Raw genomic sequence first — 72,089 nt, 5'->3', positions numbered from 1 at the left:
AGTTCAAAGTCCGGGATAACGGATAAGGAAGCAGAATACATGCCCACTAATGTCCAAATCATGGAAGGAAGAGAAATTTAAAAAACCGTTCCCTATAATGTTAGATCATTTTTTTTTTAACCCAGTCGTTTAACTGCAATTCTGAAACTGGGCATGCAGAAGTGGGAAAATCCCGTTGTTCTTCTGGTGTTAAGAAGGATATTAATGACAAAATCTTGTGAGAGAGGGAACTATGCCAGAGGGTACTGTACCTCATTCTTTTCCGGAATGACTGAAATGATAGCGTCGCAGGCTGCCTGTTCTATTCGTCCATCTGTCAGACAGTAAGCTTTGTGCCGGCAGGGTTTCCCTGGCTCCTTGTGTTACCGAACGTGAAGTGAATTCACTCACCCGTTGCGCAGCAAGCCAATCTCTGACACTGGGTGTGGTGGAAGAAAGTAGGAATTTTATTTTTGCACAGCGCTGAGCAAGGAGAGAGGGCAGCTAACGCTGAAATCCCAAACTCCCCGAAAAGCTAAAAGGAAGGGTTTTAGGTAGGGAAGGGGGAGCATATGGCCTTGCTGGTCGGAGCTTTACCACCAGCCTGTCTTTGGCCTTGAGACACTTGCAGAGAGGAGGGAGCTCATGACCTTGCTGGTCAGCAGCTTTCCCACCAGCCCATATCTCTTTGTGGGAGGAGATAGTCCAGGTGCTTGTCCTTGACGGTGTCTGTCTCCATGGAGGATAGTGGATTCTGGAGTCAGGAAGCCAGAGAGTAAGCAGGGAATGAGTGTTTCGGTTTTAACCCCACATATGCTGGGTTTAATGTGGGGAAACTGATATCATGGTCCATATCACTTGCAACGTGTCCGCAGTTAACTTGCGTGGTTCCCACCTCTCTCCTGCTTTGCACGTGGCGTGGCGTGTCTCTGTGGAAGTGCTCAGTGCTGGCCCGCAGCTCTCCTCCTGCCGTTTGATGTGCCCTTGAGGGCCTTTTGACCAAAGAGTCAAGGCACAGAGGCCTCTTGTGGGAAGAAAGGAGCATTCATTAACTATCTGTAACTACCAAATGCCAGACAGCCCACTGAGCTCTTCCCATCCCGAGCACAGCCCATTTAATTGCCACCACAAAACTGCAAGGGAGATATTATGAGACTTTTTTTTTGGATGAAGAAACTGAGGCTCAGCCTGTGGAAGTGATTTGCTCAAGGACATCCAGCAGTAAGGACACCAGGATTTAAATCCAGGCGGATTTGAGATCCAACTTCCTTTTACCACCACGCTGTCTTTTGAGGTTTTGAAATCCATGAAAACCGTGTATTTTCTGATCGCAGACCATGTGCGGAGAGTCTTAGAAATGAGCTGATGAGGTGCCTTGTTTCTCAGAGCTCGTGACTCAGCTTGATTCCGTCTCTCTCTCCGTCACCTGCGGCTCACTCACCTGTCTGTGGACAATTTTCTCCCCAGTGGTTCTGAATGTGAGAAAATAGGGAATAACGAAGATCACCACAGGCCAGAGCGGACTGACCCGTGTGCCCCTGTAGAGACGGGAAGTTCCTCAGCCGCAGCTGGAGGCGTCAGGAGACTCTGGACCGCAGCGCCAGTTCTTTTTCACTTGGGAGTTCCCAGAAGAGGAAGCATCTTTTGATGACAAACAATCACCTCGCAATAGTGAGTCTCCTTATGTTTGCTTGGCTCTAGCTGCAGGCAGACCTTTTATGTGTGGCTGGCGCTGCGTGTGTCAGAGCTGGTTTTATGGTGGGTCAGACACTGACAGAAGCAGGATACCGGAGAAGGGAGAATGGAGGCGAGGCTCTTGCCCTGACTCTCGCCCTCCTGTCTAACCAGATTGTCAGAGTTGTCCACACACGCTGTCCCCACTTCCTGATCCAGTTGCCCCCCCCACTCCAGTGAACCTGCTCTTACAAAGCCGTCTTAAGTCAACGGACCATTCTTACTTCTTGTCTTGACTTTTGATGAGCTTCTCACACATTCACCACTCACTCTTTCTTCCTAGAAAAAACCCTTTTCTTGCTTCCCTGTCCTGTCCCTCTTCTGCGTTTTTGTTCTCTGACTGCCCTGGCCACTCCTCGGCCATCGTTAGTTCTTCTCCACTCGTCAGTCTTACATCATGAGGAGCCTCGGGACTCAGCCCTCTACTCTTTCACTTGACACTCAGGCCCCAGGTGATTTCATCTGTTCCTGTGGCTCCAGATCTTTCTGGCAACGACCCCTAATGTTAAACTTTTAGGTGCAACCTCTCTCCACATCCAGGGCTGCGTCTATCTAAACGGCATTCCTCCTCAGATATATTACAGGCGCCTCAAAATAAGCATGTTCAAAATGGAACTCATGCTCTTCTGCCTCAGACTTGCTCCTCCTTCTATGTCCAGCTCCTCAAACCATTCCACCATTTACCTGGCTGCACGTGTCAGAAACCCAGCTGGCGTCCCTCTCACTCACTCTCACATCCAACTGCGTCATTGGTGTCGCATCCTACTGAGTCTACATCCTAGGGATCTCCTCATCTCTCACCGCTACCCTGTTTTGAACCATCAGCATCTTTCCCCTGGGCTACAGCCGGATTTGTCTTCTTAATATGCAATCTGATCATGTCACAGATAACGTCTCTCTAACATTATCCCCAAAGAGCCATTTGCTCTTATGATAAAAGCCCACATTCTTTTTTTTTTTTATTGAGTTACAACTGACATATAACATTGTTTTAGTTTCAGGTATACAACATAATAGATTGATATTTGTATACACTGTGAAATGATTGCAATAAGTGTTAACATCCATCACACACAGTTACAAATTTTTTTCTTGTGATGAGAACTTTTAAGATATTTTCTCTTAATAACTTTCAAATATGCAATACAGTATTATTAACTACAGTCACCATGCTGTCTGTCACATCCCCAGGACTTATTTATTTTATAACTGGAAGTTTTGTGCCTTTGACCTCCCTCACCCATTTCACCTGGCACCCCGACCTTTGGTGACCACCAGTGTGCTCCCCAAAGCCCGCATCCACGATGGGCTCTGATTCCTCCTGCCTCTTTGACCTCGTTGTTTGCTGCTCTCTGCCTATGTATCATGCTCTCAGCTCATGTGTTTTCATTCAGTTGCTCATCCTCATGAGGTCCTCAGGGGCTGCTGGACCACTTTTCTCTCTGTCTCCACCCTTCTCCCAGCCCCCAAGCTTGGCCAACTTCTGTTCATCCTTCCAAACTCGGGTTCGATGTCTCTTTCTTCCTGAGTGCTCCCTGCCTCTCTCCCTCCCTCCCTTTGGGCCCATACTATCATATGCTCCTGCAGCACTTTTTGTTTCCTTTATCAGACTTTATTGCAAACATTTGGGCAATTATTTGCTTTTATGTGTGTTTCTGCCAAGATGACCAGCTCCACCCTCTATCAGAGGAGAGCTGTGTTAAGTCTTTTCACGGGGTAGCCTTCATGCCCTGCACAGGTGCTTCTTATACATTAACTGAATGAATGAATGAATGAATCTTCTTGGGGGCCCATAGAGCTGCAATGTCTAATCCAGCAGCCACTGGCCACATGTGACTAGCCCAACTTGGGATGCGTTGTAGGTTTAAATACACACTAGATTTCAAAGACTTAGTATTAAAAAAATGTAAAATATCTCATTAATAAATTTTTCTATTTACTACATGTTTAAGTGATAATATGTTGGACATATTGGGTTAAATAAAACGTAATATTAAAGTTAATCTCATCCATTTCTTTTTACCTTTTCTAAAGTGGCTTCTACAAAATGTAAATTACAGGCGTGGCCGGCATCGCATTTCTGTGGGACAGGGCAGTCAGAGAACACCTCTTGGAACTGAAGTGGAACTTCAAAGCTTTCAAACTTCCTGATACTAACACGTTAAAAGCCTCCATTTTCAAACTTTCTGCGTTGTTCACGCGGCAGCCTCGGCCCGGTTCCTTCCGTTTCCGCGGTGCTTGGCTCCCGGGCTGTGGGGTCGTCAATCTCCCTGTCTCGGAGCCCCCGGCTCCGCGGCTAATTCCTCCGCGGTCCAGGGTTGCTGGAGAAAGTGCTGTGATTGGCAGTCCCCGCAACAGCGGAGGCGGGGAGATTGCACTTCCTGCAGCCATAGTGCCCCTTGTCAAGGGATCTCGATGTTCCCGAGTCTAAAAACCACATACTTGGTATGTGAGAAAGAAGAGTTGGTGTTCGTCCTTGAAACATTTCTTCCTCTCAGTCTGACCAAGCCATGCAGGAACGTTCAGGCATCCGATAAGGAACGCCCACCCCCTTCCCCTGCCCCCTCATTGCTTAGCTTTTAAAAGTTATTTGGAAATATCTGTTTCATTTTCTCTACTTTCCCTTAAAAAATGTGAAAAATCTATGTTGAGATGCTTTAAATTTATGGAACACATCCTGTTGTTTTTGCTTTTGCTGCATTTCTGCTATGATCTATTTTGAATATTTGCCATATATATTTTTTTAATGAAACAGTCTAATGAATTGACTTAGTTTGAACATTGCAGGGAAAAAGCACAATTTTCCAGTTATTTGTTACCTCCATGTTATTTAATATGTTTGAATGCTATGCGTATTAATCAGATTTCTCCAGATAAACATGAGAAATATAGATATAGATATATAGGTATGGATATATAGGTATAGATATACATAAGAGGAAATTTATTGTGGGAATTGGCTCATGTGATTATAGAGGCTGAGAAGTCCCACAATGCACTGTCCACAAGCTGGAGACCCAGGAAAACTGGTGGTGTAATTCAGTCTGAGTCTGAAGGTCCAAGACATAGGAGCACTGATGTCTGAGGGCAGGAGATGGATTTCCCAGCTCAAGCAAAGAGAACGAATTCTCCCTTCCTCTACCTTTTTGTTGTATTCAGGTCCTCAACAGATTGGACGATGTCCACCCACATTGGTGAGGACCATCTCTTTTTCTCAGTCTACCGAATCAAGTGCTAATCTCTTTCAGAAACACCCTCCCGGACACACTTGGAAATAATGATTTACCAGCCATCTGGGCGTCCCTTAGCCCAGTCAAGTTGACACATAAAATTAACTATCATCCTATGGATGCGATAAACCATTCACAGAATGGAAAAGAAATGCTTTGGCTTTTGTCTTCCAGGAATTTATACTCAGCTTCTGACACTATCAGTCCTTGACATTGCATACAATCCTGGGCAAGCTTTGCCTGGAATGGGAGGCAGTGCACGAGAGAAGTGAATCCGACCGTAATTATCCGGGTGTCAGCTGGCTCTGTGTTTGTGTCCAGCAGTTTCTGATCAGGCTCATCATGAATGTTTGCATTTGAGCTCTGACCATGTTCAGAAAGGGTCACCTTGTTCCCTCTTAACTGCCCTGGTGGAAGGGCTGCTTTTTCAGTGGTCAGTTGGTCAATATCCGGGGCATCATCTAGTGTCTCCTTTCTGTGACTGGCGGCAGCATGAAGCCCCCAGAAGGGACAGCAGTTAGTGTGGAGTCTGAGCCCCAAATGGTGTGAAAGAGCTGTCTGTGGAGGTCCCCTTGGTCTCCGTGTGGTGTGTTCATGGAAATGTTTGAGTCTTTCACTCTGTGGTTGTTGTCCTGGCTGAGTGGGCTGTCTGCGTGTCCTGAGCAGAGTCCAGGCAAGGCACAGGCCAGGGCCTTTCTTGTCATTTCTCCGACTCATCTGGGTTGTCACCGTGTAAAGAGCCACCTGAAGACAACCACATATTCCACTCATCCTTCAGGATGTCAGTCATAAATGCCCCTGGTACGTAGACACTTCAGGGGTCAGTGGCCCCTGTGCAGGACTCACTGGGCTGTGCGCTCCACATGCCTGGGTGGACAGGGAGCCTTCCAGCAGCTTTGTGTGCCTGAGGTGTTGGGAGACAATAGCACCCAGCTCTTGAGGAGATAAGAATGACCTCACAGAAAAGAATTTCCCCCAGGAGAAGTAAAAATTTACGGCTTTCTATGAACTTCTAAAATACTTCAAAGACAATATTCTAAGTCACATACACACACACGTGTGTATATATACATCTTAAAGCTTTGAAGTGTAGTGTATGTCCTCTTTGAATACCATGCAGTAGCAAGCGAGTTTGGGGAGAATGTCTGTACTTCCATCTAGATATCATCAGTGATGGAGAATTGATTCTGCAAAAAAAATATATATATATGGAAGTGTTCATAATGAGTGATTAAAAGTGAAGGTACAGAAAATCAATACAGGTATATCTAACAAGGGACTGAGGAGAGATTTGATCTCTCCTGGTGTGTTTTCTGAGTATTAACATTGTTGTTCTGGAGAGCACATCAAGGCTTTCTAGTTGCAGAGAATTTCTTGTATGTGTATTTATTCAGTTCTCCGCAGAAGAGAGAGCGGGAGAGCCAGCGGGGACGGAGTAAGTCCGGCAAGAACACGAGCACACGGACTTGTGGGCCGTTTGGCTGTGGAGTTTAGAGCATCTCTTGACCCATTTTGCCTTCCAACAACATTCCATGTAGAAATATGACCTAGTTATCATGTATTTTATTTTATTCAATTTATTTAACTAAAAAAACAAAACCAGTTCATCCATTTCTCCGCTTCCCCCGCCGCCTGTATTTTAATTGTCCTTTTCTCCCTCTGATGCTTGATTTAAAAAGAGTAAAACATGTCAGTTTCTGGAAGTAACTTATTTTTTCTCCTTGAAAAAGCAATTTTTCTAATATCCCAAAGAAAGCAGGAGCTGTGATTTCAAGTGGGTAAGAATAGAATAAAAACTTTATTTTAAAAATGTCAATCATTAATTTGATTAAACCCATAAAACAAAGGATAAAGAAATATCAAAGATTTGGAGTCAGACCTGAGAAAATGAAAACAAAGCAATTAAAAAATATCATGAGGTTAGAAAAATGATCTGAACTTTACCCCCAAAGCTCTTTGATGTTGACTCCACACTGGAAACGCTGCAGTGGGGGTGCGTTTCTTTCATCTCCTGGCTTTCTCTGCGACTCCTCTTTCCTCAGGGCAGGATCCTGTGCAGGTGGCGTGTGCTTTCAAAGTCCCGTCAGAGTTGGCCTCCTGAGCTCAGCTCGGCCATTCAGTGCTCTTGGGGTTTTTTAATGTGCAAAGTGAGCGCTGGTGAGGTGTCTCTCTCTGGTGGTGGAAGCCATAGAGGGTCATAGGAGGTAAACTGCGAATGCTGCCCAGAACTTGCTGTGTGAGAAGTCAGTCCACTGTGAGAGGGGATTAAGGTGAGAGAGAGACAGAGAGAGAGAGAGAATTCACTCCTGGTGGTGACAGCTGCCCTGGTTGGCTCTAGCCCTGCCTAGCTGGCTGTTTGCTCCGCTGGTCTCCTTGGATTTCGTGAGCTGGTCTACTTAACTTGGTTTGAATTTTTTTTTTTTGTCTTTCAACCAGAGAGGACTGAACCAGACACTGTCTCTAAAGCTGTTTTCAGAGGACAGTGCGGATTTGACAATATAGCTTTCCAATTGCTTATATATCCATGTAAAAGGCTTGCTAACTTAGCTTTCTTTGGGACTAATTTCCAGTTATAGGTACTCACGTGTCTCACTTTAACATAACACGTTGTAGCAAACATTCTCGTGTGGGTTTTGGGATGGGATTTAGTGTACGATGCCAACTAACATAGATTGAAAATCTCTTTCGTCTAAAGTCCAATTTTATGACTGGCCTTAGACATTAAATTAAATTTAGACATTAAATCATTAAGCCATTAAATCACTAGATCATTAAATTATATTGATTTCATCTTTTCTATTAAAATGAGAGAGTTTTTATTTCCTGAAGCTGTCTGTTGCAGCTGGGGCAGGTACGGTGAAGAATGTTCCAGCACTGCTGTAGCTGAGGGTAGCTAATGGAGAAAGATGCCTGAGGAAAGCCTCAGACAAGAAGAGGATCCCAGAAGAGGATTTAAATTGGTATAGTCATTATGGAAAACAATATGGAGGTTTCTCAAAGAATTAAAAATACCACTGCTGTATGACCCAGGAATCCCCCTTCTGGGTATGGGTCCAAAGGGAATGAAATCAGTCCCTCACATACCTGCAGTCCCATGTCCACTGCAGCATCATCCAGAACAGCCAAGACAGGGAAACACCTGAGTGCCCACTGGTGGACGGACGGGTGAAGAAGACATGGTATAGAGCCAACCCTGATGGCCCAGTGGTTACCGTTTGGCACACTCTGCCTCAGCAGCCCGGGTTAGGATCCTAGGCGCAGAACCACAGCCACCTGTCTGTCAGTAGCCGTGCTGTGGGGGCGGCTCACAGAGAAGAACTAGAAGGACTTAACAACTAGAATATGCGGCTGTGTACTGGGGCTTTGGGGAGAAAAGAAAAGAGAGGAAGATTGGCAACAGAGGTTACCTCGGGGTAAATCTTTCCCAGGCAAAAAAAGAAAAAAAGAAAATATAGTATATACATACAACAGAATATCGTTCAGCCATAAAAAGAAGGAAGTTCTGCCATTTGTGACAATAGGTACGAACCTAGAGGACATTATGCTAAGGGAAATAAGTCAATTGGAGAAGGACAAATCCTATGTGATCTCACTTACATGTGGGATCTAAAAGAGTTGATCTCACAGAAGCAGAGAGTACAATCTGGTTACCAGGGGATGGGGGAAATGGGGAGATGCTGGTGAAAGGGTACAAACTTTCAATTATGGGGTGAACAAGTTCTGGGGAGGTATACTTGAAATCTGCTAAGAGTGTAGATGTTAAGTGTTCTTACCACATGCAAAAAATGGTAACTATGTGAGGTGATGGATGTGTTAATTAACCGGATCGTGATAATCACTTTGCAATAGATACGTATATCAAATCATCCCATTGTATACCTTAAATATATACAATTTTTATTTGTCAATCATATGTCAATAAAGCTGGAAAAAAACCCCACAGTGACTGCGGTGCAGGTTCAGCTGTTTGGAAGTCAGCAGCCACAGGTGCTGGCGGCACACTGACGGCATGGTGCGCGCAGACAGTGATGGGGGACAAAGGGTCTTTCCTGAGGCCAGCGGCGTGTGGGGATGCCCTTAGGGCGCTGGACAAGGATGTGAATGGAAGGCTGGACAAGGATGTGAATGGAAGGCTGAGCAGCTTTCTGTGTCTTCTTGAATTTGTTTAAGCAATAAGATTGTCTGAAGTGTCTTGTAGACCGAAGCGTATGAGGGACTGAGGGAAATGGGAAATGCGCAGGAGTTTGGTGGATCTCAGTTTAGATGGTAAGAGGTAGTTACTTTGGACAGGGTCCTTGTGTGAGAGCGGATGCCCAAGGACTTGGTGGGTCGATGAGGAGCTCGATGGAGGGTCTAACACAGTGATCTTGGAGAGTGTCCCCCAGTGCACTAAGGTGGGACTCTGTTAGCTGAGAAGTGGATTTTCTAAATATTCATTGTTTGGGAAAAAGATGGTACCATGGGAAAGATAGAAAGTAATGAAGGTAAATAAGAAATATTGAGATGTAACTGAGGACAACACCATGGAGGGTCATTACTATGTTTTCCATAGCATGGTTCTAGAAGTGTAAAGATTAGATACCAGGATGATGGGTTAGTTGGACTGACCTCATGTAGGGGTTGGTTCTTAGGTACTTGAGTGTTTTTCTTTTGCCTTTTGGTCTGAGGTAATCTAGTGACCTGCCCTTTTCTTACAATACTTATGTGGTCCCTCTTACATGGAACTCGACATTAATCAATTAATATCAGTTATTAGTATATTGATTATTTCAGTTCTCATGTTGACAGTTACCCTTGTGTCCATTGTGAAAGAGGAGAGTGGTTACACAAGACAATCTATTAGGATTCACACGGAAAATTAGAACTTTCATTTAAATTTATTCTATTTACTATATATGTGAAAAGGAAATTAAGCTTTACAAATATTTGCTATGTAGGTTGGCACTGGCACTTTGCCCCAGTGTATATGTCCCATGTCTTATGTCACAGAAGGAGGAGATGAGACACATGGGGGCTCCACAATTCAGTGCCCCCACCCTTGCATTCACCCTTAGCATGTGGTGGTATTTTTCAGTTCATACACACCTGGTTGAGTGGGTCTATGGATTAGAGTCTAGGTGTAAATAACAACCCTCACAAATGGACAAGTGGTTTAAAAAGATTCTAATGAGAGGATTTTGGCTTGAAGATAAACGAGTAATGTCGGAACTATAAGGAGAGTGCAGGGCTGAGGGTCCTAGTCCTGATTTTAACTCCTTATCAATCGCATCACACAACAATCACAAACAGTTTGAAACCAGCAAGAAGGGTTAGAAAAATAAACTACTAATCTACAAATGTTAATGATCAATCTCATCCAAAGTGCCAAGTAAGAGTAGCTAAGGACAGGGGTACACGTATACATTCATAAATAGATAAATACTCACGTATTGGGGGTGAGTCCTCCAAATTTGTTAGCGAGGGGATGGATATGTGATTGAAAGGTCTGGAGGCCGCTGCTCTGGATTATTTCTGCAGCATTAATTCTACCAGCATGCTTTCCAATCTTCCAACTCTGTTTAAAGTTATGCAGGTACTTAGACACACCACTCTCAGTTCTATTTGGGAAAGTGACACGTGTGTTGTGAAGGCTGCACGACAATGAGGCTAGGTGATTACTGCTGCTCTGAGCCTGCCTTTCACTTCCCTGCCAGCTTTTACTGCTCAGCTGTGTGTTTCTGGGCTTCCCTGCCAGCAACAGCTCTCTTTTATGTTACCCTTAGGAAGACTGTATTTTTCAGCCTAAAAGGCAGGACAAGGTATGTAATAGTGGACCGCTTAAAATCAGACTTGTTTTGAAAATCTGGGCTGTAAGATCGCCAGGCCTGCAGCGTTGTGTGTAACGAATGCTAGCAAATGGAAGCTCAACATTACTCTGCCTGTTGTGCGAGACAGACTCTTTCCAAGCACCCGTCTAGAGGAAGGATCGGAAATCCGGCTGGCTTTGTAATCGCGCCCGCGCTCAGACGTCGGTGCCGCAATCGCCCGGATTTCGGGGCTTGAGAGCAGTCGGAATATGACTCACCCGGTGTAAATGAGGCCGTAATCACGCCTGCGCTTTAAAAGGTGCTGGATCTGAGATAAGACAAATTTGGCATGCCTTATGTCCTATGTTCTTAATTATTTGATTAGAGTTGATTACGCCCCACTTCCTCTAGGAAATGTAATTGGGTAGCATCTGTAATTTGGTTTCGTGTGTTTGTTTTGGTGCATGTGTGTTTATGTAGATGTTTGTGTGTTTTCAATTTTCCTCCCAATCCTCGTCTGTAAGCAGACGCTAAAAGGACGACGACTTCCGTTCTGCCCGGAGGCTCGGGGTGTGGGTGGAAGCAGTTTCTGCAGCTACTCTTTCTCCCGTTTCTCTGCTGATTTCTTGTAGCGCTCTAAACAGCGTTTTGGCTGTGTATTCTGTAACACGTGATCCACGCCCTCTTTTTAAGTCTTACTTTACTTTTAGGATGGCTTAGAAAGAATCTTATTTTTAAAAATATTTTCTCCAGAGATTGTTTTCTACAGTGGAAGTTTTTTTGTTAAACAAATTTTTGCATAATTTAATAAATTCTACAATAGAAAAATAAAGTGAATTATACCAGATAGATAAGAAGCCTGACGCATATCTTTGAAATAACTCAGAATCCGTAGTTCAAAGAGGTGTGTCAATTTTAACTTAATGAGGACTTTCTATCTTAAAACTCACAGATTGTCCTTTTCCTTTTATTGGTTGTGAATGATATTATAGATTCACTAAGCAGATTTTCTTTTCTGACAAGTGGAAATTAACTGAATTAACGTATGTCAGTTGTGATAGGTTCGGATTGACCAGACACGGATTGCATTTGGGTAAATCAAACAAGATTTATTTATGCAGAGGTTACAGAATACTAGGTTGCTAGGATACTATTTAGTAATTTGTTTTTACCTTAACAAAATACTATGGATATTTTTTCCGATTAATAAATATTGACCTACAATTATATAGTTATTTTAATGGCTACATAATATTCTGTGATATGCTACCTTGTAGCCAGTCAGCTATTGATCCGCATTTATGTCGTTATCTTTTTGTTAATATAAAAATGCTACCTTGAATCTCCTCGTAATTACACTTTTTAGCAAGATATGTTGTCAAGTTAATTTTTTCCCTTCTATTAAATTCTCTTACTCATGATGTAGTGACATTGTTAGATGCTTCATGAAGGATACATTTTAATGCTGGATAGTCTGCTAAGCAAATAATGGTTACAAGTTGGCTAAGGGTAGAGGACTAGAGTCTTAGACTAAAGTAATTACCACGAAAAATGATGTTTAGAGCAGGTAGGATTTTTTTCTTTTAGGTTAAGTTCGTTGAGGTATACTTTGCATACAGTAAAATTTACCCTTTTTAGGTGTATGGTTCCATGAATATTGATAAATGCACATATCCAGGTGACGTCTTTTTTGAACTGTTCCCTCACCCCAAAATGTGCCCTCATGCCTCCTTGTAGTCGCTCCTCTCCCCCAACCCCAGGCCCTGGCCACCACTGATCTATTTTCTTATTATACAGTTTTGCCTTTTTGGAATGTTGTGTGAATGGAATCACGCAGGACTGAGTCTGGCTTCTTTTATGTGGCACGATGCCTTTGCCGGTCGTCCGTAGTGCTGCCGGCATCTGTAGTTTGTGCCTTTTGGGCTCACACACGAGTTGATAGACATCAGGTTGTTTCCAGTGTTTGGTGGCTATGAATAAAGCTGTTAAAAACATTTGCATACAAGTTTTAAATGGACATATGTTTTTATTTCTTTTGAGTAAAAACTTAGAGGTAGGATGGCTGAATTGTATAGCAAGGGTATTTTATTTTTAATTAAAAAATTTTTTTATTGTGGTAACTGGTTTATAGCATTATATAAATTTCAGGTGTACATCATTATATTTCTATTCCTGTGTAGATTACATCATGGTCGCTTCCCAAAGACTAATTATAATCCATCACCACACGTGTGCCTGATCACCCCTTTCACCCTCTTCCCTCCCCCTTTCCCCTCTGGTAACCACCAATCCAATCTCTGTCTCTATGTGTTTGTTTGCTGTTGATTTTATCTTCTACTTATAGTGAGATCATATGGTATTTGACTTTCTCCCTCTGACTTATTTTGCTTAGCATAATACCCTCAAGGTCCAACCATGTTGTCACAAATGGCCAGATTTCATCCTTTTTTATGACTGAGTAGTATTCTGTTGTGTAAATATACCACATTTTCTTATCCATTCATCCCTTGATGGGCACCTGGGTTGCTTCTGAGTCTTGGCTATTGTGAATAAGGCTGTGATGAACACAGGGGTGCATGTATCTTTACACATTTGTGTTTTCGTATTCCTTGGCTAAACACCCAGCAGTGGAATAGCTGGATAGTATGGTAGTTCTATTCTTAATTTTTTGAGGAGTCTCTATACTTTTTTCCATAGAGGCTACACCAGTTTGCACTCCCACCCGCAGTGTGTGAGGGTTCCCTTTTCTCCACACCCTCTCCAACAACTATTATTTCTTATCTTGTTAATTATAGCCATTCTGTGGGCCTGAGGTGATATGTCATTGTAGTTTTGATTTGCATTTCCCTGATAATTAGTGATGTTGAACATCTTTTCATGTGCCTGTTGGCCATTTGTATATCTTTTTTGGAAAAACATCAGTTCAGATCTTTTGCCCAGTTTTCAATTGGGTTGTTAGGTTTTTTGGTGTTGAGATGTATGAGTTCTTTATATATTTTGGATATTAACCTCTTATCAGATATATGGTTTGCGAATATCTTCTCCCAATTATTAGGTTGTCTTTTCATTTTGCTGTTGATTTTGTTTGCTGTGCAGAAGCTTTTTAGTTTCATGTAGTCCCATTTGTTTATTTTTTCTTTTGTTTCCCTTGCCCGGAAAGACATGGTACTTAAAATATGCTGCTAAGACCGATGTCGAAGAGTGTACTGCCTATGTTTTCTTCTAGAAGTTTCATGGTTTCAGGTCTTACATTCAAGTCATTAATCCATTTTGAGTTAATTTTTGTGTATGGTGCAAGATAATGGTCTACTTTTATTCTTTTGCATGTGGCTGTCCAGTTTTCCCAACACCGTTTATTAAAGAGACTCCCGTTTCTCCATTGTATGTTCTTGGCTCTGTTGTCAAAAATTAGCTGTCCGTAGATGTGTGGGTTTATTTCTGGGCTCTCAATTCTGTTCTACTGATCTGTGTATCTGTTTTTGTGCCAGTATCATGCTGTTTTGGTTACTATCGCTTTGTAGTATATGTTGAAATCAGGGAGTATGATACCTCTAGCTTTATTCTTTTTTTCTCAGGATTTCTTTGGCTATTTGGGGGTCTTTTGTTGTTCCATATAAATTTTAGGATTCTTTGTTCTGTTTCTGTGAAAAATGTCATTTGACCTTTGACAGAGATTGCCTTGAATTTTTGGATTGCTTTAGGAAGTATGGATATTTTAACTATGTTAATTCCTCCAATCTGAGAGCATGGGATATCTTTCCATCTCTCTATGTCTTCAGTTTCTTTCAACAATGTTTTATAGGTTTCAGTGTACAGGTCTTTCACCTCTTTGATTAAGTTTATTGTTTATTCCTAGGTATTTTATTCTTTTGTTGAAATTCTAAATGGGATAGTATTCTTTTTTTTTTTGGTAAGGAAGATTGTGCCTAATCTAACATCTGTGCCAGTCTTCCTCTATTTTGTATGTGGGATGCTGCCACAGCATGGCTTGATGAGTGATATGTAGGTCAATGTCCAGGAGCTGAAGCCCTGAACACAGGGGGGCCAAAGCAGAGGGTTCAAACCTAACCACTATGCCACCAGGCTGGCCTCAAGATTATATTCATTATTTCTCTTTCTGCTACTTCATTGTTAGTGTATAGAAATGTAACTGATTTTTGTGTGTTGATTTTGTATCCTTCAACTTTACCATATTCATTTATTATTTCTAAAAGTTTTCTCGTGGATTCCTTAGGGTTCTCTCCATATAAAGTCATGTCATCTGCAAAGAGTGACAGTTTCACTTCTTCCTTTCCAATGTGGATCCCTTTTATTTCTTTTTCTTGCCTGATTGCTCTGCCTTGGACTTCCAATACTATGTTAAATAAGAGTCGTGACAGTGGGCATCCTTGTCTGGTTCCTGTTCTTAGAGGGATAGCTTTCAGTTTTTCTCCATTGAGAATGATATTTGCTGTGGGTTTCTCATATATGGCCTTTATTATGTTGAGGTACTTTCCTTCTATTCCCATTTTTATTCAGAGTTTTTATCATAAATGGGTGCTGTATCTCATCAAATGCTTTCTCTGCATCTATTGAGATGATCATGTGATTTTTCCTCTTCATTTTGTGAATGTGGGGTATCACATTGATTGATTTGCAGTTGTTGAACCATCCCTGCAACCCTGGAATAAATCCCACTTGATCATGGTGTATGATCTTTTTAATGTATTGTTGTATTCAATTTGCTAGTATCTTTTTGAGGATTTTGCATCGGTGCTCATCAGTGATGTTGGCCTGTAATTTTCTTTCTCTGTGTTGTCCTTGTCTGTTTTTGATATCAGTATAATGTTGGCTTTGTAGAATGAGTTCTGCAGCTTCCCCTCTTCCTCAAAGTTTTGGAAGAGCTTGAGAAGGATCAGTATTAAGTCTTCTCTGAGTGTTTGGTAGAATTCACCAGGGAAGCTGTCTGATCCTGGACTTTTATTTTTTGGGAGGCTTTTGATTACTGTTTTGTTCTCCTTACTGGTTGTTGGTCTATTCAAATTCTCTATTTCTTCTTGATTCAGTTTTGGAAAGTTATATGATTCTAAGACTTTATCCATTTCTTCTAGATTATCCAATTTGTTGGCATATAGCTTTTCATAGTATTCTCTTATAATCTTTTGTATTTCTGAGATGTCCATTGTAATTTCTCCTCTTTCATTTCTGATTTTATTTATTTGAGGCTTCTCTCTTTTTTTCATGGTGAGTCTTGCTAAAGGTTCATCAATTTTGTTTATTTTTTTCAAAGAACTAGCTCTTGGTTTCATTAATATTTTCTATTTCTTTTTAGTCTCTATTTTGCTTATTTCTGCTCTGATTTTTATTTCCTTCCTTCTACTGATTTTGGGCATTGTTTGTTCTTCTTTAGGTGCACTGTTAGACTGTTTATTTGAGATTTTTCTAGTTGTCGAGGTAGGCCTATATTGTTCTAAACTTCCCTCTTAGAACTGGTTTTGCTGTATCCCATACATTTTGAGATGTCTTATTTTCATTTTCATTTTCATTTGTCTTCAGGTATGTCTTGATTTCTTCTTTGATTTCTTCATTGACCCAATCGTAGTTCAGTAGCATTTTATTTAGTCTCTACATGTCTGTGGCTTTTCTGATTTCTTCCTGTAGCTGATTTCTAATTTCCTACCCTTGTGGTCAGAAAAGATGCTTGGTATTATTTCAATCTTTTTAAACTTATGGAGACTAGTTTTGTGGCCTAATATATGATCTATCCTGGAGAATGTTCCATGTGCATTTAAAAAGAATGTGTATTCTGAAGTTTTTGGATGAAATGTTCTGTGTATATCTACTAAGTCCATCTGGTCTCATTTGTTATTTAAGGTCAATGTTTCCTTATTGATCTTCTGTTTGGATGATCTATCCATTGGTGTAAGTGGAGTGTTAAAATCCCCTACTATTATTGTGTTGCTGTCTGTTTCTCCTTTTATGTCTGTTAATAATTGCTTTATGTATTTAGGTGCTCCTATGTTGGATGCATAGATATTTACAAGTGTTATATCCTCTTGTTGGATTGTTCCCTTTATCATTATGTAGTGCCCTTCTCTGTCTCTTGTTACAGTTTTTGTTTTAAAGTCTATTTTGTCTGATATAAGTATTGCTACTCCACTCTTCTTCTCATTGCCATTTGCATGGATTATCTTTTTCCATCCTTCACTTTCAGTTTGTTTTTCTTTAGGTCTGAAGTGTGTCTCTTGTATGCAGCATACATAAGGGTTGTGTGTTTTTATCCAATAAACCACTTATGCATTTTGATTAGAACATTTAGTCCATTGACATTTAAGGTAGCTATTGATAAGAATGTATTTATTGCCATTTTGTTACTTTTTTAAATAGGCGTTTTAGTAGTTCTTCTCTGTTCCTTTCTTCTTCTCTTGCTCTCTTCCCTTTTAGTTTGATGGCTTTCTTTAGTATTATGTTTGGGTTCCTTTCTCTTGTTTTTTTTTTTGTATATTTATTATAGGTTTCTGTTTTTTTTTTTTTAAGATTGGCACCTGAGCTAACAACTGTTGCCAATCTTTTTTTCCCCCCTGCTTTATCACCTCCAAATCCCCTCAGTACATAGTTGTATATCTTAGTTGCAGGTCCTTCTAGTTGTGGCATGTGGGATGCCACCTCAAATGTGACCTGATGAGTGGTGCCATGTCTGCTCCCAGGATCTGAACCAGCGAAACGTTGGGCCACCACAGTAGAGCGCGTGAACTTAACCACTAGGCCACAGGCCAGCCCCAGGTTTCTGGTTTTGATTACCGTGAGGTTCATATATAATAACCTACGTATATAACAATCCATATTAAGTTGATGGTCTCTTAAGTTTGACCTCTTGCTAAAAGCTCTACTTTTTTACTCCCTTCCTCCCACATTTTATGTTTTTGATATCATATCTCACCTCTTTTTGGTGCATGTGTGTCCGTTACCCTCTCATCATGGAAATATATAATTCTAGTACTTTTGTCTTTTGACCTTCATATTAGCTTCATAAGTGATTGATCTGCTATGTTTACTGTACATTTGCCTTTACCAGTGATTTTATTGCTCTTTTAAAAATAATTTACTTATTCCCATTTCTGGTCTTTTCTTTTCCACTTAAGTAAGTCCCTTTAGCATTTCTTGTAAGGCTCGTTTCTTGGTGATAAACTCCTTTAGTTATTGCTTGTCTGGGAAACTCTTTATCTCTCTTTCAATTCTGGTTGATAACCTTGCTGGTAGGGTATTCTTGGCTATAGGTTTTTCCCTTTCAGCACTTTAAATATATCATTCCACTCCCTTTTATCCTGGAAGGTTTCTGCTGAGGAGTGAGCTGATAGCCTTATGGGGTTTCTTTTGTGTGTAACTTGTTGCCTTTCTCTTGCAGCTTTTAAAATTCTCTCTTTATCTTTAATTCTTGACATTTTAATCGTAATGTTTCTTGGTGTGGGCCTCTTTGGGTTTATCTTATTTGGTGCTTTCTGTGCTTCCTGTTCCTGGATGTCTGTGTCCTTCCTTAGGTTAGGAAAGCTTTCATTTATTTCATCAAATAGATCCTCTACCCTCTGTCCCTCTCTTCTTCTGAGACACCTGTAATATGGATGTTAGTGCACTTATGATGTCCTAGTGGTCCCGTAGACTATTCTCATTCTTTTAAATTAATTTTTGTTTTATCTGTTCAGCTCGGGTGATTTCTTCCGGTCTTTTGTCCATCTTGCTGATCCGATCTTCTGTATCATCTACTCTGCTATTTACCTCAGTGAATTTTACATTTCCTTTATTGTATTCTTCAGTTCTGATTGGTTCTTTTGTATATTTTCCAATTCTTTATTGACATTCTCAGTGAGTTCATCCATTATTCTCCCAAGATCAGTGAGCATCCTTATGACTATTAGTTTGTACTCTTTGTCAGGTAGAGTGTTTATCTCTGTTGCATTTAGTTTTTTTAATGAGGATTTTTCTTTTTCTTTTACTTGGATCATATTCCTTTGTCTCCTCATTTGCCTCTTTCTTTGTGCTTATATCTATGTGTTAGGTAGGTCAGCTCCATCTCCCTCTCTTGAAGAGGTGGCCTTATTAAGAGATGCCTTATGAGGCACAGCATGTGCTTCCCTCTCCTCACCAGTTCCAAATGTTCCAGGAGTGTCCTTTGTGTGGAATACATGTGCTCTTCTGTTGTGGCAGGGTTGCTCTTTCTGCAGGTGCCCAGGGAGGCTAGGCTGTCCCGCTGGCTGACTGGTTGTAATACTTAGCTTCGGTGACTGCTATGGTCCTTTCAGTCACTTAATCAGGCACGAGGAGCCCCAGCACAGTTTGCTGCTAGGTCTAATAGCACATTCCTATTGCACTTTTTCTGTTAAGTGAGTATCCCCCCCAGTGTGGCTGGTTGCTAGGCTCACGAGCTTATAATTGCTATAGGCCTCTTGCCTGCAAGTCTGTTATGAGCTCTCTCAGGATTGCAGCTGAGTGAGGCCAGCCCCTGGCATGTGAGCACCCAATTATTTCAAGCTTTGGAAGGTGGGGCTGATCCCCTATGTGACTGTTTGAGAAGCACAAGTCTGCTGGAGCTGACAATCCCTACTGCCCACAAGGCCACACACCCCGTTAACACAGTCCTGCCCTATGGGCATGCCCTGACCCACTGAAGCAGACCGAGTTGCCCCACTGCACAGGCCACACACAATCCACCAATGCCCCACACACTCTGCCCACTCCATGCATGCCCTGCCCCACGGAGGCAGACCCACTTGCCTGCCTGCAGAGGTTCCAGGAAACCCAGTTATGTGGGCACACAAGTTGCCTGAGGGCTTGCTGTTGGGTGGGGCCTATCCCTATTGCAGGCTGGTTGCCCTGGCTGAGCTGAATTAAATCGGTGCTCTAGTGGGTGGGGCAGACCCCTGGGCTAACAGGCCAGGGCAAGAACTCCAATGACATCTAGCAGTGTCTATGTCTGAATGCCTGTACTAGGTCACAATAATGGTTGCTGGCAATGTCTCAGTCCCTGGAGAGGTCTCACCTCTCACTGAGATGCACCCAGAGCCTATCAGGTGAGTCTCTTTTCACCAAAGGGCTGTATACTTTCATTTCTGGTGGTTTTAGGGTGCTTTCTGAAACAGGTGAATTTGTGCATGGTCCCTTTAAGAGCAGGCTTTCTTTCCCCCTTATGTCCAATTGTTTTTCTGGGCATATTCCCTGTTATTAGTAGCCAGCAACGACAGATATTATGATACTCCTTTCAGTTGTACTGAGTCCAAAAGCTGTGTATAGTGGTAACGCTCCCCCACTGAGATCCCTCACTCCTCCAGGGAAGGCTGTGTACCTTAGGATTGTTCCTGGCCAGCCATGAAACACTGTGGTTAGAAGGTGGATTTTTTTTCCTCTGCAGAAAGGAATTTCTTCCTCTTCCACCTCAGTCAGCACTGCCCCTTGTTGTGGGGGTTCTTTTTATCCAGTTTTCAGTTCTCATGGTAATTGTTCCAAGGGTAATTGTAAATTTGTTGTGTCCATGGGAGGAGGTGAGTTCAGAGTCTGCCTCTGCTGCCATCTTGACACTGGATCATATTTTTAATTTTATAAGAAACTGCTGGATTTTCCCACAGTGGCTGTACGTTCTGCACAACCACCAGCAATGTCTGAGTGGTCCAGCTGCTCTGCATCCTCACCAGCACTGAGCATTGTCGGTTTTGTTCCTCCTTTCTTTTTTGATTTTAGATAGTTTACTAGGTATGTAGTGGTGTTTCACTGTAGTTTAAATTCGCATTTCCTTGATGACTAAAGATGCTGTGAACCTTGTCACATATCCTTTTGCTCGCCATATATCTTCCTTGATGAAGTATCTGTTCAGATTTTTTCCCATTTTTAAAAATTGGAGGTTTTTTTATTATTGAGTTTTGAGAGTTATTTATATGTTCAACCTTCCTGAGAAGCTTATTAGAGAGAAGCCCTTTGAGGATGATCCAAAATTCCTCTCTCTCATAAAAGCAACAAAAACACTGATGATAATTATGAAAATCAACTTTTTTAGAACTCTGAAAATTAACCAAAGACTTGCACCAATCTAAGGGTCATTTATTCAAGAAAAGTAGATGAATCTCTCTAAGACCAGAATGCTTCGTGGCATTTTAATTTGCTCTGTTCCCATCCCCTTTTCCAAGCTCTGCAGTAGCCTTGAAACCAGCAGCCTGCAGATGTGGTAGTTGGTAGTTAGAGAAGCCAGTAGCCCAGCAGCCTCTGAAGAGGAAGCTTAGACTTGGAGCTCCCCTTAAAGCCCCATCCCCAGGGAACTGTCAGTTCTCCATCTCTCTGGCAGCTCCCTGGAAAAGACCACTTCACAGGGGTTGTCTCTATGTGACTTACCTTAGAACTCACTTAGTGAAAAAAGTGCTTTTCCTAGGATGTTTGTCAAAAACAAAATAATCAGCAGTAACTGTTTAACACCAGCTACCTGAGACAATAACACCAACTGGGGCAAACAAGAGGCTGGCCAAACAACTTAATAGTAAAATATGGGGATCGATATGTACAGAGGGGCTTGGGAAAGCTCTGAAATATTCCTGGGGACACAGAAGCTGTGTGCATGTGCTGCGCTGTGCTGTGCCCAGGAAAGAACTGGGAACGTCTTAATTTCTCACCTCTGGCTGGCCTTGAGACTCTGCACAAGCAGGAAGAAAGGAAGAGCTACATTTTCAAACTGCCAGAGTGTTGAAGTCACACTCCGGCACACACAGAGAGCTTCTCTGCTAGGGTTGGGAGACTTGTTGGTTCAAACCACTCAAGGAAGTTTCTGTACGATCATTAGCTGACCACTGAGCTAACTGAGCAGAGGCTTCAGTGGAAAGTTACTAAGAAAACAGCAGCAGCAACAGCAACAACAAAAAGCAAGAAAATACCCTGGTCGGGGAGGGATCTTATTTTCAGGGTTGCCACATTATATTATTTAAAATATGAAGTTTTCAACAAAGAAATTATGCAACATGCAAAAAACAGGAAACTATGGCCCATTCATAGGAAAAAAGCAGTCAATAGAAACTGTCCCTGAGGATGACTTCAACAGCACTATACACAAACCAACTAGATCTAAAAGACATTTGTGGACACTCCAGCCCCAAATAGCAGAATACAAATTCTTCTCAAGTGCACAAGGAACATTTCCAGATAGACCATAAGTCAGGCCATAAAATATGTGCCAATCAGACCCAGAAGTTTTCAATAAGACCTAGAAGTTTTCACTGGTGAATTCTATGAATGTTAAAGAAGAATTAATACAAATTCTTCGCAATCTCTTTCAAAAAAATAGAAGAGGATTACTTCCCATTTCATTCTCTGAGGTCAGTGTTACCTTAGTACCAAAATCACATGAAGACATCTTCACACAAGAAGAGGAAACTACAGATCAACATCCTTTATGAATATAGATGCAAAAATCTTCAACAAAATACAAGCAAACCAAATCCATAACATATAAGAAGGATGGTATCCCATGACCAAGAGGGATTTATCCCGGGATTGCAAAGCTGTTCGACATATGGAAATCATGTAAAGGAAACAGTCCACAGAGTAAAAAGGCAACCTACAGAATTGGAGAAAATATTTGCAAACCATATATCTGATAAGCAGTTAGCTTCCAAAATATATAAGTTACTTCTACAACACAATAGCAAAACACCCCAAATAACTTGATTAAAAAAGTAGGCAAAGGACTTGAAAGGACACTTCTCCAAAGAAGATATACAAATGGCTGAGAGGTATATGAAAAGGTGCTCAACATCACTAATCATCAGGGAAATGCAAGTCAAAACTACAATGAGATATCACCTCACACCTTTACAATGGCTAGTATCAAAAAAACAAAAGGTAACAAGTGTTGGCAGGGTTGTGGAAAAATTGGGACACTTGTACCCTCTTGGTGGGAATGTAAAATGGTATAGCCTTTATTGAAAACAGTATGGAAGTTCCTTAAAAAATTAAAAAAGAACTACCATATGATCCAGCAATTTTACTTCTGGCTGTATATCTCCAAAATAATTGAAATTAGGATCTCAAAGAGATATCTGCTGTCCCATGTTCATTGCAGCATTATTCACAATAACTAAGATATAGAAACAACCCGTATGTCCACCGACAGATGAATAAATAAAGAAAATGTGGTATATACATATGATGAATATTATTCAGCCTTAAAAAAAGAAGGAAAATCACCATTTGTAACAATATGGATGGACCTGGAATGCATTATGCTAAGTCAAAGAAATCAGTGACAGAAGGACAAATGCTGCAGATACATACGCTTATATGAGATATTTAAAATAGTGAAGCTTATAGAAGCAGAAAATAGAATAGTGGTTTCCAGAGGATGGAGGGAGGGGGAAGTGGGGAGTTGTTCAATGAGTATAAAGTTATAGTTATAGAAGATGAATAAGTTCTAGAGATCTTCTGTACAACATAGTGCCTATAGTTAACAATATGGTATTGTGTACTTGAAAATTTGTTAAGAAAGTAGATCTCATGGTAAGTGTTCTGACCACACACAACAACAATACCTGCCTCCCCAAAAAGAATCAAAACCAAAAAACCCCAAAATCAAACAACAAAGGGACACAAGGAAACTTTTGGAGATGATGGGTAAGTTTATTACCTTTATGGTAGTGACAGTATCACTGGTGTATGGATGTGTCCAACTCATTAAATTGTGCGCATTAAATATGTGCAGCTTTTTTGTATATCACTCCCTCAATAAAGCTGTAAAAGAAGAAAATCAATCCATGTCACATGTTAGCAGAATAAAGGACAAAAACCACTATATCATCCAGTAGATGCAGAAAACGCATTGACAAAATCTAGCACCCTTTCAAGATGAAAACACTTAATCAACTAAGAATAGAAGGGAACTTCCTTAATCTTATAAAGGGAATCTATGAAAACTCCACAGACAGCATCATAATCAATGGTGAAAGGCTGAAAGCTTTCCCCCTCAAAGGAATAATTCAAGGATGTCTGCTCTTACCACTTCTACTCCACATTGTACCAGAGGTTCTAGCTGAGGCAATAGGCAAGTAAAAGAAATAAAAGACATGCAGATTCGAAAGGAAGAAGTAAAACCATCTCTACTTACAGATGACATAGATGACATGACCCTGTATATAGAAAATCCTAAGGAATACAGACACACACACAATTTCGCACTAATAGTGAGTTCAGCAAGGTTGCAGGATATAAGAAAAATATACACAAATGAATTGTGTTTCTGTATACTCGCTAGTGATGAAAAACCCAAAAATGAAATTGAGAAAGCAATTCCATTTACAATAACATCAAAAAAGAATAAAATATTTAGTAATATACTTAACAAAATAGGTACAAAACTCATACACACAAAACCACAAAACATCATTGAAAGAAATTAAATAAATGGAATTGCGTCCTGTGTTCATTGATTAGAAGACAGTACTGTTAAGCTGGAAGTACTCCTCAAATTGACCTACAGATTCAATGCAATCCCTACCAAAATCCAGATGTCCTTATTGCAGAAATTGATAGGTTTATCTGAAAATTCATATAGAAGTGCAAGAAACCCAGAATAGCCAAAATAATTTGAAAAATATGAACAAATTTGGAGGATTCATACTGTTCTACTTAAAAACTTACTACAAACCTGAAAAAGTCAAGGCCACTAGCATAAGGATAGATATATATATATATAGATCAACGGACTAGGATTGAGCGTCTAGGAGTTAACCCTTACATTTTACGGTGAACTGATTTTTGACAAGTGTGCCAAGACAATTCCACAAGTAGAGAACGGTTCCAATATATGATGCTAGAATAATTAGGTATTCACAAGCAAACAATGACGTTAGATCCCTAACAACCACAGCCAAAAATTAACTGAAAATGAATCACAGACATAAATGTAGGAACTAAAATTCTAAGAATTTTAGAAGAAAGCTTGGTCATTTTTGTGGCCGTGAGTGAGGAAATGATTTCTTAGGTATGACAAATGACAAAAGAAAAAATAGATAGATTGGACTTCATCAAAATGAAATTTTTTTTTGACACCATCAAGAAAGGCAAAAGACAACTCACAGAATTTGATGGAATATTTGCAAGTCATGTATCTGATTAGGGACTTATATTCAGCATATATAAAGAACTCTTACAACTCAAAAATAAAAAGGTCAAAGAACCCTAATAAAATGTGGGCAAAGATTTGAATAAACATTTCTCTAAAGATGATATGCGAATGGCTGATAAGCACAGGAGAAGATGCTAAACTTCTTAGTCAGTAGGGGTATGCAAATCAAAACCATAAAGAGAGAGAAAAAAGGAAAATAACAAGTATTGGCGAGGATGTGGAGAAACTATAACCTTCACTGCTGGTGGGATTGTAAACTGGTGGACCCACTTTGGAAAACAGTTGTGCAGTTCCCCAAAATGTTAAACATATAGTTACCATATGATCCAGCAATTCTACTCTTAGCCATATGCCCAAGAGAAATGAAAAGATAGCCATACAAACATTTGTACAAACATGTTCACGGCAGCATTATTCATAATAGCCCAAACTGGAAACTACCCAAATGTCTATTAATTGATGAATAGATAAAACATGCTATATCCATACAATGACATATCAGTCAACAATAAAAAGGAATGAGGTATTGAAACATTCCATATTATGGGTGAAACTTGAAAACACGTTAAGTGGAAGAAGTCACTGGCAAAAGACCATATGTTGTATATTCCCATTTGTATGAAATGTCTAGTATGGGCAAATTCATACAGATAGAAATTAGTGATTTCTAGAGGCTGGAGGTGAAGGGGGGAATAGAGTGACTGCCAATGAGTACAGACTTTCTTTTGAGGGTAATGAAAATCTAAAATTAGATAGTAATCTTTTTACAACTCTGTGAATATACTAAAAAACACGGAATTGTACACTTTAGAAAGGACAATTTTATTATATGTGAATTATACCTCAATAAAGCTGTTATCAAAAGACTATTAGAACTGGAAGATTCAAAAAAAATAACTCTCAGAAAAGAAAATTTGCCCTCTAACTGTGCAGAAAAGCAAACACACAGCCTTTGAGAATGAATTACACGACGATATACCACCTTGGGTTTTGGCTGGCTCTTAATACAGAGCGGTGTGGGAGCGTTCTTCAGTGTTACACACAGGAAACACTCGTCCCCAGAGAATCTTTGCCAGTGCAGAAGCCATGACCTACAATAATGACTAGACAAAGAAATTGAATCCAGAAATCATGCTTTGGACCAAAAACACTTGACAAATGATTATAGGGAATAGTGGAGCCTTCAGGCCCACCTAAGAGAGTAATAGAATTTACTCTACCTCTTTCATCTTTCCACAAGAAGACAAAAAGGTGTACCAGGAAGAGGTAACCTGCACCAGACTGTTTCACGAAAGATCACAAAGGGACTGTTATATCTTTCAGAGAACATATCTCCTTGGGCATTCTCTGCAGTAGAATAATAGCTGAGATAATGAGAGGGAAAGAAAGCAGTGAACTGGGAGCAGGGTGAGGCTGTCTAGACCTCTGAGAAGAAGCGTTGCTCAAAATACCTTAGAACAGAAGTCACAAAATCACAAGCTGAGAGGTTACTCTCCTCCCCCTGGGACATGAGATTGGCTAGTGAAATTCTAAACAGAGAAGGAATCTCAGTTCTTGACATTTGTCAAGTTCGTAGAAATTCTCTCTGTGTCATTTAGATCTAGAACCATCGGGTAGACTGTGCCTCCTGGAATAAGGCCCTGAATATCAGAGTTGTGTGTGATGTTTCAGTGTTGGATCCTTCTAAATGTGGAGCCCTTTCCTCTGTGTCTGATATTGTTTGGCCCACTATTCCACGTACGGGGCAGCTCTGTACTGTGAGGGAGACAGATGGAAAAGACAAAGAGCCCTAAAAGAGTTCATGGTGAGTCTGCCTTAGTTTTGCGTCCTGTTTGCCCACGTAGAGTGAAAGGACTTTTTGGAGAGTGATAATCATGCAATAGTAATAATGACTAACATTTCTTGGGGTGCTCTGCTTGTACTTTCCATGAATTATCCCATGTAGTCCTCACAACCACGCTATGATGTAGGTAGCATCATGATTCTATTTTATGGATGGGAAAGTGGAGATATGGAGGGATAAAGTAACCAGCCCAAGGTCATGTAGCTAGTAAGTGCTGGAGCTGGGATGTGATCAGAGGCAGGTTGATTCCTGGGGCACATTTTAAACTATTGATCTGTATATGTTTTATATGACATTTTCTCTATAGTATTATTTAGTATCTACAACTTACAAAGATCATAATTATTTGATAGCTTACAAAATGAAATAAAAATATAAGTCAACAGCAACAAGGTCATAAGGAAGCAGCGTGGCCTCAAACCCGTGGTAAGGACTCAAATTGTTGGATTTTCTAGGAGGAGGGGCTTTAACTAGGTTTAAAAACATGTTCTCAACATTCTTGTGCAAAAGAATCACCTGGGGGTGCTGGTCAAAAATGTAGGTCACTGGGCTTCTTCTCCCAGAGGCTGTAATTCAGGTCTGGGAGTAGTAACCTGGGAACCCGTATTTTAACAAACAACCCACATCATTCTGATGCAAGTAGTTGTTGGCCCATAATTTGAGGGACAGTGTCTTAAAGAGTGTAGGACTTGACTAGTAAAGAGGAAGAGAAAGCAGGGCATTCAGGCAGGATAATGATGTGGGCCATGTAGGCGAGGAGAGGGAATCATGGGCAGGTCGATTTGCCCTAAGCAGTTGCTTCTGCTTGTTGTTGCTATTTCACTTACTTATTCATCCAAACATTTGAGCACCAACTGTGTGCTGCTTACTACGAGCGCTCCAAGAATACAAAAACGAGTAATAGCATCGTCACCTTCCTCAGAGAACATCGTTTGGAGAAGAGGCAGACATATACACGAAAGATAGCAATATAACAGCACAATAGATGTATTGACTTGCTTTGGTGATGCTCTGAAAAAGGGGCATGAAGAAAGCTAAGATGAACTTTGACGGATGGTTGGGGTTTGAACACAGAGACATGGGTTTAGGGCAGTCCAGATTAAGGGGACTCTGTGAACAAAACATTATGGTGGAAAAAACAGAAAAAGTTCTGGAGTGACAAATAACGTGGTTTTGGCATAGAGTTCGTGAGAAGAAATAACGGGGAAGATGACTGGAAGGATATGTGTAGACAGGATTGTGGAGGGCCTCAAATGTCAAGCTGGGAATTTGGACTTGACTTTACCAGCAATGGAAACCATGGAAAGTTTTGGTCAAGGGCCGTGAATTAATTCAGTCTGGTGGCCCTGAGTAGACTATGTTTGTCTGATCAGAGGAATCATCTGGGGCTACGTAGGACAGCAGAGGTTCTCAAGCCCCTCTGCTATAGATCCTGATTCTGTAGGACATGGGCAGGACCTGGAAACCTACGTTAAAACCCACCCATATTATTCTGATGATCAGGTATGGCCAACACTGGGATAAGGAAAGCCTGAAAACAGGGAGGCAAGTTGGGAGCCCGTCCCCGTGGTCTGGATGAGAGATAATGGACTCTTCCAGACTTGGCGATGCTTATCCTGATTGTCCTGGAGCAGACTCAATAGCTATTACAGACGTAGAATTAATAAGGCTTAGTGCCAGATATGAGAGAGAAGGGAAAGACAATGACTAAAAAGATTTTTTGCCTGAATTTCTGGAAGATGTTGGTGCCATTAACCTCATTAGGAAATCCAGGAACAGGAGAAACCATCTTTAAGCTTGAATAGAGGAGTGCTGATTTTGAGATGCCGTTAGCACATGCAAGTGAAGATTTCTTCATGTGGTTTGAATGTGGGGTCTGCATCTCTGGAGACCTGGAGAGGGTTTGGGAGCAGAGGCATAGGTTTGGGAGTCATCAGACAAGAGGTAATCATTAAGGACACGTGAATAGATACCAAAGGGATGAGTACCGTCTACAAACCTTGGGGAAGCCAGAAGGAGAAAGAGAGGACCAATCTGAGCAAGGAAGGTTGTGGATGAGCACGGTGTTAGGCAATCGAGACAGAGAAAACTTAAGAGAGAGGGATGGTCAACAGTGTGAAATGGAAGGCACACGCGGTTGGCCTTGTAGATTAGTTGTGACTTAATTCTCAGAGTTGTGGCAGACATGGAAATTTTTAACGTGAATGCAGCTGGATCGGTCTGATTGACAAGCAGCTTTACAGAGGCGCCGGGAATCGTGAGTGATTCTCCCTCTTTCTCACAGTCTCTTGAGGATTAAAATTGTATATCTATCTTTAATTGCTTGATTAACTCAAGGTGGTTTACTTGTGTGATAGACTTCATCCTTCCAACTGGCCAGTCATTTTTACATATGTAGTTTGAATGGTTTCTTGTATAATTCAAATTTATGTAATTTTAAAAGCTTGTCCTGTGAATTGCTATGCCATTTTATATCTTGCTGTTGTCATAGCAACTGGTTATATTCACCTCCTTTTCACCTGAATCTCTCAGTCTGGTCACTGAAAATTACATGCAAATGTGAGCTTCCACATCTTACAGGGCGGGTAGGATGGATGGGGAACTTCTGATTTACTTTTTCTCTGACAAGAAGGTTAAAATGCAGAAGACTTGAGAGCAGCTGCTGTTTTGCAGGAGGTTAGAGAAGAGAAAAAGCTGGACTGGGAGCAATAAACAGCGGTGGTGGAAAGGAAGGAGAACAGGCCAATCCCTGAGGCCTGAGGAGGAAAAGTAGGAAGGTGAGAGGGGCCATCCCAGCTGGGCAGTGACCTGGGGCTTCAAAGTGGCAGGGACTGGGGACTCCCAGGCTCACCCTCCAAGCCCTGAAAACATCCGTCGCCAACCCTGCCTCTGCTTGTGAGAACGACAACCAGCACAGGCTTGACCCGGGTGCCTCCTCTTTGGTCCTGGAGGTGGGAAACAATGATGCCCTGGAGGGCTGTGCTCTTATCCTTTGCAGGGCTGTGGAAGGGAGAGGAGGGCTTCTGCCCCCAGGTGAGACTTGGCGCATGTTTTCCCATTGTACCCTTTCTGGAAGCTGTAGGTCCAAACTCAGTGTTGGATTCAGCTATGTTCTTAGTTGAACAGGCTTTTGAAGACCAGTCTAACAGCTGTGGGACAGGGATCCAGGCCTGGCCTTTGGAACCAAGTGGATCTCAGCTTAAATTCCTGCAGGACCCCTTCCTCCTCGTGTGACCTCAGGCAAATTAACCTTTCAATGTCTCAGTTCTCTCATCTATGAGATGGGCTGTTATGTATTCTTCATAGTGTTTTAATGATTTGCTGAGATTCTATATACAAAGTACTGAGCATGTAATAAATGGTTCAAATGGTGGCTAATGTGGTAAAATGTCTTCCAAGTTCTAACAAATGACTGACAGGGACTCGTGCTGTGAGCTGCATCCACATGCAGGGCTGAAGGTCCAGCTTGAGACACATATGGGCACTGACTGTCATCCACTCCGACAGCCATTTACTTGGGCATTCTGTATTCAACATGTATTTAGTAGAGACGAGGAAAATCTGCCTTTCTCTTGGCAGAAATTATATACCTTGTTCTTCATGTTCAAAATAAGAAGATTATTTATACTGAGTATTATACATTTTAAATTTAATTAAATTCGTCCTATTTTTTAGTGTTCTATCACTTATAATTGGATAACATTAGTCATATTCACCAAGGACAGACATGTCTTACATGGGGTTTATTTACAAAATCTTCATAAAAATACAAGCAGAAAGTCAAAATGGTTTTTGGGTACACATCTGTGAAGGGTATGTGGACAAAAATGGGTGTACTTTATTTTGTCTCTCATTACTCTGGTCCTTAAAAGATAAAGAATGAACTGTTAACTCTAGCTGATTTTATTTTTTTATTTTTATTATTTTCTTAAAGCTTGGCACCTGAGCTAACAACTGTTGCCAATCTTTTTCTTTTCTTCCTCTTCTTCTCTCCAAAGCCCCCTAGTACAAAGTTGTATACTCTAGCTGTGAGTGCCTCTGGCTGTGCTATGTGGGACACCGCCTCAGTGTGGACTGATGAGCAGTGCCATGTCCGTGCCCAGGATCTGAACCGGTGAAACCTTGGGCTGCTACCAAAGCAGAGCGAGTGAACTTAACCACTCGGCCACAGGGCCGGCCCCCTCTATCTGATTTCAAACTGTCTGCCCTCATGATTCGAACAGTTTAGGTAAAGCTCAATTTCCAGAGGTAAAAATGGTCGATCTCTTAGATTTTGAGTCCCTTTCCCTTTCCTGTCCTCTTTTGAGATTGTTCCTGGATGTTTGAGGAGAGGACAGTGAGGTGTGACCTCGAGGTGGTGGGGTATCCGTGGCTTCCGAGGCCTCCGGGAGGACACTGCCCGCCGTCGCCCTGCTTGCTGTCTGCCCCACACGATCCACAGCCTGCTCTTTCCCTCTGCTGGGTACAGGGAGCTCCTCACTAGGTCTCCTAGGGTGGAGCACAGGCCCGAGGGTGACCCCCAATAATTGTGAGGTTGACATCTTTGTGTAGTCCCCTCCCCTTGAGCTGGGGTGAGCCCTGTGAATGGCTTCTAACCATCAGAATGTAGCAAAGGTGATGGGGTGTCATGCCTGGAGCTAGGTCACATTATATGACAAAGGTGAAGGGATTTTGTAGATCTAATCAAGATCCCAAATCAGTTGATTTTGAGTAAATCAAAAGGGAGGTTATCCTGAGTGGGGCTGATTTAATCAGTGAAACCCTTAAAAGAAGGACTGGCCCTCCTGGAGCTCAGAGACTCCAAACAGTAGAGACTCTTGCTGTGGATTTGATGAAGTCAGCAGCCCCGCTGAGGATGCCCATGTGGCAAGGAACTGTGGGTGGTGTCTAGATCTGAAAGTGGCCTCAAGCCAACAGCCAGCAAATTCAGGGCTGTCTATTTTATGGTCACAGTGAAGTGAATTTTGCCAACAACTTGAATGAAGTGGGAAGCTGATTCTTTGAGCCTTCAAATGAGAGTGCGGCCTGCCAACACGTTGACTGCAGCCTGAGACTCTGAGTGGAGGACACAGGTGAGCCACGCCTGGACTCCTGACCACAGAAACTGTGAGACACAACTTGTGCAGCATTTGAAGCTGCTCAGTTGTGGTAATTTGTTACATAGCAATAGAAAACTAACACACCTGGAGAGACCTGCACTCCATCAGCAGTTTCGTGTCTGAAGGTAGCTCTGACTCTCGTTCAGCTGGAACCTGACCTTCTGCTCTGCAGCCCTTGCTTCAGGACCGCTTTGCCCCCCACCATGGTGACCCTTCTATTGGTCTCCTTGGCTGGTCCTTCAGCTACTTTTGGGTCTCACCCGTGCTGCAGGAGAACCAGGCAGAGCTGCTCAGAAATGCTAAACCTCAGCACCTCTCTTTATCTGACCAAACTGCGCTGACAAATTGATGTGACATCTCCCCAGGTCGGTGTGAGAGCCACACAAGGACTGTCCTTTTCAGGAGTCCTAAACAGAAAACAGGGTAAGGTTTCCTCATGCCTTCCATACTATCCTTACCCATGTACTGCACGGAAACCAGGGTACACACTGCAGGCTGTCTTGCTCCCTCTTTTCTCTTCTTCTTCCACAATCTCCTTGGGGAGGTGATGGTGAACCCCACTTCTTGCCCCCAGCATCACAGTCTTCTTCTTTGAGAAAACAGCGAGCTTCATTATTACAGAAAGTTGTATTTTCTACTGTGTGGGAGAATTCTCTGAGTTTGGTAACTTCAGGCTGAATTGGGAACTCCAGGCTTGGTTGCTGATATATTAAAGGAGGAGATAAAAGAAATGATAAACTTCCTCCCTCCCTCATTCATTCATTCATTCATTCACTCACTAAACATTTGTTGGATGTCTACTCTGTAGTGGGCTCTGTTCCTAGCGGATGCAGCAGTGAACAAAACAGAGAAAATACCTGTACTCTGGGAGCTTGTAATCTCTCGAAGTGAATGCCTAATGTTCAAGCTTGTTTCTTGCTGCATAATCTATTTTGCATATTAGAAGCTGGATATTACTTCATTCTTTCTCTCTCCATTCTTTCAGTGAAATAATCCATCTCTGTCCCCAGTCAGATGCCAATTAAAGTGATGGTCTCATGCTCAAAAAGGCAGAAGAAAAAGCACATTAATAATTTTTGAAATATTACCATCGTTGAAAATGTTTAAAAATGATTATTGTGGACTTAGTGTTAGAAAGTTTTTAAAAAAATTTTTTTCAGTAATTCTTTTTCGCCTTCCAGGCTTCTTGTGTAATTTTTCATATAAGACAATGTATTGGGAGACATATTAAAATGTTTAAAATTTGGATAATGAAACGAGTGATGTGTTTCCAGGAAGCTGCACTATGCCATCAGCGCCTCACCAGAGTTTCAGGAGATCGAGAGCCCTGGCCGGCAGTGACCAGTAGCTCCCGGGTTCAGGGTCCCTGGGGTGGCTTTGGTTGTGCTTGAATCTTGTACACGTGTGCTGGGAAAACACTCAATATCAGTACAGGTCAGTTGGTACTGATGAGAAGTGTGTGTGTGTGTTTTTTTTAAATTTATAAAAAATTCACTTCATGTCACTCTTTTGGCAGGATTGAGGCCAATTTCCATTGAATTATATAAGGAGTTATATGGGGAAATGAGATAATTGGTAAAATGTTTTCAGTTTTTTCCAGTGCTATTTTAGTACCTGCTATGGACTGAATGTTTGCGTCCCCCCCCCAATTCGTATGTTGAAACCCTAATCCCCAGGGTGATGGTATTAGCAGGTTGGGCCTTTGGGAGGTGATTAGGTCATGAGAGTGGAGCCCCCATTAGAGAGCTTGATTCCTGAGGACACAGCAGGAAGGCAGCCACTTGCAAAGCAGGAAGAGGGCGTTCATCAGAGCCCCACCATGCGGGCACCTTGATCTCAGATTTCCCGGCCTCTAGGACTTTGAGAAATAAAGTTTTGTTGTTTGAACTCCTGGTCTATGGTAATTTTTTATAGCAGCCCGAGCTGACTAAGATGTACTCCCAAAAGGTTGACCCTTGACGGAACCATCCTTGAATTTCCCTCCGTGCGCACGTCTGTGGGTGGGTGTGGTTGTGAAGGTGTGTGCGGAGCTCCGGGTCGTGGAGGTGTTTGGGGAGCCCTGTGGTGATCCCATTACTACATTTCCTCTAGTCAGTGGTTAAACTAGAATGTATTAAACTAGAATAATTTATGTCTATCACCTGCTGGATACTGTGTTATTTTAAGCAAAATAATAGCCTTTATAACTCGTCTAGTACAACAGGTTATAAGATTAGGAGACACTTAATGAGAGAATGAAATGCCAAAAGGAAGAACTGATGAAGACTCAAGAGAACACAGCCTCCTTTCTTTAGACCACAAGATGGCGTGCTGAGAACTTTCATGGAAAGACGTTAGTATGGCAGATTCAGGCCAGAGTAGGAAAAGGCAAGCGGCGAAGGGCAACCCAGTGCCATTCAGAAAATTTGGAACTCTGTAATTCAGTTCTGTTGTCCACTATTGGTGGAAACTTCCAATTTCCATATTCCTCAGGCATAGCCACTGTGAACAGAAGGTAGCCAAGAAGGCTTACGAGATATGCCAGCATTTATTTCTGTCCGGAATACTACGGCAGATGAAAGAGAGACCCAGTTGGTTTTCTAAATATACTGCATCAGCCTCCCACCTCTTGGGTGCAAGTACATGGAAATAAACATCTAGGGCACAGATGGAGAGGGGAAACGAAATAACAGAATAAATAAAGCATAGGCAAGAGGCTCCCGGCTTTTTAGGAAACCAACTTTTTTTTTTAAATCAAATTTTCAATTGTAGCCCAATATTTAAAATCTATAATTACAAGTAATTAGTCTTCTAATCTGAGTCTTTCCTAAGCTCATAGTTGACCAAATACAAGAGTTGTTAGAAGTGCAAATGGTGCTAAGTACCTGTAATAGGGGATAAGACGCCACAAAGTCTTGTGACATAAAGATCCTTTGTGTTATTTGGTGTTTAGGGAGGTTCGTAGGTCCTCGTCACACATCATTCAGAAGGGTGCCGGCTTCCTGACTGGGTAGTGGAAACTTGCAGGACCCAGTGATGAGGGGGTGGTTCCTGAGCCAAGATAGATAAGGCAGTAGTGAGACAATGAGCCCAGATGGCAACCACCAACAGACAGAACGGTTTCCGAGTTCCTGGTAGTGGAGAGGACTTGTTATTGATGGGCCTCAGGCGGAGGGCAGACAGAGTTCCAGGAGAGCCTGCAGATTCCCAGAAGGGGAGGCATTGCGGGCCAAGTCTTCATGGAGAGGGGCCAGCAACAGAAGAAAGAAGAAATGGCTGTTTGAAGGAGGGTTCAGAGAGAATTTCTGGCTGTGTTTTAAGACTTGGCGTATACAGTGGAGTCCTGGCAAAGCTGAGAGGAAGAACACAGAAGCAAGTCTTGTGTGAATGTTAGGGAAAAGGAAAGAGCGTGTGGTTAAGGACAAAGAGAACGATTTTTGCCCACTGAGGTCACTTGAATTCTCAAGGCTGAGAAGCAGTGTATCCACTAAATGCATGATATGTTGATCTGTAGTATATTTGGACTATTTAATTACTCATAACTTTCTAACTCCTTAGCCTGTTTTCTGCTTATCTCTTTAACAAGGCGTTTATCACCTCCATGTTACATACCCATCTGTGTGCAGTCAGTCCTTCCACTAGTTGAATAAGGGCAGGGACATTTTTGGTTTCATTTGTTTACGTGTGAAGAATGGTACCTGACACGTGGTGGATACTGAAATAAATGCGTTCATAGGTGATGGTTAATGCTGGCCCTGGAAGTTCCGTGTTCCCAGGGGTCTGGGAAAGGACTGGGGGAGGGGCAGAAAAATGTGGTGTTAGGGCTGTGGTGGTTTAAAAAGGTACCCACAAATTATTTGATACTCCTCCCTTTAAAATGCGGAACCTGGTTACTCTCCCCTTGAGTCTGGGCTGTCCTTGGTGACTCACCTCTAATGAATGGACTGTGGCAGAACTGACCAGTGTGACTTCTGAGTCAGCACCGTAGAAGACGTTGAGGGTCTTTCCTGTTCTCTCTCTGTTTACTCACCCTGCAGGAAGCCACCTGACATGTTCTGAGGCTACTCAAGCAGCCCTGTGGAGGCGCCCAGGTGGCAAGGAACTGTTGTTCTGGCCAAGAATCAGAGAAGAACTGAGGCTCCTGCCAGCAACCACGCGACTGAGCTTAGAAGTGGATCCTCAGCTCCAGTCAAGCCATCAGCCACCACCGGCCTCCGCCAGCGGCCCCGCCTGCATCTTGTTTGCAACTTCATGAGAGACCTTGAGTGAAAACCACGCAGCTAAGGCACTTCCGAATTCCTGACCCTCAAAACTAAGCTAATAAATGTTTGTTGTTTATGTCACCAAGTTTGGGGGTAATGTGTTATGCAGTAACAGACAACTACTATAGGGAGGAATCCCACCCCCAGAAATAGTTCATAAAACTGTTACCCGGGAGATTAAAGAAAAATTGCATGGATGGAAATGTACATATCTCTTCCTACATATCTTTATTTCTGTTTACTATTTGTTCTCTTTTTTGGAGAAGACCATATTTTGCATTTTTATAACATCCTGCACGTTAAAAATGGCTAATAAATGACAAGTTTTACATTTCATGATGAAGTTCTCAGATAGGACAGAAGGCAGTTTCTATGTCAAGATGTCCTTCTCTTTTCCTACTTGGTGTCATTTGTGTAGATCAAGATTTGTCACATCTGGGGAGCGAAGAAACATGGCTGTGGGTGTGCATGTGTGTGCGCGCACGCATGTGGGTATGTGTGAAAGGGAATATTGTCTAACAACCATGTGATAGCTTCTGTTCAAACTCACATCACATATGCACAACTTGAAAATATGTACGAAAGCAAATTTAAACTGCTTCATGACAATTAGTATTTTTTCTTAAAAATTTGCTGAAAACATAGTTCTTAACCAAAGGGGATTTAATTAACTCCTGGCCAGAAAAATCTGGTGCAGAAATATGTTTTCTTTTAACTAACAAATAAGACATTTCAAAATTTGAATGCAGAGTGTTGAAGGATATTAGATATTGTTTATGGACTCAGAAAAGGATTTCTTTTAGATTTTTGCAGGAAAAGTGTACAATCCCTTTCTGAGAGCCTGGTATGCCATGATGCCTTTCTCAGCATTCAGAAATGGACAACGCTGAAGTCCCCTATCTTACACCTGGGAGGTGATGTTGCCTTTGGTGTCAGAGTAATTTGGGTCTCACCATGCACAAGTTATGTGACCTTGGGCTAATGACCTGGCTTTGTTGATGCCCAGCTTTCCCATCTGTAGCTCTCTCCCCTTCATTCACTCGAACAATTCAGAGGATGATTATGATGATGATGATATATGCACTGTATTTGAATCCAACTCACATCGAGATCAATTGTTAGCTTGGTACTTAAAAGTGACCTTCAACTTGGAAAGATGATTCTATTTCTACCCCCACCCCGAGTGAGGTTATCTACCGGGGCAAAAGAACATGCTTTCAATTATAGACCAATAATTCAATAATACAGACGTGACACGGAGAAAGGTTAAGTGGATGAACACATCCTTGGGGCTGGAGTTGGCCATTATCTGACTGTCGGCAGTGGATGGTATGAAGGGGCACAGCAGAGTTCCTTCCATCACGCTCTGCCAGTGTCAGGCCTGTGTTAGGGTGTGAATCCATGTAGGTTTAGTCACATAATTTCAAAGTTGTGGATAAATATGGATGATCCAGAAAAGTGTGTGTGTGTGTGTGTGTGTGTGTGTGTGTCTGTCTGTGTGTGCGCATGCGCGTGTGGGCCAGGATGGTGTGGCTCAGCAGAGGTGAGATGGGGGTGACTTAGTTATATCTGGTCAAGCCTGGCAAATCCAGATTTTCCAGACAGAAGCATGTTCTGTGCTTGCGACTTGCTCGTTAGTGAGATGAGGATTCTTCTCCCATCTGAAGGCTCTTCCTCTGATCAGATGGCAGTGTGATACAGACTTAGGAGATGGACTTGCCCTCAGTGGCTCTGGACTAGAGCAACGTGAAAAGTATTCAAATCGCACCAGCTAACAATTACCTATCACGTAACTGTGTGCCAAGCAATGTTGTTTTTTACATGGATTGTACACTTAATACCCCTCGCCTCTCCCCGCTCCACAACCATCTGAAGAGGGGGCGGCACTGGTAGCTACTCTTGGCATGATGGTAATTGCCCTGTGCTTCATTGTTTCATCGCACTGACCCCAATTACCTCACTGTGCACTAGCTGTTAGCATTCTAGAACTCTTCTTTCCCTTGAGTTTCTGCTGCTATTCACTTTGGAACACTTCCATCATCTATTTTCACCCCCCAAATAACTCCCTGTTGTTGAAGAAAGTCACTTAACTTTGATGACTCTATCTCACACGGAGGCAGTCATTCATTCATTCACCGTGCCTTGTTCTAGGCACCGGAGAGGGAGAAGAGAACACACAGACAAAAATCCCTGCCCAAGCTCCCATTTCTGGAGGGGCATGGATCATAAACAAGACAGCAAAGTCAAATATACAGCACAGCGGAGAGCCTAAGCCCTAAGGAGAAGAATGAAGTTGGGGCAGGAAGAGGGGTAGAGATGGCTGGAGAAGGAGGGGCCGTGGTAGGTGGACTGTCCCGGGAAGGCCTTACTGCGAAAGCTAAAGAGCTGGAGGAGGTGAAGAGCAGAGCATTGCTGTAGCCTTGGGGCGAGGCTGGGGGTGGTGGGGGCGAGGGGCAGGGGAGCCCTTGTGAATGAGCAGCGATGATTCTGTCCATCTCATTGGGACTCAGTGTCACTCTACAGAACTTTTCCAAATCCCTCTTTAAGCTCCTGCCAGGTCCTTGCCTTTGTGAGATGGAGATGCTTCCTCATTTACCTGGTTGGACTGCGGGCACAGAATCGATTTTGCTGATATTTGTTGAAAGCCAGTCAAACAGAACGATCCAATCATCCTGATCCCCAGGAGCTTATACTTTAGTGACCTCATATCCTAGCATCTTACCCCCTCTCCATTTTACTCTTTCTTCTTGAAAATGTCTCCACCTTTATCGATTCTTCCACCCCAGCTTTACTGAGGTATAATTGGCAAATAAAATTGTAAGATATTTAAAGTGCACAACGTATTGATTTGATATGCGCATGCTCTGTGAAAGGATTCCCCCGTGGAGTTAGTTACACATGTCACCTCACATCTTTACCCTTTACCTACTACTATGTGAAAGAAGTACATCACCATTTTCCATCCATTTGTGCTATTCATCCCAACTTGAGCATTCCCCTGAAACTTAGTGCTGTCAATAATTCCCTTTTTGTTTGCCGAATCTTTGATTTCCTGTTTCACTAGTTACTCACTTTCCCACTGCTTACAAACGTGTTGAGGACTCCCCACTCCTAAAACACCTTCTCTTGATTCTCCTTCCAATTTTAAGGACTTACTGCTCACTTTCCTTTCATTGACAGGCATCTCGAAAGATCCAACTGCATTGCTTCTGTCTCTTCACCACACTGTTTCCATAGTTTCAAATGGAAAATCAACACATGCGGTGTGTAATGAGAGAGAATAAATTGAAATTGGGAGTGTTCCAGAAAATCCAGGATTTGGGTTACCCTATTTCCCACCTGTGAACTGAGCCCACCCCCAATTTCACGAAAATGCTTCCTTAATAGTCCCCAATAGCCTTCTAGGATCAAATCCCAAATAATTTTATCTCATTGCCCTAGAACTCTTAGTAGAAATTTACAACTGGTGATGTTCTTTGTTGATATCCTTTCTTTCAGTAGGTGAGAGAACCACCTCAGTTATCTTCTCTTCCTCATTCTGTGGCTTCTTCATCTCTTTCACTGGCTTCTTCTGCTCTTTCTTATTCCACAAGAGTGCATATTCCTTAAGGTTCTATTCATGGACTTTTTCTCCCTTTCCACTTTTCTGCTTGATGGAGAAATCTAATCCAAGTCTTTAACTATTGTTTGATACCCAGATTTGCATCCTCAGCTCCCAGACTTTTCTTTAAACTCAGACCAACATTTCTAATTGCTGAACATTTCTACGACTTAAGTGTCTCCAGCTTGATGCATCTGAGGTTAAAGCGCTCTTTGCTGTGCCTTCCGGCAAACCAGCTCATCCTTATTTCTATTAGTGATGCCTCCATTTGCAGTCACCCAAGCTTGAGTCCTCAGAGGGATTTTGGGCTCCATTCTTTGTCGTCTCTCCGCAACCCATCTGTTGTCCTGACCGACTCATCGCCCCTCCCTGGGGTTCTTCTTTCAGTATCTTGCTTGTTTTCGTCACAATTTGTAAATCTTTTGTTTATGTGCTTGTGTGCTTATTTACTCCCTTACTGGAATGTGCATTTTGTGAGATTAGGGACAATAGCTACCTCTGTGGACATTGTGTCTCCAGCCCCCAGCACAGTGCCTGGTATGTGGTAGTTCTTGATAAGTGTCTGTTAGAAGAATGTGTGAATGAATGAATGAGTGGAATCTTGTTGATTGTTTCTCTGGAATGTCTCCAATTTCTCCGTTCCTTTGAATTGCCATCCCCATTGCTTTAGGTCAGCCCTTGTCACTGATTCCTGAGATTATTACAGTAGCGTCCTAAGTGGCCTCTGTCTTCATTCTTTCCCCTGAACTGTCCCTGCCCCAAATAACTACTAGAATTCCCTTCCTTTTTAAAAAAGCAAAGCTTCTCAAAAGACATTCTTGTAGGAAAAAAATTAGCCAACCCCTCCCAGCTGATCCGTAAAGCCCCTCTATACTTAGTGCCAACTTGCTTGTCCATCACTGTCCCTGTTTGTCTCCATTCATACCCCTGTAGGTCAAGAGCTTCATGGCACAGGACCAGTTATATAACTTCCATTTAACCTTGATCAAGAGTTATTATTCCTGGGAAAGGGACTTTGACAAATAGAGTCCAAAGGCTAAATGATCATTCTCAACTCTGTAGTTATGAGGAATTAGTAATACAAGTTAGAACTCCATATTTATATTCAAATACTCTTCTCTAGAAGCTATTTTACTAAGAATGGGAAGAGGAGGTATTGGGGGAATATGATTAAGACAACACTTAGGAGAATGTTGTGGATCTGGAGAGAGGGGCTATAAACAAAACTGCCAGAAGAAGACAAGTGTGTCTGCTTAACTCCATACGTAGCAGGTGAGAAGGGAGATCTCCGTGTTTGGGGAGGTTGGTTGCAACAAGTAAGACTCTGAAATTAACTTAATGTACACTTGGCTGATTCTTTTCCTTTCTGAAGCTGCAACTGTATAGCCATTTATGTTGTTTATAGTAAAGTCACCTGAATCTGGATGGAATTAGTGATTTGCCATATTGCTGATCAAACAGAGATGGTCCCACAATAGACGTAGAATAAACGTTTGTTGAATGAATAGATAAATCACCTGTCTAGGCAAAATGTGTGGCATAGCTAGTGGAGAAAGATAACGTAACCGGTGCATAGGTAACTCGTAATTCTAGGAGGGGAAGATTAAAAAATTCCAAGGGCATGGTAATATGGGGCCTTTGTAACTGATACTTAGAGATTGTAGGGTTATTGGATGAAGTAAACAGAGGGAAGACTGGCTGAACGGCAAGAGTTTGGAAGCATGTAGTCCTGGTTGGAATTCTGATCTGCCATTTACTTTCTCTATAGCCTTGGATTTTTGCTCCTCAGCTTTCTTAACTGCAACATGGGGATATCTGTCCTTGCAGGATTGTTATGAGTTTGAGACCAAAGTAAAACATCCAATTCAGTGCCTACTGCTGTGTATGTCCCCTATATCTGGTCCATAAATGGTAATTATTATTACTAGTATTTGGCTAAGGATTCTAGGTACCGTCTCCCTGGAAAGATTCAAGAAGAAAATAAGTCATTGGTGATATGCGTAGTTTAGCTATCCCTGGAGATAGTCCACATAATCTCTTATGATCCATCACAATTATTAAGTAGCATTTTATATGAAATACACAAACCAATTACAAATAATGTAGCACAATTATTGTTTTGGTGACTTTCTTGTTAAATTTGGAGACTTGGAATTAAATTGAGAGTAAAAATGTTGCCTGCCAAGTGGATCACACATAATTGAGTGAAACAGCATTGTCAGGATGGAAAGGGCCAGGGTAGCATTTCTGTTGTCACAGAAAAGCAGTGTGATGTGGAAGAGAGGTGCGTGCACAGACGACATCCTGTGGGATAACTTTCAATGGCCGTGGTTCAGTTTCACAAAGCTTTGATGTTACTGTCTGAGTTTCTTTCTCTCTCTCTCCATCGTAGTAGATTGTTGGAAGTATTTGCTTTCCCTTTATTCCAAAGAGGATTTGCTGAGTAAAGCTAAGGAATCTTGTGATCTACAATTTCAACTGCTTGGGAGACATTTTGAAATGTCTTTACAGAGTGTTGATTCCTAAAGTATCTAATGCACTTTACTGGTTAATAAATCACATTCACCTGAAGGGATCTACAAAGCCAGCATCCCTCTACAAAGGCTCCGAAGTTGCTTTGTTTATCTATCTCACCACTTTTCACTAAAAGGTAAATGGTATTTCACTGACTTCCCAGTAAAGGCACACTCTACAGATCACTTCTACACTAACGATAGAATTTTATATGTTTTACAGCAGAAACATATCAAGACCAATAGTTTTTTCTCTAACTGACATATGTTTTAAACCACAGAACACTTTAAAGATGTACATTCTCTGGATAATATGAATTAGCGAGGAAACATGAATTTCTATAGTATTCAGGATGTATGGAAGGGTGTCTACCCTATTTGTTTCTTAAAATATATTTTTCTTCCTCAATACATATCCCCTCCTTTTGTACTATTGCTTGAAGCTTGGAAGATGTGTCCTTTAGGAAATTATGATGAAAAACCCTGAATTTGTAGACTAGGTACGTTTCTGTACCAAAGCAGTCACCATAAATTATATGTGATTCTGGGAGTCAGAGTCCTTGATTATGATCCTGCTTCTCTTACTATTAGTTGCCTTTACCAAAGAAAATCACCTAGTTCATTTGTATTTCAGTTTTCTAATCCATACAATGGGGATAATGCTATGTTTGCTTATTCATCTGATGAAGCAAGGAATGAGGGCCACATTAGAAATTATTTGGAAATGCTCTGTAAAATTTAGGTATAACTAAATTAGTGGTGTTGTTATTATTTGTCTTAATTAGTTAAATTTCCCCCAGCTTTATTGAGATATAATTGACATTTAATATTGCGCAAATATAAGGTGCACAATGTGATGATTTGATATAGTACATTGTGAAATGATTGCCATAATAAGGTTAGTTAACACATCATCACCTTTGATAATTGCCATTTTTTTGTGCGTGGTGAGAACATTTAAGATCTACTCTCCCAGCAACTTTCAAGTATATCATACTGTCTTGTTACTTTATTCACCATGCTGTACATTGGATCCCCAAACTTAGTCATCTCATTCCTGGAGGTTTGTACCCTTTGACCAATAGCTCTCCATTTCCCCCACAGCACAGCTCCTGGTAACCAGTGTTCTACTCTCTGTTAATATGTTAGGTTTTTTTAGATTCTATGTGTAAGTGATACCATACAGTATTTGTCTTTCTCTGACTTATTTCATTTAGCATAATGCCCTTAAGTTTCTTCTGTGTTGTCACAAATGGCAGGATGTCCTTTTTTAAGACTGAATAATATTCATATATATGTGTGTGTGTGTGTGTGCGTGCATGCACGTGTGTGTGTATCACATTTTCTTTATCCATTCATCTGTTGGTGGGCACCTAGGTTGTTTCTACCTCTTGGCTATTGTGAATTAGGCTGCAACGAACCAGGGAGTATAGATATCTCTTGGAGATCCTGTTTTCATTTTCTTGGATCTATACCCAGAAGTGGAATTGCTGGATCATATGGTAGTTCTAATTTTAACTTTTGGAGGAACCTCCATACTATTTTCCATAGTGGCTCTACCAGTTTACATTCCAACCAGCAGTGGACAAGTGTTCCCTTATCTCCACATCCTCACCAGCACTTGTTATCTTTGGTCCTTTGATGATGGCTATTCTAAGAGGTGTGAGGTGATACTCATTGTGGTTTTGATTTGCATTTCTCTCATGATTAGCGATGTCGAGCACCTTTTCATGTACCTGCTTGCCATGTGTATGTACTCTTTGGAAAATGTCTATTCAGTTCCTCTGCCCAGCTTTTAATTGGGTTATTTGGGGTTTTTTTCCTATTGAGTTGTGTGAGTTCCTTATATATTTTGGAAATCAATCCTTTATCTGGTAAGTGGTTTTGCAAATATTTTCTCCCATTGTGAAGGTTTGTTTTTTTGATGGTTTCCTTTGCTGTGCAGAAGCTTTTTGTTTGATATAGTCCCATTTATTTATTTTTGCTTTTGTTGCTTGTGCTTTTTGTGTCATATCCAAAAAATCGTTGCCAAGACCAATGCCAAGATTTTGCCTTGTGTCTTCTTCTAGGAGTTTCATGGTTTCAGGTCTTATGTTCAAATCTTTAATCCATTTGGAATTAATTTTTGTGTCTTGTGTAAGGTAGAGGTCAAGTTTCATTCTTTTGCTTGTGGTTATCCAGTTTCGCAGCACCATTTACTGAAGAGACTATGCTTTCCGCATTGAGTATTCTTGGCTCCCTAGTAAAATATTACTTGACTGTTTATGCATGGACTTATTTCTGGGTATTGATTCTGTTCTATTGATCTATGTGTCTATTTTTATGCCAGTACCATACTGCTTTTATTACTATAGTTTCATAATAGAGTTTGAAACCAGGCAGTGGGGTGCTTCCAGATTTGTTCTTTCTCAAGATTGTTTTGGCTATTGAGAGTCTTTTATGGTTCCATATGAATTTTTTTTTTGAGGAAGTTTAGCCGTGAGCTAACTGCTGCCAATCCTCCTCTTTTTGCTGAGGAAGACTGGCCCTGAGCTAACATCTGTGCCCATCTTCCTCTGCTTTATATGTGGGACGCCTACCACAGCTTGGCTTGCCAAGCGGTGCCATGTCCGCCCCCGGGATCCTAACCGGCAAACCCCGGGCTGCCAAAGCAGAATGTGCACACTTAACTGCTGCGCCACTGGGCCAGCCCCTCCATATGAATTTTAGGATTGTTTTTTCTATCTCTGTGAAAAATGTCATTGAAATTTTGATAGAGATTACATTCAGTCTACAGACAGCTTTGGGTGGTTTGGACATTTTAACAATCTTTATTCTTCCAATTCATGAACATGGCATTTTTCCCCATTTATTTGTCTCTTCTTCAATTTCTGTCATCAATGTCTTATAGTTTTCAGTGTACAGACCTTTCACCTCCTTGGTTAAATATATTCCTAAATATTTTATTGTTTTTGATGCTATTGTATATGGGATTGTTTTCTTTATTTCTTTTCAGATACTTCATTGTTAGTGTACAGAAATGCATCTGATTTTTATATGTTGATTTTATTTCCTGCAACATTACTGAATTTATTAGTTTTAAGAGGTTTTTTTTTTGCTGAAGTTTCTGGGATTTTACATTTATAAGGTCATATCATCTGCAAATAGAGATCATTTTACTTCTTCCTTTCTAATTTGAATGTCTTTTATTTCTTTTTCTTGCCTAATTGCTCTGGCTATGATTTCCAGTACCGTGTTGAATAGAAGTGGTGGAAGTGGGCACCTTTGTTTTGTTCCTGTTTTAGAGGAAAAGCTTTCAACCTTTCAGTATTGAGTATAATGTTAGCTGTGGGTTTGTCATCTATGGCCTTTATTATGTTGAAGTATGTTCCTTCTATACCCAATTTGTTGAGATTTTTATCATGAAAGGATGTTGACTTTTGTCAAAAGCTCTTTCTGTATCTATTGAGATGATCCTATGATTTTTGTGTTTCATTCTATTAATGTGGTGTATCATTTATCGATTTGTGTATGTTGAACTATCCTTGCATCCCTAGAATAAATCCCATTTGATCATGGTGTATAATCTTTTTAAGGTGCTATTGAATTCAGTTTGCTAGTGTTTTGTTGAGAATTTTTGCATCTATATTCATCAGAGATATCGTCCTAAAGTTTTCTTTTCTTGTAGTGGCCTTGTCTGGCTTTGGTATCAATAATGCTGGCCTCATAAAACGAGTTTGGGAGTGTTCCTTCCCTGTCTATTTTTTTAAGAGTTTGAGAAGGATTGGCATTAATTCTTCCTTAAATATTTGGTAGAATTCACCATTGAAACCATCTGATCCTGCACTTTTCTTTGCTGGGAAATTTTTGATTACTGATTGAATCTCCTTATTTGTTAATGATCTTTTCAGATTTTCTGTTTCTTCATGATTCAGTCTTGGTAGGCTGCATGTTTCTAGGAATTTATCCATGTTTTCTAGGTTATCCATTCTATTGGGGTATAGTTGTTCATAGTAAATTTTTATGATTCTTTGTATTTCTGTGGTATCACTTGTAATGTCTCATTTTTCATTAGTGATTTTATTTATTTGAGGCCTCTCTCTTTTTTCATAGCTATTCTAGCTAAAGGTTTGTCTATTTTGTTTATCTTTTCAAAAAACCAGCTCTTAGTTTCACTGATCTTTTCTTTGTTTTTCTGGTCTCTATTTCATTTATTTCTTCTCTGATCTTTGTTATTTTCTTCCTTCTGCTAACTTTGGGCTTGGTTTGTTCTTCTTTTTCCAGTATTCGAGGTGCAAGGTTAGATGGTTTATTTGAAGTCTTTCTTTTTTCTTAATTTAGATGTTTAGCACTATAAACTTCCCTCTTAGAACTGCTTTTACAGCATCCCATAAGTTTTAGTATGTTTTGTTTTCATTTTCATTTGTTTCAAGATACTTTGTGATTTTCCTTTTGATTTCTTCTTTGATCCAATAGTTGTTCAGAGTATGTTGTTTAATTTCCACATTCTTACGAATTTTCCAGTTTTTCTCCTGTTATTGATGTCTAGTTTCAGATCACTGTGGCCTGAAAAGTACTTGCTATGATTTCAGTCTTCTTAAATTTGGTAAGACTTGTTTTTGACCTAACTTATGACCTATTCTGGAGAATGTTACATGGGCACTTGATGAGAAAGTATATTCTGCTGCTGTTGGATGGAATATCCTGTATATATCTGTTAGTTCCATTTGGCCTATAGTGTTATTCATGTCCACTGTTTTCTTATTTCTTTTCCATTAGGATGATCTATTCATTATTGAAAGCGAGATATTAAAGTCCCCTACTATTACTCTATTTCTGCCTATTTTTTTAGATCTGTTATTATTTCCTCAATATATTTAGATGCTCCAATGTTGAGTGCATATATATTTACAATTGTTATATCCTCATGATGAATCGACCCCTTTATCTTTAAATAATGACATTCCTTGTCTCTTGTTACAGTTTTTGACTTAAAATGTATTTTGTTTGATATAAATATAGCTACTCTTGCTCTCTTTTGGGTTCCATTTGCATGAAATATCTTTTTCTTTGCCCTCACTTTAAGCCTACGTGTGTCCTTAAAGCTGAAGTGAGTTTCTTGTAGGAAACATATAGTAGGGTCTTGTTTTTCTCTCCATTCAACCACTCTATGACTTTTGATTGGAGAATTTACTCCATTTACATTCAAAATAATAATTGAGAGGTAAGGACTTCCTAATGCCATCTTAATAGTTTTTTTTATGACTGTTTATAGTTCCTTTGTCCTTTTCCTCCTCTCTTGCTGTCTTCCTTTGTGAACTGATGACTTTCTGCAGTGGTATGCTTTGATTCCCTTCTCTTAATCCTTTGTGTATCTACTGTAGGTGTTTGCTTTGTGGTTACAATGAGGCTTATGCAAAACGTAGATATAACAGTGTATTTTACACTGATAACAACTTAAATTGCATACAAAAACTCTGCCCTTTACTTCTCCCACAACATTTTATGTGTTTGATGTCACAATTTACCTCTTTTTTATTGTGTATCAATTAACAAATTATTATAGTATAGTTATTTTTAATACTTTTGTCCTTTAACCTATATTCTAGGATCAAGTCATTAACACAGCACTATGTAATATTCTTAGAGTATTCTGAATTTGACTATATACCTATCTTTACCAGTTTTTATATTTTCATGTTACTAATTAGTGTTCTTTCATTTCAGCTTGAAGAACTCCTTTCAGCGTTTCTTGTAAGGCAGATCTAGTGGTGAGGAACTCCCTCAGTTTTTGTTTGTTTGGGAAAGTCTTTGTATGTCTTTAATTTCTGAAGGAAACTTTTCTGGGAAAAGTATTCTTGGTACACAGTTTTTTTCTTTCAGCGCCTTAAATATACAATCCCACTCTCTCCTGGACTGCAAGTTTCTATTGAGAAATCCACTGATAGATTTATGGGATTATTTTGTATATGAGGAAGTTTTTTCTTTTGCTGCTTTTAAAATTCTCTGCTTATATTTGATTTTAGACAATTGTATTATAATATGTCTTGGGGAAGATCATTTTGGGTTGAAATTTTGGGCTGACCTTAGCTTAGCTTCTGAACTCAGATGTTCAAATCTTTCTCTGGACTTGAGAAGTTTTCAGTCATTATTTGTTTAAATAAGCTTTCTGCCCCTTCTCCCTCTCTTCTGCTTCTGGGGCTTCTTTTAATGGTACCTCATATTTCATCTAGGCTCTCTCCTCTCTTTTTCCTTCTTTTCTCTTTGTTCTGCTCTGACTGGCTAATTTCAAATGATCTGTCTTCTACTTCACAGATTCTTTCTTCTTCTTGGTCTAGTCTTATATTAATGCTCTGTATTGCATTTTTAAATTTAATTCATTGTAGTCTTCAGCTCCAGAATTTTTATTTAGTTCTTTTATATGATTTCTATCTCTCTGTTCAATTTCTCATTTTGTTTGTGTATTGTTTTTCCTATTTCATTGAGCTGTCTTTCTGTGTTTCCTTCTAACTCACTGAGCTTACTTAAAACAATTACTCTGAATTCTTTATTGGGAAACTTGCAGATCTGCATTTCTTTGGGTGTGGTTGTTGGAAACTTATTGTGTCCTTCGGTGGTGACATGTTTCTTTGATGTTTTTGTGTTCCTTGAAGTCTTGCGTTGCTGTCTTTGCATTTGAAACAGTAGTCGCCTCCTCTAGCATTTACTGACTGGCTTCAGGGAAGAAACACCTTCCATCAGCCTTGTTAGGAATTCTGAAGCTTTCTCAGGCTTTTCCTATGATTATGACTGCTCCACATTCCTTATTCCCCCTGCGATAGAATTCTTAAGCTTGTATACCTTCTCTTGTTCTTGCAATGCCAGGCCAGGAGCTGATGGCTTCCCTTTTGCTTTCCCTAGGGTGGTGCTGAGTGCTGAAGTTTGAGTGGTTTCTCCCATGTCTGCAGGGTTGGGCCAGCTTTCTGTGCATTCCCACTAGATGTCTGCAAAAGCTCTCCCGCCTCATCATTGGGAGTGTGCATAGGAAACTGGTCATGGGATTGGGGGTTGTGTGGGTTGGGTATGTGGAGTGTTGGGGGTGCCCATGCACCAGATTGGGGAACCTGCAGGTGAGACATCCCCAGCGGCTTGTGGGCAGGTCTCCTGATGGAGTCTGTGAAGCACTTAGTAGGATTCACATATCTTTGATATGTTCTGTTCCTTTTTCTTCTTTTTTTGAGGAAGATTGGCCCTGAGCTAACATCTGTTGCCAATTTTCCTCTTTTTGCTCAGGAAGATTTTTGCTGAGCTAACATGTGTGCCAATCCTCCTCTACTCTGTATGTGGGATGCCTCCACAGTGTGGCTGGATGAGCAGCGTGTAGGTCTGCATCCAGGATCTGAACCTGCGAACCTCAGGCCACCAAAGCAGAGTGTGTGAACTTAACTACTATGCCACTAGGCTGGCCCCAATATGTTCTGTTCTGGCCCCTGGCTGCTGTCCTCCAAGCTGCTCCCTGTCCCCCAGGCCTGCAGTTCATGACTCAGTATTCTGGATGGGGTGAGGAAAGAAGGTGGTTTCTTTGATGTGTCGTGCTGTCAAAGAGAAGCTGGGCACTCACTTGTGTTTTCTCACTTTCCCCTGTGGGAGAAATTATGGGCCAAGAAGGTTTCTCTTGGTGCTGAGCTGTGCATCCTTGGGGGAGGGGTGATGAAGGGAAAGTGTAACTGTTCCTCTTACCCTCTTCAATGCTTCCAATACCACTTTTTTTTTTTTGGTGAGGAAGATTGGCCCTGAGCTAACATCTATTGCCGATCTTCCTCTTTTTGCCTGAGGAAGATGTTTCCTGAGCTAACATCTATGTCAATCTTTCTCTATTTTGTATGTGGGATGCCACCACAGTATGGCTTGATGAGTGCTGTGTAAGCCCACACCTGGGATCTGAACCTGCAAACCCCAGATCGCTGAAGCCGAGAGCACAAACTTACCCATTATGCCCCCTGGCCAGCCCCCAGTCTCACATTTGTTGGCTCCAGTGATGTGCTGGAACTTCTCTGTTGGACTCCTGAACTTCCGCAAAGGCTCTCTTGTCCATGGGTGATTGTCTAAATCAGTCTTATTTGGGATAAAGGCAATAGAAAACTCTTATTCTACCATGATGATGACGTCACTGTTTTAAATCTTAATTTAAATGCAACCTCTAGCTCTCTGTATATTAAAGAATGAGGAGCATTATATTACTAGTTAACAAAACCATTTTTAGTCCAATTAAAAGTGACGTGGAGCCTTGATTCTAAACTCCAATTTAGTTTTTGTTCCCCTTAATAGTGAGTAATGTGAAATTACATGAAATGAAAGAGTCTTGGATTTATTGGAATCAGATTTAGTTTTGCAAAATTGCATAGGGACTAAGGATATTCCTTTTGAGATCCAAAATTATTAAAATATCTTTGATGGATGGAAGTAGCCCCAACTCAGGTCAGCTGTAAGAAGGCACCAGCTCCTAAGGAAACACTCATAATGTAAAGGCTCTTCTGGTCAAATGACCTGGGATCTCTACTATGTCCTTGGGGGTTAAGGAGGAAGAATGGTTTCAGGTATGCTATGAGGCCAAGAATGTAAAGCTTTTTTATTACTAATCCAATTTACTGTGCGCACGCCCTGAGAAAACTGGCTGTGCATATTTGCAGTGAAGGATTATAACAGGGAAGGAATGGCCTCCTTCTGCAACTTGAGGAAACCTGCTGCCTGGGCAGAGTCCAAACCAGCAGCAAGTGGTAACAAGGAGGCAAGAATCTTAGCCCCAGCAGCAACTCTTCAGCTTTCCAGGTTTTGTCAAATGAAGACTCTGGAACAACTGGCATTAGCAGGAAGCAATGGCAGAGTATTTTCTGACTACCACCATTTTGACTGTCTCTAATTTTTTCAGTGATAGCAACAGCATCTGGCAGCTGCTGTAGAGGTCCAGTGCTTCTTAGGCTGTAGTGTGTATGGGAATCATCTGAACATCTTGTGAAAATGTAGGCACTGATTAGTTGGATATGGGGTGAATGCTGAGAGTCCACATTTCTAACAAATTACCCAGTGATGTTAATGCTGAGGGTCCAAGGACACACTGTGTAGCAGAGTGTGGTAGAAGACTTATGGCCCCCAAGAAGATCCTATGCCCTAATCCCTGGAACTGTGACTATGTTACTTTACAAGGCAAAAGGGACCTTGCTGATATAATTAAATTTACTAATCCATTGACCTTAAAATAGGGAGATTACCCTGGATTATCTGAGTAGGGTCCAATATAATTATATGAGCCCTTAAAAGCAGAGAACAGATTTGATGAGCAGGTCAGAGAGATTCCATGCATGAGAAAGACTTGGCATAACACTTCAGGCTTGAAGATGGAAGGGCCATGTGGAAACTATGAGAAGGGACTGAATTCTGCCAACATCCTGAATGTGCTTGACAGTGGATTCTTTCCCAGAGCATCTATTAAGGAATGCAGCCCTGTCAATGCCTTGATTTTGGTCTTGTGAGACACTAAGTGGAGAACCCAGTTGAACTAATAATTCTGTGCCCAGAATTATAACTCACAGACACTACAAAGTAAGAAATGGGTATTGTTTTAACTGCTGAATTTGAGAAAAGTCGTTACGTATGGCAACAATAGAATATGAATACACAGGTAATATAGAGCATCTAGCATTGGGGGAGAGCACCACACAGCCCAGCAGTAATGGGGCGAGTCTGAGTCCAGATCCGGGGAAGATGTGAGAACAATCACTATGGGCCTTTGCATTGACCAGACCCCTAGGGCTTTCAGAAGCAATAAGGAAGGCAGGGCCCTGGGAGACCAAAGATGCTCTCACAATACAGGGGGAGGGCCTTGGAGTCATATTAAAATATAATATTTAAAGAGATAGGAGGTTTTCCAGGCTGGCAAAATGGGACTTATAGTTCACAAGCAATATATATATATACGTAGGTTACAAATAAGATCTATGTATTAAGAGGCGATTATCTGTGGGTCTCTTGGATTTCTGTTCTCTTACAAGCAAAAGCACTGACCCCTTTTCCTGCAGAGAATCCTTTCAAGGATGTTTGTATAATGAGCAGCTGTGGAAGGTGAGACAGCGATGTCTCCCTCTGGAGTGGGGGCAGGTTTATTTAGTGTCTGGTATAATAAAGGCAATATTTCCCTCTGGGGCAGAGGTAGGTAGGTTTGCTCGCTGCCTATTATGAAAGATTAGGTTTCCTTCAGCTTGGTGTTCTTTGGCTGTGATGAAAACCCACTGTGTGCACAGCACCTACCTGGGCTGCTTGACATTATCCCCAGGGGACTCGGGGACAAGGGGAACCAATGTAAATGTGAAGCTTGTGCTTGCTGTGCTGTGAGCAATAATGTCCTTTGTCTCTGACCTGGGAGTCCCCTGTCTTCTGTCCATGGCCATGAAGATGTGGCAGGCTGGTTTGTCAGTTTGCAAGTAAGTTAAAACCTCAGACCTTCACAGTTCTTAACTATATGTGAGTAAATCTGTGTGTGTATGTGTGTGTGTGCATGTAGGTTCCAAATTTCACACGTTTTTATTGTCAACACTTAAGTAACTTGAAGAGTTACCTACTGTGAAGTGGTCTGAAGTTTCTCGATACCGTGAGCTCAGTGGTTTTGGCTCTAGTGCTCTCTTTTTAAGCCAGGCAGTTTATATCGAATCCCCTGCCATCAAAGAAATAGTACGTTCACTCAGCAAGAATTCCAGAAGTTTTACTGGAATAAGCAGCTGTGCTTAACTTTCTTGATGTTTATTTTACTACCATGGTTAGCACTGTTAAGTAACATGTATCTTTCCCTGATATTATTTTACGTTATGTGGAATTTTTGGATTTCTTACATCCTTCTGATTAGAGTTCTTTTTTTTGTTGTTGTTGTTGGAAATATCTTTGCTTCATTTAAATAATAGTGCTAGTAATGATGATGAGCTAGGTTCTTGATGAAAAAGTTTTTTTAAATGATGTATTCTAAATTCTGGGACTTGAGATGAGCCTTTGGTAAACACTGTAAGAGGTAATTATTATTCTTAACAACTTTTAGGAAGATTTAATTTTGTAGGTGGGTCTCAGTGTAATAGAACCTCACTGGAAAAACTATCAACATTTATCAGATATTTCTTGCTCTTTCTAGGCAGACTGGGAAATCCTGTGAACTACAACAGCGCTGTTTTCATCTTTTTGACCTGTGGGGGAGGAACATAAGAGGGAGTAACCTGAATAACCCTCAATGAGTTTCATTTTCCAAAAACGTGTTACTCAGGTGTCTGAGAAGTTTCAGGTCGTCAAAGTATAGCTTGTTTGGTATCAAATATCATTTGATATTCTTCTGTATCAAGTATGTCTTTTTCTTGACTACACCTATTGAATATTCATTGTGTCTATCAAGGCAGATTAAATATTTGCATGCAGAACTGTTCCAGTTTTATAAAAAGACTATAAAGGACTATACGCGTATTGTTTTTTGTTTTTAACCACCACTATTTCTCCATCTGCTTTTCGTAGGTTTCTGCCAAGCGGAAGAACATGAAAAATAATCTGGGCCCAATGCAACCACTTTTTTTGAAATTCTGTGTTTGTTTATAGAGGAAAAGCAATAACAGGTAATTGTATAATACGGCATTGTTCCTGTTTACTGAGCTGAAGATGACTGCCTGCAGATCTGGTTGAAATTAGAGCAAGAGGGTGACGAGATGATGGAGGAAAATACAAGAGAATTCTCCTCGTTGGATAGGCTGGGCTGACCTGATTAGTCAGTTTTTTTATTATAAACTTTCACAGTGAAAAACTTAGTTAATTATTTTACTAAGTATTCCTTTACTAAGTACTTTTTGAGCACCTTCAATATACAAAGCCCTTTTAGCTAAGTGATGCAGTTCCGTTCTTTTAAAAATACAGCAACTCTTGCCAAGCCCTCTCTCTATTCAACAAAGACAAAACCCCCAAGCTTCCTTTGCTGCAGCGGTACAGACTTGTTTTCAATATTTTGAATGCAGCCCTTGACTAAGATAAGTTTTCTTTTCTGACAGATCACTGTCAAAATGCAATTGGTTTGGGCTCTTACATATCTTCCTGGAGAACGATTCGTTCACTATTCCCGGGTGAGTAAAGATCAATTTAGGAGATTAATAAAAGGTCACTGAAATGACCTGAAACGGGACAAAGCAGCCCGAAGGCGCGGGCGGTTCTTGTTTCTGTGGTGCGGTAGACCCGTCTGCTGCGTCTTCAAACTTCTCGCCCCTTGGGTTCTTGCCGGGTTAGCAAGGTGGATATGTTTTCAGCTGGTAATGCGACACCACTGTAATATTATGAATCCCCCTTTGTCTCTTTCTTTGTTGTGAAGTTTATGCTTGATTTGCTTTTTCAAAACTAATTCTGAATGTTGGAAGTATCAATTTGACACACGTCACTGAACAGCAGTAATATGGCTGTTGGTTTGACACCCACAGGAATCTGACAGGGGTGCTTTTATTCTGAGAATTATGAAGATTACGTAATATTCCTAGAAATGATGAGATTTAGAAAATCATGAAAATGAGGCTTATCCAATCTGAGGCATGCAGTTCTGTGTCTTTGTTGGTCTCTAGTGTCGCTTACCAGCCCAACTCGATAGAAGCTGGGGTGGCTTATTTGTATTGTCATTTCCACACATAATGTGACGTGTAAATACCAGTAAAAGGAGCATTTTTTTTTCATATGGGGGAGAATGTTCTCTTTTTATGATGGTTTGTAGACGGATAGTAGATTAAAATTCCCAAGACTTCTGTTTTTGTTTTTCTTTTTAAAATAATGTAACGAGATGAGAGTTGATCATGTTATTTACCCCCTTGAAGGGAGAGTAATATCTCCTTACCGAGAGTCACCCCATGAATAGTTTTTCACATACACCTCCCCACCCCCAGGATATTTTCTGTATTTTCTTAGTTTGAGGCGAATATCTTTGGTCACTTCTTTGATTAAAGTGGGAAATATCCTGGACAGCCTTCAAAATGCTGTGCGAAGTGCTGTTGAGGAGCTCAACTCGGCTCCTGGTTCACGTGTCTCCTCTTCCTGTGATGCATCCAAGACGTAACCATCCTGGATGGTGCCCTCAGCCCAAGGGAGGGCTCTGGGCCTCCGCCTCCTGTCTGACAGCCCACGTTGAATTTCTCCTTCCTTGCCCTCCTGGTAACGCTCACCTGCCTTGAAAGGAGCTCTTCACTGGCTCTTCCTCTTTCTCTCCTTCTTTCATGTCTGTGTGTTGATTTTCTGTCTGCCGTGTCAATTCTGTGGGAGTAGGAACCATGTTTTGTAAGTCCCCTGTAACCCTGTGATGCTGGGAACAGAGTAGAGACTCAGGAAATTATCTTTATTGATTGTGAGTGACATGCCAAGGACCAGCTGATCCTGGACCTCAGTATGAACGATGAAATTAGCTTCCTAATGCCTTTGGCTTCTGGCTTAGCTCAGCTGCTACAACAAAGATACTATAGACTGACAACGAAAATGCTATGGACGGCGTGGCTGATGAACAACACACATTTATTGCTCACGCTGTGGAGGCTGAGAAGTCCGAGATCAAGGTGCTGGCAGATTTGCTGTCTGGGGAGGGCCTGCTTCCTGGTCCATAGATTCATATTTTCGCTGTGTCCTCATATGGCGGAAAGGGTGAGGAGCTCTCTGGAGTCTCTTCTATAAGGGCAGTAATCCCATTCACGAGGCTCCACCCTCCTGACCTAATCACCTCCCAAGGCCCACCTCCTAAGACCATCACAGTGGAGATTAGGTGTCAACAATGAATTTTAAGGGGACATCAACATTCAGTCTATGTGGCCTCCTTTCTGGGAAGGCCCGGTGCCTGCATGCAGAAGGAGGGTAAAATATTAACTGGATAAATGAATGAGTCTTTTTGTGTTTGTTTATTGAATTAAGTGAAACAGTTTCTTAAAGAAAACCATAGAAATGGCCTCAAACCTGCCTGAAATGGGGTGAGCCTTGCAGATGGGCATGCCGCGTGTGGTGGCAGCCGGTTGTGTAGGGCCCCGGAAACTAGAAAAAAGGAACCGAAGTTTCTGCTTGAAGGACAAGATGACTTGCTTGAGCCCCTGCTGCCTGGGAAACGGAAGCTCTGATGGAGATTCGCTTCCAGTCCCACAGCTGACGCCTGACCATGGTTTTTTTCATTAGGTTTTAAGAGTCTGACAAACTTTGAGTGAGAACAAACCTTTGTACATATTGTGGGGAAAGTCACAGGGGATAAAAACTAAACAAATGAATCTAAGACTGCTGGCCCAGGAGCAGTTTCTGCTCCGGGCAGAGCTGCTCTGCTGGGCTGTTTGTAGCGAGGGGATGCTCTCTCTGAAACACGGACTCAGGGAGCGCCTCTCCTTGGGCCTTCACAGCATGTTCCTCCCTGGTGAGCATTGCTGCCTGCTTGGAGCACATTTACCTGCAAGATTGTCTTACTACCAAAGTCTGTTAGTATTAGAGGCCTTTCGGACCCCAGATGTGTGCAGGCGAGAGCTGTGTCAGTGGTGGTCCCTTATGTAGATGTTCTTTGAAGCACGTGTCTGTGTCAAGGTTTCTCAGTATTCCTCTATTTGGGTGGCATTTTGGTGGACATCACATCACCACTGACTTCAGTAGGGATGGAATTTTTTTAGGAAACTTCAGAGTGTTTTGCTTGTGAAAAATATATTTAAGAGAACACAGCTGAGGTCCTGTGGCCGAGAGACCAGGTACAAGGCCTCTGGTTTTGCCTTGGCATGAAAGAGCGTTGTTACATGCTCTGTTGGCAGAACTTGAACTGATTGGAAACAAATGGTGTTTTTCTTTCGTGGAAGGAAGCACCTGGGAAAACTCAGATGCTTTCCAACTTGGAAAGAATCCGATGCCCTAAAAAATTCCCAAGAGCTAGCAGCTATTTGATCTATTGTTAATTATGCTGAGAGATTTGGAGAAAGATAATGTAGGGTAATGACATAAACATGATGCCCTAAAATAAAATTAAGTCTCTGACTCTGTGAAAGGATACGTTTTTCCTTTTTGCATCTGTATTTTAATCTTGTAATGAATTCATATCTCTGTATTAATCCTTTGCTTTTTTTCTTACTTGGATGAAAAAAATCTTTCCTCCTTTTCACGGATAGTTCTTCCATTTTTGTCAATGATCTCATTTATTTTTGGACTACTTTCAGGCTAGTAAAATAAATTTCTCTCCCTTTTTCTCATTTACATGTTTAATCCCTCTTTCTCCAGTGGCTCCTTTCCCATTTATCTACCATAAATTAAAGTTTTCTCGCCATCCTAGAATCCCCTTATTTTAACCTTGCTTTCCTCTTGATCTACTGTTCTATTTTTATTCTTACCATCCGTTGTATTCAATTTGCCTTTATGAGATGGGCACTGTGTTGGGTACTGGGGATGCAGAGATGAATTAGCACAGGGTGTCTGTTTGCAAGAAGCTGGTGGTTTAGTGGAAGGTGCAGACAAAGCAGCCGATGCCATAGATTTTGATCAATACAGAGCCAAATTAGGTGTAGGAGACTGGAAGGACACAGCATGGGGACGTGTGACTCCATCTCAACAAAGCAGGCGCTGCTTTACTGGCTCATGAAGGAGAGGTAGAGAAGGTAGAAAGAATTGCATGGACAAAGGCATAGAAACATGAAAACATGATTATTTGGTTTGGCAGAAGAGTAGGAACACTGGTGTGCTCACAGACAGTGATTACATTAACCGAGGTAGAAAATGAGGAAGGAGGCACCAGCAGGTTTGTTTGACCAAAGATTTGACATTAGTTTTGGCTGTGTTGAGTTTGAGTGGAGAGGCATGGTACCGGTAGTAGGTAGGGCCCAGTTTGCGGATGGCCCTGTATGCCATACGAAGGAGTATTAGTTTCCTATCACTTTTGTAACAAATTACCACGGACTTGGTGGCTGAAAACAACACGAATTTATTATCCTACAGTTCTGGAGGACAGATGTCCAAAATGGGCCTTATGGGGCTAAAATTAAGGTGTCAGCAGAATTGTGTTCCTTGTTGAGGCTCCAGGGTGGAATCTGTTCCTTAGTTTCTTCAGCTTCTAGAGGCTGCCTGAATTCCTTGGCTCATAGCTGCGTTACTAGTTCTGAGGTTAGGACAGGGACATTTTAGGAGGGCTGTTCTATGCTTACTACAAAAGGTGTTTGAACTCACTTTGAAGGCAAGGAGAAGCTATCAACACATATTTAGTCAAAGAATGTGGTGATGCTTTAGAGATTTATGCTTCAGAAAGATCACTTTGTTGGAAATGTAGATATTTGAGGCAGGGTGAAAAATCTGAAGTATATTGCATTTGTCCCTGCCAAGAACTGTAAGATCCTGAAACATGGCAGTGGCAATATGGTTGGAAGAGGAGAGGGTAGGCTTGGCTAGAAAATGGATGTGGGGACTAATTGAGGTGTTTAGAATGAGTCACCTGGATGACTCTGAAGCTTCATACTTAGGGAGCCTAGGTAAATGGCAATTCTGTTACCCAAGAGAGACAATAAGGGAAGAGGTGCCGGTAGATTTGGAGTGACAAAGATTTGACTTCGGTTTTGGTTGTGTTGAGTTTGAGCTGAGAGGCATGATTCCCAGATGAAGAAGATCTGGAGGCCAGAAGATGACTGCATTTGGAATCATCAGACAACAGTTACATGGGAGAGATGGCCTAAGGGTAGTGTATAAAGTGAGAAGACTTGAGGCTACTCCCATGAATGATTTCAAAGTCCATGCTGATGGCTAGTCTCACAGAGTCCTGGATATATTTTTACAAGTGCTACTGGACATACACTCATGCGTGTCCTGTATTTTGTTCACACTCATCATGAATAAGAGTGGTGGTTCCTTGAGGACGGTGATAAACTTCTATTTATCTTTCAATCTCCTCTTGTGTCATCCCATTGATTGAATGAATACCTCTCCACTCCCAGGCATAAATCTAGTTTGGAGTTAGACTGTACTTCTTTGTGTTAAAATATAAATCCTGAATCATTAAAATCAATTGTTTGTCTTTGGTTTGTTGACGTCTTTACAAATACAACTTACAAGGAGAAATATTTGTTGTTTCTCCCATTTGAGAATTGTCTTTCAAAGTCACAATAATCATCTATGTTAGAATTAGGTTATACACAGATACTTCCTGGGAAGTATTTGAAATATGTGCAATGTTGATGCTGAACACTTAAAGAAAAAGTTGCTTTTCTTTACCTTCAATTAATGGATAGGGGTTTTATCACACAGCTTGATGCTCATTCTACACAACTTTATGATCTTGATAGGGTCAGAAAGAGGCTAGGAGAGGCAATCTGGGAGTTCCCCAAGGATTGCCAACTCTCCCTGAGTTTCTTTTCTCAGTTAGTGACCTCACTCCTGTGACTTTTTTTTGACCTTTAGAGCTTCAGGGTGATCTTTGGCCTCACTTTCCTTTCCTTTGTTCAACTGGCCACCGAGATTTGTCAGTTCTCCTTGTGAAATGACTCATCATTTTCTACCTTTTATTTCTCCTGAACTCATGAAATAACCTTTTAATAAGTCTCCCTGCATCCAGCTTGTCTCCAGCTCTGGCATGTTTTGAACGTTGCCACTCAGCAAGCTTTCAGAAACAGCTGATCGTGTCCTGCGTAAGGCCTTCAGTGGCTCAGCACCGCCGGTGAAAGAAAGGCCCAGGCTGCCCACCTCCACACACTTCCCACTGGGGACCTCCCGTCTGAGCTTGGATTTTTCTCCTACTGTTCTGACTGGGAAGCCTGCCTGCCTCCACACTGGCTTGGTGAGCACTGACTGACTTTCTAAGGTACAGCTCAAAGCAAAGGGAGTCTGCTCGGGCGACTTTTGTCCCTTCCATGGCTACCACAAGAGTTCTCACTACACCGCATTTCTACTTTCCTTCTTCAGGCGTCCATATCCCCACTCTGCACCCCTCCTCCTTGCTCTCACCTCTGTATCTGTAGCACATAATTGGTACTTAATGATAATTGAGTGGACTGAGTGGTTTGGTGTAAAATCTAATTAGAGTCTAGTTTCAGCCCCTCCACTGACTGACTATGGGTCTCTGTGCCTGTTTTCTTTCTCTACAAAAAGGGAAGAACTTTGGGTACAAGTATATCAGATCAAATCATGATCTCCTGAGACCTCTATTGTGAGTATTCCTAACCGACATCACGAGGTTTTAAGATGAAGAAGGTGGAGGTAACCTGAGTTTCGGAAGCAGGCATTTTCATTGTTCCTTCCCGGCATGCTTGGGAAAGCAACTCCACAGGACCCTGTATTTGAACTTGATCCAGTTTTATGGGTTCCCCAGGGGACTTACTCATGTCTCTCAGGTGTCACAGAGCCGTTGAGCGGGGTTAAAGAGCAGGTGGGGCTGCAAGGAATGCTTGTTAGTGAAACCCGGCTTCTGAAATGTCCGGGAACAGGAAGACCTGCCCTGTCCCAGACTTTGAGAGGCCTGGTTATCCAGATTTTTTTTTAACCTTTGATTCTCAAATCCCGTCTAGTTCCTAAAGGCTCTGGACTTCTGATTGGGTTGTGAGAATATACTCAGGGGGCTGCAGAACAGTCTTGTTTTTATCTTTCCAGGATTTGAGGAACCATGCTTACCTTTAATGAAAAGGCCAGGAGATAGAGCCCACCTCATGGAAAGGTACAGTTAGAAGTGGTGTATTAGCTTGCTTGGGCTGTCATGACAAAATACTACAAACCAACTGGCTTCAAGGACACAAATTTATCATCTCACAATTCTGGAGGCTAGAAGTCTGAGACTGAGGTGTTAGGAGAATGGTTCCTTTGAGGCTGTGAGGGGAAATCTGGTCCATGCCTCTCTCCTAGATTCTGGTGGTTTGCTGGCAGTCTTTGGAGTTCCTTGGCTTGTAGATGCATTATCTGGATCTCTGCCTTCATCTTTACACGTGTTCTCCTTGTGTGCGTATCTGTCTCCAGCTCCAAATTTCCCTTTTATAACGACACCAGTCATGCTGGGTTAGGGCCTGCCATAATGACCTCGTTGTAATAGACTACCTCTGGAAAGATCCTATTTGCAATCAGTCACATTTTGAGGTACTGGTGGTTAGGATTTTGACATACTGTTTTTGGGGACCCAATTCAACCTGTAACGAATGGTATGTGCTGGTATGTGTGCTTGCTGCGGCCCTGGAGTCAGGTCTGGAGGCCCCTGGATGAGCTTGTGTCAGGCTTGGGCCTTTGGGGCTGAGTGGTGAGGATATTTAGAAGCCCTTAGCGAGGGGGCTGAGGGGAGGCTGGGGACATGTGTGAGGCAGAGGCTACTTACCAATTGGTAGGGAAGCATTTTAATATTTTAATATCTTTTTCAGCTAATTATCATGGCTGGGTTGAGAGATTAACTTTCTCTGCAGTGTATTTTTGAGGTGCTAGGAGGGCCATTACCTCTTAAAATTCCCATTTGTTGGTTGAGACCTGAATTTATACTTTCAATAACTCATCATGCTAATTTAAAATATTTGAGCACTTCTAGAATGTGAATTCCTCACTTATTATTTTAATTTGAGGCCCCAACTATTAAGTCTTTGCTCATCTGTTTGAAAGTCCCGTTCTTGTTTTCGTACCTAGGTTTGTGATTACGTTGTAAAAACCAAAATGGCTGCCTTACGGCGTGGTCATTCTGTGCCGGGCGCTCTTCATCCTCATGACAGCTCTGTGAGGACGGTGTTTCACTGTCTCCTGAAAGACGAGAAGGCGGAGCCCACAGAATGGTTAAGCAACTGTCCAAGGGCACAACTAAGACGACTTCCAGAGTCTGTGCTGCTATCCAGTGTACCGTTGTGCCTCTATGTGAATAGCATGTGTGTTAATAGTAAACAAAAGAGACTATTTTGTTGTTCTTGAGTTGGCCTGGTGATATATTTTAAAATGATTTTGGCATAATTGCTTTCAAATTCATTTGTTAGTAATGAGGAACACAATGGAAAATACACAGAAATAAAGAAAAAATTCCCCTCTCTTCCTTTCTCCAGCAGAGCTGGTAGTGCTTGCCTTCAGGAGGGGGCAAGTTGATTAGGGGCAGGTGTGATGTGATCTGAGGGACTCCCCACTGGCCTCAGCTTTTGATAATGTCTGAGAATTTAACACTGGAGATTCCTTGTATTAATGGAAGCTCTCAGGTAAAAAGTTGTTGGTTGATTTATCTGTCCTGGGATATTCAAATTTGAGTGTCCACTCCGTGTTGTGAGCATTTTAATTGAATCTGAGATGACTCTCACAGGATGGCCAGCTGTGATAAGGTGCTCAAGGATAGGGGCCACGCTTCATTGGTGGTATAGAACTTGGCCGATGGTGGCCAAGGAATCCAGGAATATAATCAACCTATTAAGTAAGTAATTAGTTGATGCTACAGATATTTATTGACCACCTCCTCTGGGCCAGACACTGTGCTCTGTGCTGGGATGGAGCCAGCCACTCTCTGGGGACAGAGATGTGCTGAAAGAAGTGACGGGCCTCTGAAAGTCAGCCCACTCCCTCGGGAGCCTTGCCTCAGGCCAGCTTGGTCTTCTCGAATATAATGTTGGTCACCAGCAGATAAAAGTTCAAGACAAGATTTTTCCAGAGAGAGATGATGGGTGGTGATCTATGGAGTCTTGTTGCTTTGCTCCACTTCTTTGTCTCACCCTCAGATCTGCCACAGCCTGTGAGACCCTGCACCAGAAGTGCAAGAGGCAAGGGAAGATGAGAACTCCCACCAACATCGAAGGGTCTGGAAAAGACCCGAGTCATCAGTTATTAGGTTGCAACTTCGGCTAAAATAAAGTTTTGAAATTATCTGTGATTAGAGTTTTCTGTGTTCTCATTCATTATGTTTTCTATTAATAGACTGTGACACATAGTAGGCACTAATTAAGTGCTAACTGATTTACAATTGAGTTAAATATCATTTCTCCTGTATGGGCAGATAATAATTGCCTTTGTTTTCAAGGATACCTGAGTTTTTCAATTCCACAGATTATAGAACTTGAAGATCTACAACAATCAGAGAAGTTAAAAAACACATATGTGAATGGAAAAGTCACATTGCTTATTTTAACACTCATGGAACGGGTGGGGTAAACACAGGGCTACCGTGGGTAACAACTTACTGATCTAAGGCTCTCGTGCAAGTCCCTTCAAGAAGGCTGCCTGACTTTCTCAATTTCAGTGTGAGAATGCAGTAGTATTGAACTGAGGTTCTTTCCTGCTAGTACCTTAATGAATTACCTGCTCGAAGTTTCTAACCATAGTTAACTGTCCCAATTTTCTCATTTAAAATTTTTCAGCTAAGAGGGCTATGGATACACACTCTGGTTGAAAACCTGGAAACGGAGTGGATGTCAGAACCTGGATGATGAATCTGGCTTCTTTTGCACTGCTGAGTTGATGAATGGGAACTGCTGATAAATCCATACAAATGAGAACTCTCTGGAAGGTGGGGCAGTGATGAAAGACAGCCTTTTTTTTCTTGCCTTGCGGTCCCAAATTGTCCTGTTTTCCTACACTCTTGGCTCTGCCTGGCATACACATATCCCTTTCTGTGCTGTTGCTAGTCAATCTCTTTTGTGGAGCGCTGGCTTCTAAAAGGATATTCCAGGCGGGAATTTTGGTGTTACGCAGTTGTAACTCAGAGCTAGCCTTAATATTTTTGGTTCACTTGCTGGTTAGCTTTATATGATGCTTTGAAAAATAGTCCTTCAAACGTACATTTTTCTTTTTTTTTTTTTAATAATTCTTCTCCCCAAAGCCCCCTAGTACATAGTTGTAGATTCTAGTTGTGAGTGCCTCTGGTTGTGCTATGTGGGACGCCAGGCTAGCATGGCCTGATGAGTGGTGCCATGTCTGTGCCCAGGATCGGAACTGGCGAAACCCTGGGCCAAACTTAACTAGTCAGCCATGGGCTGGCCCCCAGACATTAACAAGTAGATAGCCATACCAATACAAAGAAAAACCTATATCTCTTGTGCTGACTGTAGAATAGTTATTACTCTGTCTAGGAGTTAACTCCATCAATAATGTTCGTTAATAGATTTTTAAAACTATATTATTGGGTTTTACTTTTACCAGGAATCTCTAGTTTCCTTGCTTTATGAATATTTGAAGTGCAATTGTAGAGATTGCTTTGTTTTTCTTCCTTCGGAGAGCTGGTTTTCCCTCCCTTGACTCTCCTGTTTCTTGGTATTTTACAGTGTGAAGCTGCCTCTTATGTTATCTTATTATCAACCCTAAGCTCATTAGCAATTCATATTCCAGCTGTGTGAATTGGTAACTTTAATTAGCTATTACTATTTTACAGAAAAGATAGATTCATTTATGAGTGTTATTTCCTGGAACAAACTACTTAAGGAATGCATGCATTTAAAAATGAAATAATTTCATTTGAACTGTGTGTTAGGCTCCGAATTTATTCTTCATTGTATTTCCATTTTATTTTAGGTTTGAAAGCTTATTTGTAAGATGTTATTTTTATACGTTAGCATATTTTGTGCTTTAAATGCTTACGGGTTTTGGGGAATGCTTTTGTATCGCTTTTTCCCAACATCCCATTTCCATTGCCACATCAAATCTCAAGTGGCTAGTTTTATATTCTTTTACAGACTGTAAAATTGTGAGCCATATAAAGAGCTGCTTATATTTTTGATCTGCTATTCATAAGCTTTTGTGCTTAGTGTAAACACAATTAAATATCTTTTAAAGACTTGATTACTTTCAGCCATTATATTTTGACATTAGTCGATTCTAAGGATGTTGGACCTTCAAGTGGGCAGAACTTGGCCCCAAGACCAGGACAGCCCATGCTTCTCTAAGAGCTGGGTTAGGATTGCTCTGAGAGGGCTCTGCAACATTGATCTGATCAGACGGTATGGCTGTCCAATTATCCTAAAATCTGTTACAAAAGTTTTAAAATTAACTTACTTAGAATTCAATTTGAATGCTTCAGAATTCATAGGAAATGGGAGAGCAAGGATGTTGGAAAATCTAATACCACAATTTTCCAAATCTTTGGGCTTTGAGTCATTGGGCCTGACCAATATTCCTCTGAGCTAGTCTTTTTAAAGGGATGGTGAGATGATTTTATGAGGCAAAAGTTCTGCAATTAAGTATAGTACAAAAGGAAACCTTTAGAACTGGAGAAATTTAGGAAACTGTATATGTTTGAGTTTAATTTACTTGGGTGACTTAATCACTTATTTCATCTGCATATGTGTCTCTAGATGAACTTGAGAAAACCCAAGAACCCATTCAACAGATATTTTATTTACTTCTAAATGACAGTATATAAATCAGTCTAGGAAAATATCCCACTGAGAAAAATTCTTAGCTATTTGGGGATTTACATATATTTACTTTTTTGTGAACTCTTATGTCAGACTCAAGACATCTTGGAGAGATTGTCCAAACTCCTTTTTATTCCTGTTTATGGCTACTTTATCAAATAGTCTGTCTTCTAGACTAATTTCACAATATGCAGAATTCTGTACATTGTCAGTTCTGAGCTCCTTTTGCTGCTATTTCAGTTGTTCACAAAAAAACTTTCTGTATTAGGCCAGTAGTTTTATTGATTGATTGATTGTCTAATTTTAATTAGATGATCAGTTAGGTGTGACTATGTGTGTCTGGCTGACCACCATGTCACTGTATGTGGTTTAAATAATTACAGAAAGGCCTGTGCTAACTGGCAATTTACTAAGTACTCGTGAGCTCATTGACTAAACCGGCAGAGTGGTTCATTTATTTAACTTCATTTCTGCCTCTTCTGTAAACAGCCTTCAAGTCTTCAGGGAACAAGGTTTGGTTTTTGGTCACTTGCTAATTGCCATTTGAATTGAAATTTCACAAATTATAAACAGAGGATTAGGTGTCAAGGTATAAAACTAATTTTTTTCTCCATGAAAAAATTAATTTATTTCTGTGTAAAGGTATCGTTACCTTTCCCATGATTTTGGCTTCTTGGGGTACACGAGCCTGGAAGGAGGTCTGTCTCCTCATCGTGCTGTAACACCCCCTGCTCAAAACCCTTGGCCATATTACATTTTACCTTCCTTTTGCTGCTCTGCCTTGTTAAGCTTTCTGTGAAATGATTTCAAGAGCTGATTGCCTTTCAGAGTGTGTTTTAAATGGAAATGCGGGTCCTCATGGGAATTCGTGTTGTCTTGGAGGCACTTTAGAAGAGGAGAGAGGAAGCAGAGATGTAAATGAGGAGAAAGCAGGTCAAAGGCTCTCACATTTTGGTGTGCTTGGGGAAAGCCATGTTAATTGACCAAGGTTTACTTCACGGCAACTGTCACACTGTAGCTTTTACATTTTCACAGATTATTTTAGTCAAAACTCTTTTGGTTGTAAGTGATGGAACACCCAACCCCATCTGTCTTGGGTTGTTTGACAGAGGGTTTACTGGCACATCCTAGATGAGACCCAGCCTCAGGTGCACCTTGATTCACGCTCAGACCACACACCAAGCGTGAGTTCCGGCTACTCATTTCTTGGATCTGCTTCTCTACTGTTGGCTCTATTTTGGGATGTCACGTAGTTGCGAGGTGCCTGTCAGCAACTCAGAGATTTAAATCCAGTGAAAACGTGCAGATCCTTGTCCCAGTGTTCCCAGGGAACGTCCTGAGAGTCACCAGGACTAGATGGGGTCAGGCTACCTGCCGACCCTACACCAGTCACTGTGGCCGCGGCAGGTCTGACTCTGACTGAAGGAGCGTCACCCACAAACTGTGGGGGAGCCCACCCAGACTACATTGTTTAAGAGTGGGAGGGGCAGATCCTCAAACAAAAATTAAGGCAATTGTCAGAAAGAGGGAAGGAGTTTGGGCAGGCAAAGGGCAAATGTCCACTGCACACACCATATCGATCCCCCCTTGTACTGGACTCAATATATAGGCATGATGTTATGTTGTATTCCTGGGACTCCATAAAGCTCCCAAACTTGAAGACCATCCGAAGTAGAATCATTCAGTAGGAGGACTATTTATCTACTATTTTATTCTTAGGCCCCCAAAGAACAAGGACTAATACTAGTTACAACTTTTAACTTTTAATTATTTAATAACAAGTAAGAAAGTGAATATTTCCAAATATCCTCGTATTCGATATTAAATATGCATATAGAATTTGAAGTTGCTTTGAAGTTTATCTAAAACTGTGGTGTTTCACCTTTTAGAATCTGACAAAAGCTGTCAACTCTCCAGAAAAACATGGGCCTGTACTCACGAAGGATGACATGTAATTTGGAGATCTAGTAGTTCCATCGGAACACTGATGAAGTCCCACCACTCACCCAAAGCTTGGCTACCTTCTATGACACCCAAACAAGAAGCTGTCCACTTTAGATTGATCAAGTCACGGCCCAACGTTGGTGCTTCAAACCCGAGACCAGAAGGCTGTCTCAGTCTGCTGGTCACCTCAGGAGCTCCTGCAAGGCTTTGCTTCTCATCCTTCACTTTAAATCTTGGCTTTTGCTTCTCTTCCTTTGTCTTTGGATAAGGATTCTCTCCTGCATGTCTGTTTCTTTTGGATGTATTTGTTTTCCTTTTCTTCTCCTTTGGACGATGTTCTGGGCTTTCTGATTGTGATTCCCATTGAGACGCTGCCTACAGATGTAATTCCTTTGGAGGAGGATGCCAGGTGTCTCACCCCATCCAGCCTGAGGTTCCTCACTCACGTATGGGTGATGGGACATGCACTGACTGAGAGCTCGTGGCTGCAGAGGGTGCCAACACTGTCTTGAGGCTGCTCTCTTATTTCCTGCTCATGTTGAACCCAAATCTGTCCTTTTGTAGCTTCTGTCCCATTGTGTTTGTAGCTCCCACCTCTCGGGGCCACATGGAGCAAGCGCCAGACCACAAACTGTGGTGGAGTGGGGACATGTTTACTTAGTCTATGTTCTCCTGGCAGCTTCCCCTCCAGAACTGGGCAGGGGCCCACCCAAATCGTACCCGAGAGTTCTCCCACCCAGTTCTTTCTGATGAAAGTACTCAAGCCTCTAGGCCAGGAAAAACATTACTCTTTTTAGCTGGTGGGTCTGCATTCCCTTTTGTCTGCTGAAGCCGATGCTTCCAGAATGGGAGCTCAGTTTGAAGATGGTGTCTTAGTTCCTGGTGAGCTACCTGCACGCTGTATTGGTGGGTGGAAGAAACTGGGGCTATAAGCTTATGGGGTCGGTCTGCTCCTCATGAAGAGGCTTCATTTTCACTTTAAAGGGCGGATCAAATAGACTTTTCAGCACACGCTCTTCTCTTTGAAGCCCTGGTTTGTTTCGCAATCAGTAGATAAGTGATGGGCCCTGGGTGCTGCCAGCATTTTTGCAGCCTCTTGCTCTCTGTTTCCCAGAAACATTGTCTTGGTGCCAGTGGCAGGAGCTTTCTGAGTGTCTGCAATGTGGTGCTGCTGAGCCACCCTGGCAGGGAAGCAACGGGTAGTGCCTTTTCAAGTGGTCCTCTCACCTGAGCAGGAGAGAGCGCTCAGGCGCAGGCGAGGCCGTGTGCACAGACATCCTTCTCTGTCTGCGCTAAACCCAGGATATCAGCTTGTGGACTGTAATTAACGTGCTTTTGGAGCCCTTTGAGCACAGAAGCAGGATTGACATGGTGCAGACATGGCAGCCCAGAGGCGTGTTATGCTTCGTATGGGAGTCAGTGTCTCTCTAAGAACCACCAGGTGCCAACCTCACAGAGGAGGAGGTCTGAGGCAGGAAGCAACCCCAGGAACTGGAAGTGGAACTAGATGAGGTTCCCTCACTGCAGTCCCCACAGGGAACAGGGGGAAGGGAAGGTGACGCTGCAGGGAGAGAGTCTGGGCAGTGGTGACACCTGGAAAAGGAGTCTGGTGGGGCCACACAGAAACATTAGTACTGAACAGCTGCGAGGGAAAACACAGCACAACACTGACTGACCAAGTACTCTGCAGTCACCTTGTGGGACACGCGAGGCTTACCTAAAACAAGTACCCTGCAGTCACCTTGTGGGACACGCGAGGCTTACCTAAAACAAGTACCCCGCAGTCACCTTGTGGGACATGTGTGGCTTACCTAAAACAAGTACCCCGCAGTTACCTTGTGGGACATGCGAGGCTTACCTAAACCAAGTACCCCGCAGTCACCTCGTGGGACGGGTGAGGCTTACCTAAAACAAGTACCCTGCAGTCACCTTGTGGGACACGCGAGGCTTACCTAAAACAAGTACCCCGCAGTCACCTTGTGGGACATGTGTGGCTTACCTAAAACAAGTACCCCGCAGTCACCTTGTGGGATGGGTGAGGCTTACCTAAACCAAGTACCCCGCAGTCACCTTGTGGGATGGGTGAGGCTTACCTAAACCAAGTACCCTGCAGTCACCTTGTGGGACAGGTCAAGCTTTACCTAAAACAAGTACCCTGCAGTCACTTTGTGAGACATGCAAGGATTACCTAAACCAAGTACTCTGTAGTCACTGTACTGGACAGGTAATGCTCACATAAATGTGGTCAGAATTTTAGTTCAATGCAAGTTATTAATGTTTTTTCAGATCCTAACTACTCTCTGATTTTGCCCCATATAAAAGTAGGACAGATGCTGAAGGAGGTCCCATCAGGGAGATTCCAGCTCAGGCCCTCTCTAAGGTGGCCACCAAGGCGATTTGCAGGGAGGGTAGAGCAGCCCTGGCGGCAGCCTCCTCATAACCAGCTCTTCTCTCGCTCTTAGTGGCTGGGCTCCTGACCCCGCCCACGTCCCAAGGCAATCCCAGACTTAGGATGCAGGTTAGCAGTCTCCAGCACATTCCTTTCTTCTTTCCTTCTGTCCTCTACAAGAACTTAGTGAGCACCTCCTGGGTGTCAGGGATCGCGTTTGGTATTAGTGCTTCAGAGGAGGAACACAGATGCATCTCTGCCGCCACGGGGCTTACGCCTGGGCAAAGGTGAGGAGCAGACAATCACGTACATACAAGTGTAATTTAAGCCTTGATGAGGGTGACGATCGGAAGCTGCCAGACGCTATGTGAGGGTCTAAGGAGAAGGCACGTCTCAGCTTGGGGGCTTAAGGAAAGCCTCTGTTGGGATGCAGCATTTGAGCTGAACTCTGAGGATGGAGAGCAGTCACCAGTCGGGTGAGGGTGGGGAGGAATGTTCTGTGTGGATTCCTTGTGCCTACAAAGGTCTATGAAGGGAAGAAGCCTGGGATGTTTGACCATTTGCAAATAAGACTGCAAGTGGTTGGAACACACAGGGAAGGAGAATAATTCAACTTGAGTCTGCAGAGATAAGCAGGCAGTCACTCCATGCAGGGCCATCCTGAAGACTTTGTTCTCTGTCTTATCAACAATGGGAAGCCATTGGGATGTTTTAAGAACTGGGGAAAGGGCAGCCAAGTGTGGATGTGGTCAGGTTACATTCCAAAAAGAACCTTCTGGCTGCAATACACGAAATGGAAGGAGCTGGGTGAGGCTATGGTTGGTGTAGGGGTGAGATGCTGAGAGGCTGCAGATGTCCAGGGGAGGTGATATCCTGGACTGTAGAGGGAGCAGCCAGTATGGAGAGAAGTGGATAGTTCTGATAGATATTTAGAAGGTAGAATCGGCAGGATTTGGTGATGGACTGGGTATGGTGTGTACGTGTGTGTGTCTGTGGGGGTCGTGGAAAGGTCCAGAATGACTTCCACATCCTTGGCTGGCAGAACTAGACGGGTGTCGGTACCACTCACTGAGAGAGGAAACACGGGTAGAAACAGACTTTGTTGGGAGTGGGAAGTCATGAGTTGTTCTTGGACATGTTGAATTTAAGGGACTTTTGCAATATCTTTTCCTCTTTTAAGATAGGATTTGAAATTAATTCATAGCACAAATGAGAATCTTTGACTCAGTCACAGTATTTGGATGCTGTTGCATCCCTGGCTTGAATGCTCTGTTTCTATTCGGACCTGGGAGGCACTATTTCAGGGCTTTGGGGCCAGCCAGATCTAATTTCCACAGCTGTCTGTGACATGGACAGTTTACATTTAGAAACCTTGGTTTTCTCTCCTACAAAGTGAGAGGCTCATTGAGGTAAAATATGAGTTAATTCCCCAGCCAGAGTCCTGCCTCACTTGTGAGTAATGACTCCTCAGCAGAACAGTCTGGATACCTGGCTTAGGAGAAGCTTTGGGTATTTTTATAAACCCACGGAGGTCAGGGCTGTTAAGGAGAAACGTGCCTATGGGCTATTTCTCCATCCTTTTCCTCAGTACACGGGACAGATGACTTCCTGCTCCTCAGGTAAATGCCATGCCAGGATGTGGCAGAACCTCTTAATGTGCTCATCCAGCACCTTCTCCAAGACAGACAAGAGTGTAGTGCCACAGGCCCCTGTCGGCCTGTCTTTACTTCAGTTTATCTTTCTCTCAAAGCCTCATCAGAAAAATATCTCCTTTGGTTCCTCCACGCACTTTACCTTCATTTTGTTTTGTCGATTCCAATATTCGTCTTTTCTAATCATTAGTGACAGTGTGTGGGTCACCCAGCTCTATGCTGGCGTGTAGAAGCTACTCAGCACTCCTCAGTTCCCTTCTCAGCAGAAGCCTGAGGTCTTGCATTTACAGCTTTCTCCGAGGACCTAATTGCTCACATCTGAACAGCAGTTAAGTCACCTGCGGAGGCAGAGCTTTCCCCCACATGTGGTCTGACGCGCATGTGAGATGTTTTACAAAGGCTAGAAAACCTTGAACCATGGCAGAGTCTGCTTAGAGCTGGGTTAGCTCTTAGCTTGAACCCAAGCCCCAGCTCCTGCTTGGCCAACTGCTAGGCTTCAGAGAGGTCACTGGATTTCCAGACCTCTCAGGACACAGCAAGCCTGGGTTTGGGGGGAATTTTAATGTGCTCCCCTTGGAAGATGGCTTTGGCCACTGTGTATGGAGCAAGGGGTCCAGACCAATCTTTTGCTCTAGATTGTGCACGATTAATACTGAATGTTGAGGGGCTGGCCC

At 41.9% G+C, this 72,089-nt stretch overlaps 1 long non-coding RNA gene across 1 annotated transcript; it reads left to right on the top strand.

Moving 5' to 3' along the window:
* Positions 1-38,065: 38,065 nt before the first annotated feature.
* Positions 38,066-67,623, top strand: LOC139084877 (uncharacterized). Its single transcript, XR_011542764.1, has 5 exons — positions 38,066-40,913; positions 53,657-53,754; positions 54,181-54,252; positions 63,439-63,587; positions 67,320-67,623. It is a non-coding gene; the product is annotated as an uncharacterized lncRNA (long non-coding RNA).
* The last annotated feature ends 4,466 nt before the right edge of the window (positions 67,624-72,089 follow it).

Source organism: Equus przewalskii, chromosome 1 (genome assembly GCF_037783145.1).
Source record: "Equus przewalskii isolate Varuska chromosome 1, EquPr2, whole genome shotgun sequence".
Taxonomy (NCBI): Eukaryota; Metazoa; Chordata; class Mammalia; order Perissodactyla; family Equidae; genus Equus; species Equus przewalskii.
Note: the sequence above shows the minus strand (reverse complement) of the source record. Positions and strands in the feature narration are given on the sequence as shown.